Source organism: Neltuma alba, unplaced genomic scaffold (assembly GCF_004799145.2).
Source record: "Neltuma alba isolate B1F8T4 unplaced genomic scaffold, ASM479914v2 tig00012124_pilon, whole genome shotgun sequence".
In the NCBI taxonomy this organism is placed as follows: Eukaryota; Viridiplantae; Streptophyta; class Magnoliopsida; order Fabales; family Fabaceae; genus Neltuma; species Neltuma alba.
In genome coordinates this window covers 193996-253367 of record NW_021636676.1, presented here as the reverse complement: position 1 = coordinate 253367, position 59372 = coordinate 193996, and the positions used below count along the sequence as shown (strand labels likewise).

Sequence of the window (59372 nt, the reverse complement as noted above, 5' to 3'; positions counted from 1 at the left end):
AACAGTATCAAGAATAGTAAGACTTTGAACAACATGACAGGAAGCTCCTGAGTCTAAAATCCAATTATTTTTACTTATAGAGAGAGGAATAGCATTGAGCAAACCTGAAATGTGTTCCTCAATTGGTGCCTCAATGGGTGCAGCAATTCCAACAGCGACTTCACCTGAATCCTTCTGTAAAAGCTCAAGGATTTTGTCATATTGTTGCTATGTAAGGGTAAGAGATGACTGAACAGGTGTGGTTTGGACAGGCTTATCCCCCAACTGATTGACTTGACTTTCTGGTTCCCTTTTGCCCTTGAAATTAGCTGGGAAACCATTCAATTGGTAGCAATTTTCTCGTTTGTGTCCTTTTCTGTGGCAATATGAACATTCCTCTTGTGAGCGACCCCGTCCTCTGCCTCTGCCTTGACGGCCTCCTCTTATAGTCATCGCGGCATTGTCCAGAGGATTATTAGGAATCTGGGAAGAAAGCGAACGATGATCTTCATCCTGTGATATCATAGAATAGGCTTGATTAACACTTGGCAAGGGGGACATCAGGAGAATGTGAGAACGAGCTTGTTGATAGGAATCGTTCAGTCCCATGAGGAATTGAAACAGTTTCTGTTGTTGCACAATCTTCACATATTCTTGAGCTGTATCACATTTGCATGTAGGTAACGGTACGATGAGGGAATATTCATCCCATAATTCTTTGAGCTTGGTAAAATAAGCAGCTACACTAAGGGTCCCTTGAGTCATTGTGGATATGGTTCGATGCAGGGAATAGATTTTTGTTCCATCTAATTTTTGGAACCTCTCTTTCAGATCAGCCCAAACCAAATATGATGTGTCTGCGAAGACAATTCCATTTGCAATCTCTTTATCAACCGAATTAATCAACCAGGATAACACAACAGCATCACATCGGTCCCATTGATCCTTTAAGTTTGGCTCTTTATCCCGACTATAACTACCGTCTATAAAGCCCAATTTATTCTTTCCTCTAAGGGCAAGTCGCATACCACGGCTCCACACAGTGTAGTTATTGGAGCCAGTCAAGATTTGAGGAACCAAAGTGACAGCTTGAGTGTCGGAAGGGTGAAGGTACAAAGGGTGGTTGATGTCTATAATGGATTTCGAAGAGGCCATCAGAGGGATGTTTTTCTTTGTGACTACTAAGGGAAGATGAAGCAAGTGAGGAAGAGGGAAAAAAAATAGGGAGAGGTTGCTGGAATAAAAGATTGAAGGAAATAAAACCGTATACAAGGAGATTTGTGTGTGCCTCAAACAGCTTGAAGATGCAGACTCGGGCAGGCGATAATCCACAAATCTTGCAGCAAGAAAACCACGATGGTAGAGAAATTGAGAGTTACAGCGACAAATGATTACACTCTGACTGAAATCAAGAGAATCACAGTCTGCCATAAGCTAAAGGGAGCAAAGTCGCTCTTGGAAGCGTGAACAGAGAAGTTAAATCTTGCAATCACGATCACGTCGAAGACGAGAACCAAGAACGTCAAAATCCGGGTGTCTCGCTAATTTGATACGGAATAAAGAACAGAGTCTTTGCACAGCATGGCAAGATGCTAGGACTTTAACGATGATGCGCGTGGTGCTCTCTAGAAGAACCAAGAACATTGGCCTTTTGGAATGCACATCAAAACGACATATTAGTGGACCACTGATCGCTTTTGGCTGAAACCCCTTCTTGGGCTCAATCACCACCAAGACTTTAGCGATCCAGGATACCCAACCAGCGCTCTGGTACCATGAGAACCTGAGAGCACAACCCAGAATTGAATAACCCGGTCAACTAGAATTGACCCACAGACCTTATATTTATAATCGAGATGCAAATATACAAGAGTTCAAAGGTACACGTGTGTGGGCCTAAGTTCAATATATGAAAGCCCACTATGAAGAACACGTGTTATTCTAACAGATTCATCATAAACTCTCGTGCGTAATCACCGGTTTTCAATTAAAAAAATAATATTAGATTATTTGTTCTGTTCCTATGTATTTGTCCTTATTCCAATTTCTATCTTGTCCTCGGATTTTTTTTTAATCTTTTATATTTATAGAGTTACTTACAAGTTATGAAGTAAACTCTTTATCTTTATCAACCGGACAAATTTTCATATGTGTTTAATTTTTTTTAATTTTAATGAAACATATTAAAAATATCTTATAAATAGAATAAGAAGAATATATAACATTAAAAAAATCAAATACAGAACAAATAAATATATTGGTCCATGACACACGCGGCACACGCAACTATTGAGGCAAGATGTGACCGCATGTGTAACTAATAAAAGTTAGTTTGGTTAGTAAGGAGTTGTCATAAAGTTATGAGTCCGAATTTTACTTATGGGTGATTTATAAGTACCTCTAAATGTGAATATGTGTTCTAATTCTAGTAAGCTCTTGAAACCTAAGTCGACTTATTAAAAAAAAAGATATATATAAATATATGCATACACCCACAAATAAAAATTTTAAATTAAAAAATGTATATGTGTATATAGATATATTACATTACATATTACTATATTTGGGATAGAATGTGATTTCAAATAAGGTTTTGTCCAATCTCATCTTGAATAAGTTTTCATGCCGTTTTAGCCAATTGAGACGAGACACACTACCTCCAATTCTAATTATAAGATCTCGTTTATAGATTATAAACGGGATTTTATAATTTGGACTAGAAGTAGTACATGAACCCGCCTAGGTCAAAGCAGCAGCACATCGTGGACAGGAGGAATTGACTTTTTGATCACGTGGTAGGAACAATTTCTGAAGACTAGAAAGTCAGAAAGGGGCAGAACTAGCATCTCTGTTTTCGTTGTTCCCCTTTTAATGCATTTGCCTCGTTGAACTTAGGGCAGGTATCGTTTGCAAACAAGCAGTTTAGATAGAGTCCAACTTTTGATTGATATAAGACATTCTATTCTTCTTGTGATTAAATCCAATCTCTTAGTCCCCATGAAAAGGAAAAAGAAATTTACCCTAAAAGCAGGTTAATTTTAACAGCAAACACAGTAACAATGAAGATGAGAGAAAGGAAAGGAGAGAAAGAAGGGGGGAAGATAGCAAGAAAAAGAAAGAGAAGCAAAATAAATAGAAAGAGAATAAAAAAAACTCAATATCTGATATTATTCAATTGATAATCAAAAACAGTATAATACATAATTAAAATAAAATAGCATTGTAGGTTATAATAGTTGACAATCTCTGTATTTAATCTTCAAATCACAACATTAATTTATAAATTTTTTTATTATTTGTAAATATTATAAAATCTTCAATCATTCCTCTCTGTCTTTTTTGTATGGGAGAAATACAATAAGGTCATAAAAAAAAATAATTACAAAACAAATCCTAAAAATTATCATTTTTTTATTATGAAACTTGTGAACTTGTGATTACTTGCGTAGATTGTTATTATTATAACTTTTTATTAATTATCTTTTTTTACTTGGGACCTTGTTATAATTCTCTCCTTTTCCAAGTTCCATCATGCAATATGTGAGTTTAAGTTATTATCATAGCCATGGTTCAGGACATCAACAGCTGAGTTTGAGGTTGGAGATTCAGACTAATATTATAATACTCACCAAATCTCAACTATATAAATTTAATATGAACAGCTAAAATTTAATATTAATATTTTTATTATTTTAAAAATATTTTTTAATAGGTGCATAATTCAAAATAAATATAATATCTTAATTATAATTGTTTAAAAAGTAAATTTATTATGGCCATGGTTCAGGACATCAACGGCTGAGATTGAGGTTTGGAATGAGTATCAGCCACCAAGCATTGAGTCCCAAAGTCAGAGTGGCGATGTACGCACTTTAATAGAAAGCACAGCCAAAAAATAATAATATAATATAATATTTTAACTATGTGGAGATTCAGGACTAATATTATAACACTCACCATATCTCAACTATTTAAATTTAATATGAATGGCTAAAATTTAATATTTAATATTTTTATTATTTAAAAAATATTTTTTAATTGGTACATAATTCAAAATAAATATAATATCTTAATTATAAGTTTTTTAAAAGTAAATTTATCATGGTCATGGTTCAGGACATCAACGACTGAGATTGAGGTGTGGGATAAGTATCAGCCACTGAGTACTGAGTTCCAGAGTTGGAGTGGGCGCGTTAAAAGTGGACCCACTGTACACACTTTAATAGAAAGCACAGCAAAAAATAATAATATAATATAATATAATATAATATTTTAATTATGTGGAGATTCAAGACTAATATTATAATACTCACCAAATATCAACTATTTAAATTTAATATGAATGACTAAAATTTAATATTTAATATTTTATTATTTAAAAAAATATTTTTTAATAGATACATAATTCAAAATAAATATAATATTTTAATTATAAGTTTTTTAAAAGTAAATTTATCATGGCTATGGTTCAGGACATCAACGACTAAGATTGAGATTTGGGATAAGTATCAGCTGCCGAGCATTGAGTCCTAAAGTCAGAGTAGGCACGCTAAAAATGAAGGGTTTCCATTGGGTGCTCATCAGGTGATGAGCATTGGGTGCTCATCACCTGATGAGCAATCTGGACCGTTTAGATTAAATCTAGATGATCCAGGTTTAATATTATTAAATAATTATTTTAAAATAGAAAAAATTATATTTTTAAAGAATGATAGTTAAGAGATTTTTATTTTTTATCCTATACTTATTAAAATAATTATTTTTTAAAAAATAAAAATAAAAATAAAAATAAATCTGGACAGTCCAGATCTGATGAGCATTGAGTGCTTATCAAAACTAACAAGCACCCAATATAAATCCATTGAAACTAATTTAAAACGGTTTAGATTTTACTGTAGTGATGAGTATCATGATACTCATCGCTAAGATTAGCATTGAAACTCATTCGGTGGAGATTCTCCATTTTTTAATTTCTGTTCACATTAACGAGCCTACATCGATTGTGACAGGATGAATAGCGGAGTAGCATTTATAAGCAACAATTTTTTTATAAATAATACTCTCGCTCATTTTTATTATAAATTTTAAATAACTAATTTTTATATAATAAAAAAATAGTTAAAATTACTAATTATTAAATAAAAATATAATTTTATTTTTAAATATGTTTTTATAACAAATAGGAAAAAAATAATAAAAGAGAATATATAAGAAAATATAACAAGAGTATAAGTAGCATATGAGAGAGAATAAATAATTAAGAATAAATTTAAAAGAATATACTACCTCCAATCTTTAACATAAAAGTTTGTTTGACTTTTATTTTAATCCTAAATATAAAACCCCAATCCATTTTGTCTCTCATATTTATTTATTTCTTTTCAAGATAGTCCTTATAATAATGATAGTTTTAGCCAATACAATTGATTAGTAATAATATTTTAAGAAAGACAACACCTATTTATTACAAATAACTAACTTAAATAGTTTTCTTAATCTACTCAAATTAGTCAACTAGTTTTTATGTTAAAGACTGGAGGTAGTATTAAATATTAAAACAAACCTAAATTAAAACTTATAAAACTCTTTTTGAAGTTGAAAGTTTGAAACTAATAAGAGGGAAATAATTAATAATAACAAGTAGCAAGACATAGCTAGGTCTGCTTTTAGTTCTAGTTCTACTCCTCCGGTCATTAATATAAGACTCATTGAACTAATTTGATTAGATTAAAGAAGTTAAATAAGTTAGTTAATTATAAAAAATATGACATGTTTTTCCTAAAATACCATAATCATCTTTCTTAATACCCCTTCTTCTTCTTCTACTTGATTATGGTTGAGAGAATATCTATAGAGGTAATTTAGAAAAAATTAATAAATATGATAAATGAGTCTTATATTTAGGACTAAAACTAACTTAATAATTGAGTCCCGTATTAAAGACAGGATGAGTAATTTGTTATGCACTCCTCCATCTTCACTTCCGGACGGAAATAGAATAAAATAAAGCATGCGTACAACATATACCAACGCACACACCCACCCACCCACCATCACCTTAGCTCTCCAGTTTTTTTTTTGGGCAAAAGCTCTCCAGTTTATCTAAGCTTGTTAAATAGGCCTTTCCCCTTCGTTACCACGCCATCGAAGGAAGAGCAAGAACAATGATACTTCAGGCGCTTCTCAAACATTTGCCCTTTGAGCTAAACCCCACCTTGTACGTCTCTCTCTTCTGCTTCATCATCCTCATCTCTGTGCTTATCAAACTACATAGAACCACAAGAAATGAGCCCAATCTTCCTCCATCCCCACCTAAATTTCCATTTATAGGCAATCTTCATCAGCTTGGTACTCTGCCTCACCGTTCCCTCACAGCTCTCTCCCACAAGTATGGCCCTCTCATGTTGCTCCGATTGGGTCAAACCCCAACTCTGGTGGTTTCTTCCGCGCACTTCGCCAGAGAAATAGCAAAATCCCACGACGTCGTTTTCTCCGATCGGCCTCAAACCACGGCTGCAAAAGTACTTCTCTATGGATGCAAAGATGTGGGTTTCTTACCCTATGGTGAAGAGTGGAGGCTCAAGAGGAAAATCTGTGTTCTTGAGCTTCTCAGCCTCAAAAGAGTTCAGTCCTTTCAGTACATCAGGGAGGAGGAAGCTGCGCACTTGGTGGCTAAGATTCGTCAAGCATGTGGTCAGCTTAATGATAGTTTGTCCGTGAATATGTCTCAGATGATTATTGCAACTTCAAACAATATTGTGAGCAGATGTCTTCTTGGACAGAAGTTTGATGCAGCGGATGGTAAAAGCAGTTTTGGGGAAGTAGCGAGGAAAGTGATGGTTCAAATGGCAGCTTTCAGTTTCGGAAACTTCTTCCCCTCGTTGAGATGGATGGATGTTGTTACCGGATTGATTCCAAAGCTGAATGCTACGTTCAGAGAATTGGATGCTTTCTTCGACGATGTGCTCGCTCAACATAAAGCATCTGGAAGGAGTGAATCAGATGAAGATCACAAGTCAGAAAAGAAAGACTTTGTTGATATTCTCCATCAACTTCAACAAGACGATCTGCTAGACTTCCAGCTTACCCGATCAGACCTCAAAGCCATGATAATCGTATCTCTCTGTTTCCCTTAATTAAATTCTCAACCTTCATGTTGTGTACGTGTGTGTTAACCTCTCACGCTAGTTTACAGAAAATCATAAACATGTTTTGATTTAACAATTGAATCAGGATTTGTTCGTTGGAGGAAGTGACACTACTTCAACAGCTCTGGAATGGGCCTTTGCAGAGCTCATGAAGAATCCAAGGGCAATGAAGAAAGCACAGCAAGAGGTGAGAAGAGTGATGGGGAATAAGTCAAAAGTGGAAGAAAATGATGTGAAACAAATGAAGTACCTGGAATGGGTGCTTAAGGAAACTTTAAGATTACATCCTCCCGTCGCGCTTTCGGTTCCAAGAGAGACAACTTCGGGTGTGACGTTGGGAGGGTACTATATTCCTCCAAAAACAACTGTATTTCTGAATGCATGGGGAATTCAGAGAGATCCTGAATTCTGGAAAAGACCAGACGAGTTTGAGCCGGAGAGATTTGAGAACAACCAAATTGAGTTCAAAGGTCAAGACTTTGAATTTGTTCCTTTTGGTATTGGAAGGAGGGGATGCCCAGGAATTTCATTTGGGCTTGCATCACTTGGGTACGTGTTAGCTAATCTTTTGTATTGGTTCGATTGGAAACTTCCTGAACCTGGTAAATTTGCTTATCAAGACATGGACATGAAAGAGACATTTGGGCTTACCGTCGTTAAGAAACTACCAATTTTTGTCCAACCAATACCGTACCATATGCCTATAGCAACTTAATTTTGATAACAAAGTTCGTGATTGGTGTTTCGGATTCGTGGTTTCAAGTTATTCTGAATAAAGTTTGCTGCTAAGTTTCTGTGTTTGGATTGTGCTCTTCCACCACACCAGTAATGTTTAATTTGGTTTACGATTGAATTGTAGTGAAAGTTGGATGTGGGATACTTGTACAGATATTTAGCTATTGGAATAATACAAACTTTGATCCTTGAAATTTACTCTTATTTTGATTTTGGTTCCTCAAGTTTCAAACTATAAGTTTTTGTCCCTCAAGATTTTTTTTATTTAAAACATTAGTCCTTATAATCTAATAAAAATTTAAACCATTTTGCCCCTAGAGGGATCAAAACTTATGGTTTGAAACTTGAGGGACAAAAACAAAAAATGAAGACAAATTCAAGGGACTAAAGACTATATTAACCCTTAGTTATTTGTCCTTAAAATTACTACTTTTTTTTATTTTTAAATTTGGAGTTTCCTTGAGTCACTTTAGATTTTAGGCTATTTTCTATCAAGCATGAGTATTAAAGTTAAAATTCTCCTAACAAATAATACTTCTCAATATTCAAACTTATATTTTTTCTTTACAGAGATGAAGCTGGTTATTATCTCAACCAATCATTAAAGTTACTGTTATGAATATATACATATGAACAATGGGCCAGAGGCTTCAATTGGGGTTATGAAAAAATATTGGGTATAAGCATGGCCTATAGGGTTTAAGATGGGGGACAATCCATTTGGAATTTTCGGACCCATATACATTCCTATGAATATATACGTATGAGCATTTGCGTATGAATTTTCTAATAATTTTCATTAATCTGAATAAATCTTGCACAATTTTCATGTTCTACTGTGTTTATCGGGGGTGATCATTACAGTTACTTTATCCTTTTTTTCAATAATCTCTGAAGCTTATATTTTATTTCCAAATAACTGAAATACTTTATAATTTCCATGAAGCAATAGTTGTTTTTACTTAGTTTTTATTTATAAAGATAACTGTAGGTGGAGTAAGTCTTGCTTGGGAAAATAGTATCAAATAGACGAGGGCATTTTAGTTAAATAAAATGAGATGTTGTTGCCAATTTGTCGGTCGTCATGTTTATCATAAAACGAATAAGTATGCTAATTGGTTGGTTAAATTAGATCAGTCATAGACTCAATACTCATTTATTCATTTGTTCAAGTCGTAACGTCGAATTGGTTCAATGAGGTGCGTCGTGGCTTTGATATATACACTGTTTTTGTCTGTTTCGTACGTGTCGATGTTTTGTCTTTTCATCTTCCCCTTTCCCTTCCTCATGCAGCTCATGGCTTTTTATTTTTTATTTTTTCCTAAGAACAAGTATTCTCATATTTTGGAAGTAATTCTTTTCATGATCTTTTATTTCAACTTTCAGATCAAAACCATCTGGAAAGTAGAGACCGTGTACGCAGCGGGAAATGAGTTTGAAATCAGAGTCGTATGAAAAGGGAAGATGTTCTGTCATGGGCCGAATGCATTTATTGCTTTAAAAATGCCGCTAAAGCCACGCAAGAGATTACGGCGCATAACCTCTCTACTACGCAGCCTTTCCATTTAGCTTCCACTTAGATAAAATGGTGTTGTTTTGCAATTTTTTTTCAAAAAAAATAATTTACAGTTTTTTCCAATCCAATTGAGCGTTTATCGTTTCAGTCTCTTCAGTTCCTTATTCTTCCATGGCGGTGCTCTCTTCTTTCACATATCTCACTGTTGTTGGTGATAATTCGTGATTCTCTTTATCCATTATGCTCTTCTATGATTCTCTTCACCTGTTATGCTCTTCTAAGTCTTCACCACCCATGGCCTTGTTCACTGTCACCCACCATCGCCCAGATCTGGCTTGTCGTAGAGAGAAGAGAGAGGGAAAGGTTCCATTTTTCCATACCCACTTATTTTATTTCTTACCCTTTAAAATGCTTTAATGCGTTCCTTTCCTTCACAAATTAGACCCCCTCTATCTCGGTTGCTTTATCTACAGCATTCTAAATAAGACATCTAATTTTCAAAGTGAACTGTCTTCGATGTTTCTTGCAACCCTAGTAATGCCTGCATAGTTACCTTTAGTTGGTGATCAAAGAGGGAATATCTTATTGCCACAGGACTCACAGGAGGTTGCATCTTTTAGTGTGTTTCATTATCGCTTAAGTGCCTGGTTGTTGAACAAAACGTTTTATTTGAATGGAGGCTACATGGAGAGGCTGCATAATGGAGAGGTTCCTTGCCGAAGAGATTACTATTTTGTTAATAATGATTGTGAACACTACTTATGAGAGGAGCCAATCATAAGCCGGATACTCAGCATGGCTTGGGGTGTTTAAGATAATATAAAAGTGATTTTAAAAAGATTTTTTTAAAAAACGAATCAAAATTCTTCGCATATTTACTTCGTGTAACATGAAAGTACTTTTAAAATTATAGTTTTAATTCAATCCAAACATCTCTTAGTGGAAGAGTGTGTTATTATATATTTTCTGGTTCTATTTATAAGGCAAAGAGAAAAGATAATTTTTGATCCTATTTATAGGATACTAACAGAAATTTTTTGTATAAAATTACAATTTTACATTTCATTTATTATTATATTGACTTTGTTTATATGAGACATAATATATATTAAATAGGGATAAAATTAGAAAATTTTTAAATTTTAAATTAGAGTTAATAAAGTTAAAGATTTTTCTTAGTCTGTGTGAAACATTTTAGAAGTGACTTACAAATGGGACCAGAAGAGTATTGATCAGCCAGTCTTTTCACTCTGGACTTTTTTTTTTTCAATTTTTTTAAAAGTATTATTGGTTACTAAATATAAGTTAATAAGGATTCAACATTGTGAGACTATCCCCTGTGCTACAACCAACACCGACTCCGCTACTCATTGTACTATTATTATTATTTTTTGTGTTGATAAAACCTGTGTTATTTATGTCAATAATGCGATTCCCTATTTAAAAAAAGGGATAATTGCAATAAAGTCCCACTTAAAAGGAATTAAATACAAAAAGATCTCTTAAAATAATCAAATTATTCTTAAATTCCTAAAAATCTTATTGTAATAAATTTTATTTGTTTAATTACTAAATTGTTTTTTTTAAGTTTGTATTAACAACTAAAAAACAATCATTAACAACTTAAGATGTAAGGATTAACAACTATTGTGACAAGTATTGACAACATATTTTCTTAAGATCACATCACGGAATGTAAGGCATAAGTTGTCAATATCTGCCGTGATAGTTGTTAATCTTTACACCTTAAATTGTCAACGACTATTCTTTCAGTTGTCAATGCAAAATTTTTTTAAAAATAAAGACAATTTAGTTATTAAACAAATAAAATTTATTGCAATAAGGCCTTTTAAGACTTAAGAATAATTTGATATTTTAGGGATCTTATTGCAATTTTTTTAATAAAAAAATGCGTCCTTGACTGTCTGTCAATGTCAGTATCTCTTTGCTTCTAGATAATGATCGATCAATGAGACTAATTATTGATTTAGGTTGATCCTCTAAAACTAGCTAGGCTCTTTACTCATTGTACTATTATTATTCGTGTTGTGATGGCGCAAGAATTCTTTTGTGCTGATAAAACCTGTGTTGACTAAAAAAGACGAAATAAAATTATGTACAAAATTTATTTTTATGTAAATGTATTTCAGCTTGGTTTTATATTTGTAGTATAGTACATACAATTAATTTCAAATCACAAAAAATTCGACACTTGATTCTTGTGCGACTGTGCATTTTGATTAGAAGAGCTGCCGATATGCATGGGAGAAACTCCTACAAATTAAAATAGTTCAGGTCTGCTCATCATTCGTAATATTTCTATTCATTGATTAAAATAATTAGATAATGTTTTGCAGTTTTTCCAAAAATAAAAAATAAAAAGAAAGAATCTTTGGGGGCCCCAGGGTTGGAAATTGGGACGCGTCTCATTCACATGCACTTATGAACGGATACGGGACGTCATTAGAGTAATCACCCTTTTAAAGTCAGATGATTAGCCGTATTATAATTGATCTCGAATCAAATTGATGAGCCGACAAGTAATTTGGATTCATTCAGAATTAGCATAAAGTATGAATATTAAGAGAATCCCCATACGCAAATTGATCGCCATCTTCACTTTTATTTAATGTTGGCTGTATTTTTTTTCTTTATTATTCTTAACATATTTGCAAGCATTCATGGGTTCAAACTGCTCATCTCTTTTTATAAGCAATATTCTCTTTTTTTGTAGTGATATCCTCAAATGTAACAAATAAATTCTTTTTATCTGAAATTTTAAACCTGTCTTTTCACTGTTATCCTGATTAAATATATGTGGCTTATTATCTATTTGTAATAAATGTTAACTTATTATTTTTTATGTACTCTTTTTATAAATAAGAGTATAATTAAAAAATATGTATATATCTTATATGTTTATTTATTTTAACTAAATTTAACTAACATTTTGGATAGCATGATTTTATTAGTTGTTTTTTATAACAAGAGACGAAGCGTGTAATAATTTAATACTTCATCATAAACACTAGCGTGTAGTTGCCGATCTTGAAAGAGAGATAGTATTAAATTATTTGTTCTGTTCCTATGTATGTGTGCTTATTCGAATTTCTATATTGTCTCTGGATTTTTTTATCTTTTGTACTTATGATATAGCTTATAAGCTAACTCCTTATTAATTAGATATATTTTTGTAGGTGCTTAAATTTTTTTTAATTTTCATGAAAAATATTAAAAATATATTACAAATGGGACAAGAAGAATACATAAAGTTAGAAAAATCAAATGCAGGACAAGTAAATATATTGGTCCATGACATGCGCGAGCTGCTGAGACGGGATATGACCGTTTGAACAACACACTTTGTTTCAAATGGAACCTGCCTTCATTGATTGATGCAGTGCAAAACAATGGAACAACTGATATTAATAAGCATCTATCTTATGCTCTCGCGATTATGTAAATTTGTACACACACCCAAATAAACACGCCTAGGTCAAAGCACAATGTGGACAGGAGGAATCGACTTTTTGATCATGTGGTGGGACTAAAGACCAGAAAGTCAGGAACTGAACGCGGGGCAGAACTAGCATCCCTGTTTATGACTTTATGTTGCTGTCTGTGAGTTTAGTGGCTGAGGACGCCAACGTCTGAGATTGAGGTTTGGCTTTTTGTGACGGCGGGTGAGCATCAGCCGCCGAGCATTGAGCCACAGAGTCAGGGTGGCGGCGTCAAAATGGACCCGCTTTAATAAAAAGCACAGCCAAAATATATATACATATATACATTTATATTTAAATTTATGTTGATTCTCCTTTTTTTTTTTAATTTCTATTCACATCGATAATTTCTATTCACATCGATGAGCCTCCTTCAATAGTGACATGATGAGCTGTAAAAATATGTGTGTGTGTGTGTGTGTTTGTGCAATGTCATGATAAATAATGGGGTGGAGAGAATCCTGATCCATTTATAAGCAACCACGTTTACGTTGGGAAAAAAATAATACTCTTCCGGTCCTTAATATAAGACCCAATTGTTGAGTTGATTTTGGTCTTAAATATAAGACACATTTCTCATATTTTTCAACTTTCTCTAAATTACCCCTATGGATACTCCTTCAACTATAATCAAGTAGAAGAGAGAGATAGGGTATTAAAAAAGATGATTATGGTGTTTTAGGAAAAATGTGTCACATTTCTTATAATTAACTAACTTACCTAACTTCCTTAATATAATCAAATTAGTTAAATGGGTCTTATATTAAGGACCGGAGGAGTAATAAAAATGCAACGAACACCCTAATCTATTTCCTTAGGTGCATACAGCATTCTAAGCCCATTTATGATGCAATTTTATTGCAAAGCTTTTTAATATAGTACAATTTTGTCTAAAGTTAAACTGATTGCAAGCATCCGTCAAAGAAATTGACAGACAGGCTTGGTGATTTGTTGACTTTTGCCATGCAATAAACCAGATATCTCCCCCCGTTAACAAAGCTGAACAACCCACACCGTCCCCCATCTCTTTCTTCTCAAATCTCGTCAATATTATGATAGTTTTTTTTTTTTTATTTTGTTAAAGAAAATTTTTTTAATCTGGGTATATTGGCTGAATGGTCTTTAGCATGGAAAAAACAGAATAGATTAGAGGAGAAAATCAGGTTTTCTTATTCCCAATTTGCGAAGATTGTTGGTCGAACAAATAGCCAAATAGATAGAATTTGCTGGCGTGGAGGTGAAGTTTGTCCTAATCCATCAGTTGTGAGATGAGAATGGATTTGTAATTTATGAGTTTTTGGGCTAAAGAAATCAAAAGCAAATTAAATTGTGACTATTCAATCCTTTCAGTACATCAGAGAGGAGGAAGCTGCGGACTTGGTGACTAAGATTCGTCAAGCATGTGGTCAGCTTAATGATACGTTGTCCGTGAATATGTCTCAGATGATTATTGCAACTTCAAATAACATTGTGAGCAGATGTCTTCTTGGACAGAAATTTGATGCAGCAGACTGTAAAAGCAGTTTTGGGGAAGTAGCGAGGAAAGTGACGGCTCAAATGGCAGCTTTCAGTTTCGGAAACTGCTTCCCCTCGTTGAGATGGATGGATGTTGTTACCGGATTGATTCCAAAGATGAATGCTACGTTCAGAGAATTGGATGCTTTCTTCGATGATGTGCTCGCTCAACATAAAGCAGCTAGAAGGAATGAATAGCGGATTGTTATTAAAACTTTTTAATAATTATTTTTTTTTACTTGGGACCCTATTATAATTCTTCCCTTTTTCATTTTCTTCATGCAGTCCATGTGAGTTTAAGTTATTATCATGGCCATGCGTAGATTGAGGTTGGGGATGAGTATCAGCCGCCGAGCATCGAGTCCCAGACTCCCAGAGTTCGAGGGGGCGCATTAAAAATGGACCCACTGTACACACTTTAAAAATATCAGATAATATTTTAATTATGTAGAGTTTCAGAACTAATATTATAATACTCATCAAATCTCAACTATTTAAATTTAATATAAAAGGCTAAAATTTAATATTTAATATTTTTATTATTCAAAAATATTTTAATTATTCAAAAATATTTTTTAATAGATACATAATTCAAAATAAATATAATATCTTAATTATAATTTTTTTAAAAATAAATTTTTATTTAAAAATTATTAGTTGAAAAATTTAAATTTAGACTATTAAAACTAATTTTGAATGGTTTATATTTTATTGTAGTGATGAGTATCAATACTCATCACTAAAATTAGCATTGAGACTCATTCGGTGGAGATTCTCCATTTTTTAATTTCTATTCACACTAACGAGCCTACTTCAATTGTGACATGATGAATAGTGGAGTAGCATTTATAAGCAACCATTTTTTTAAAATAATACTCTCCCTCGTTTTTATTATAAATTTCAAACAATTAATTTTCGTATAATAAAAAAATAGTTAAAATTACTAATTACTAAAAAAAATATAATTTTATTTTTAAATATGTTTTTGTAACAAATAGAAAAAAAATAATGAAAAAGAACATATAAGAAAATATAATAAGACTATAAGGAGCACATGAGAGAGAATAAATAATTAAAAATAAATTTAAAAGAATATACTACCTCTAATCATTTATATAAGAGCTCATTTGACTTTTATTTTAGTCCTAAATATAAGAACCCAATCTATTTTATCTTTCATATTTATTATTTTTTTAAAGTAGTTCTTGTAATAATAGTAGTTCTAGCCAATACAATTGATTAGCAATGATATTTCAGGAAAAATAACACCTATTTATTACAAATAACTAACTTAAATAGTTTTTTTAATCTACTCAAATTAATTAAGATAACACCTATTTTTTAAGAACTGGAGCCTGGAGGTAGTATTAAATATTAAAATAAACCTAAATTAAAACTTATAAAACTCTTCTTGAAGTTGAAAGTTGAAACTTATACCCACCACCAACCACCGCCTTAGCTATCCAGTTTTTTTTTTCCCCCCCTTTCTTTTGGGTCAAAAGCTCTCCAGGTCATCTAAGCTTGTTAAATAGGCCTTTCCGTTCATTACCACGCCATCGAAGGAAGAAAAACAACGATGATGCTCCAGGCGCTTCTCAAGCATTTGCCGTTTGAGCGAAACCCCACCTTGTACGTCTCTCTCTTCTGCTTCATCATCCTCATCTCTGTGCTTATCAAACTACATAGAACCACAAGAAATGAGCCCAATCTTCCTCCATCCCCACCTAAATTTCCATTTATAGGCAATCTTCATCAGCTTGGTACTCTGCCTCACCGTTCCCTCACAGCTCTCTCCCACAAGTATGGCCCTCTCATGTTGCTCCGATTGGGTCAAACCCCAACTCTGGTGGTTTCTTCCGCGCACTTCGCCAGAGAAATAGCAAAATCCCACGACGTCGTTTTCTCCGATCGGCCTCAAACCACGGCTGCAAAAATACTTCTCTATGGATGCAAAGATGTGGGTTTCTTACCCTATGGTGAAGAGTGGAGGCTCAAGAGGAAAATCTGTGTTCTTGAGCTTCTCAGCCTCAAAAGAGTTCAGTCCTTTCAGTACATCAGGGAGGAGGAAGCTGCGCACTTGGTGGCTAAGATTCGTCAAGCATGTGGTCAGCTTAATGATAGTTTGTCCGTGAATATGTCTCAGATGATTATTGCAACTTCAAACAATATTGTGAGCAGATGTCTTCTTGGACAGAAGTTTGATGCAGCGGATGGTAAAAGCAGTTTTGGGGAAGTAGCGAGGAAAGTGATGGTTCAAATGGCAGCTTTCAGTTTCGGAAACTTCTTCCCCTCGTTGAGATGGATGGATGTTGTTACCGGATTGATTCCAAAGCTGAATGCTACGTTCAGAGAATTGGATGCTTTCTTCGACGATGTGCTCGCTCAACATAAAGCATCTGGAAGGAGTGAATCAGATGAAGATCACAAGTCAGAAAAGAAAGACTTTGTTGATATTCTCCATCAACTTCAACAAGACGATCTGCTAGACTTCCATCTTACCCAATGGGACCTCAAAGCCATGATAATCGTATCTCTCTGTTTTCCTTAATTGAATTCTCCACCTTTATGTTGTGTGTGTGTGTTAACCTCTCACGCTAGTTTACAGAAAAGCATAAACATGTTTTGATTTAACAATTGAATCAGGATTTGTTCGTTGGAGGAAGTGACACTACTTCAACAGCTCTGGAATGGGCCTTTGCAGAGCTCATGAAGAATCCAAGGGCAATGAAGAAAGCACAGCAAGAGGTGAGAAGAGTGATGGGGAATAAGTCAAAAGTGGAAGAAAATGATGTGAAACAAATGAAGTACTTGGAATGTGTACTTAAAGAAACTTTAAGATTACATCCTCCCGTCGCACTTTCGGTTCCAAGAGAGACAACTTCGGGTGTGACGTTGGGAGGGTACTATATTCCTCCAAAAACAACTGTATTTGTGAATGCATGGGGAATTCAGAGAGATCCTGAATTCTGGGAAAGACCGGACGAGTTTGAACCGGAGAGATTTGAGAACAACCAAATTGAGTTCAAAGGTCAAGACTTTGAATTTGTTCCTTTTGGTATTGGAAGGAGGGGATGCCCAGGAATTTCATTTGGGCTTGCATCACTTGGGTACGTGTTAGCTAATCTTTTGTGTTGGTTCGATTGGAAGCTTCCTGAATCTGGTAAATTTGCTGATCATGGCATGGACATGAAAGAGACATTTGGGCTTACCGTCGTTAAGAAACTACCAATTTTTGTCCAACCAATACCGTACCATGCCTTATAGCAACTTAATTTTGATAGCAAAGCTCTTGATTGGCGTTTCAGATTCGTGGTTTCAAGTTATTTTGAATGAAGTTTGCTGCTAAGTTTCTGTGTTTGGATTGTGCTCTTCCACTACACCAGAAATGTTTAATTTGGTTTATGATCGAATTGTAGTGAAAGTTGGATGTGGGATACTTGTATAGATGTTTAGTTATTGGAATAATACAAACTTTGATCTTTCAAATTTACCCTTATTTTGATTTTGGTCGTTCAAGTTTTTAACTGTAACTTTTGATCCCTCAAGTTTCTTTTTAGTTAAAACATTAGTCTTTATAATCTAATAAAAATTTGGACCATTTTACCCGTAGAGGGACCAAAACTTATGGTTTGAAATTTGAGCAGCCAAAACCAAAAATGAGAACAAACTCGAGAGATCAAAGATTATATTAACCCTAAGTTATTTGTCATTAAAGTTACTACTTTTTTTTTTAAAAAAATTGAAGTTTCCTCGAGTCACTTTAGATTTTAGGCTAATTTCTATCAAGCATGAGTATTAAAGTTAAAATTCTCCCAACATATAATACTTCCCAATATTCAAATTTATATTCTTTTCTTTACAGAGAGGAAGTCGGATATTATCTCAACCAATCATTAAAGTTACTGTTATGAATGGGTTTGATTTTAAGGTGAACTTGGTCTATGAGGCATATTATGGGTAATGGGCCAGAGGCTTCAATTGGGGTTATGCAAAAATACTGGGTATAAGCATGGCCTATAGGGTTTAAGAGGGGGGACAATCCATTTGGAACTTTCTGACCCATATACATTCCTACGAATATATACATATGAACATTTGCAAATGTATGAATTTTCTGATAATTTTCATTAATCTGACTAAATCTTGCACAATTTTCATGTTCTACTGTGTTTATCGGGGGTGATCATTACAGTTACTTTATCTTTTTTTTTTTTAATAATCTCTGAAGCTTATATTTTATTTCCAAATAACTGAAAGACTTTATAATTTCCATGAAGCAATAGTTGTTTTTATAAACAATTTTAAATCATTTTAGTTTTTATTTATAAAAATAACTGTAGGTGGAGTACGTATTGCTTGGGAAAATAGTATAAAATAAACGAGGGCATTTTAGTTAAATAAAATGAGATGTTGTTGCCAATTGGTCGGTCGTCATGTTTATCATAAAACGAATAAATATGCTAATTGGTTGGCTAAATTAGATCAGTCATAGACTCAATACTCATTTATTCATTTGTTCAAGTTGTAATGTTGAATTGGATCAATGAGGTGCGTCGTGGCTTTGATATATACACTGTTTTTGTCTGTTTTGTACGTCGATGTTTTGTCTTTCCCCTTCCCCTTTCCATTCCTCACGCAGCTCATAGCTTTTCATTTTTTATTTTTTCTAATTACAGATATTCTCATATTGTGGAAGTAATTCTTTTCATCATCTTTTATCTTAACTAAGATCATTCTTCCTCGCTCATTGGCATACTATTATGGAGAATATGTTTTCCAATATATTTGAAAAATCATCTACAAGCATATACTAGTCCATCCTCCTCATTTCCAAATGATGCAATGAAACCACAGCTTGTTAATTTCTATTTTAAAATTGATAAAATGAGTTGAAAATATGTTGTTACCATCTGAAATTTATGAATTGTGCATTTCCTCGAACATTGAACCAAAACAATGCCTTGCAATAATAATACAAAATTATTCCAGTTGATGAGTATGTGTTAGCTAATCTTCTGTATTTGCTCGATTGGAAGTTTCCTAATGAAACAAGCAGAATTGCTCAAGACATAGACATGAGGACCTACTGTGGCTAAGAAACTACCAATTTATGTTTAGCCGGTGCCGTACGCTTAATCTGGTCTTGGTTTTGATGGCTGAGTTAATGATATTAGTTTCTCAAATTCGTTGTTTCAATATATTTTAGCTGGTAATTTTAAGTGAAAATTGCTAATGATAGTTGTGTTTGCATTCTAGTCTAGCTTTCCAAACTAGGGATGTTTGGTTTATGTTTGAACCATAGTTTGAAATTGGTTGTTGCGATACAAGTGTAGAGTCTGTATTAACGTGGAATAAAATATATTTATAGATAAAATTGCCTTCTCCTTCTCAAAATATCTGACACTTTGAAGTTCTGGTTTTATTCGAAAATAGTAATTTGGAATCTTATAATTTTTCAATGCAGTACCTATTTTTGGAGCACTTTGTCTTATTAATAAAAATGTCAGTGGCAGGTGGAGCAAGTCTTGCCTAGCAAAGAGTATACAAGAAATATGGGCAGTTCAGCCAAATTAAATTAAATTTTGCCTCAATTTAATTCGAGCTGTTTAATTTTAGTTATCAATATGTTATAACTTGTTATCATTTTCCTTTTACCAGACGCTGCTCATTTATTATAAGTTCTATTAGTGATTAGATTGTCTATATGAAACTGCTCATTAATTATTTTTAAATACTATATTTAGTCTTTCATATAAGAATTACATGACTAATTTAATTTACGGATATTAAAAAAATTATTTAAATTAGTTATTTATATTTTATAAAAAAATTAATATTCTCATCCTTAAAATATCCTTATTCACACCGGTATTGAAAGTATCTACGGGTGGAAATGTAAACATCATAAAACTATTTGAGAGTAAAATAGATAAATATTAAAGATAAAATGAATTTAGATTTTATTTTTAGAATTAAATTTAATATCCGGTTAACTTCTATATTAAAAAACCGGCAATAATTACGATAATAAGTTCGAAGACGGTGAGCTAAACTATCAGTTCTATTTCTAATTTGTTAGGCGCTCCGATCTGTATGAAATATGAATATGATCATTATCGGCCGGATACTAGAAAATACAGCTATATATGCCAGTTTATCTAAGCTTGGTTATATAGGCCTTTCCGATCATTACCGTGCCATGGAAGGAAGAACAAGAACGATGCTCCACGCGATTCTCAAACACTTGCCATTTGAGCTAACCCCGAACTTCTATGCCTCTCTCTTCTGCTTCATCATCCTCATCTTCTTTGTGCTTATCAAACTCCGAAGAACCACAAGAAATGAGCCGAATCTTCCTCCATCCCCACCAAAATTGCCATTTATAGGCAATCTTCATCAGCTTGGCTCTCTGCATCACCGTTCTCTCACAGCTCTCTCCCACAAGTATGGCCCTCTCATGTTTCTCCGATTAGGTCACACTCCCACTCTGGTGGTTTCTTCCGCACACTTGGCCAGAGAGATAGTAAGAACCCACGACGCCGTTTTCTCTCAGGTAAGCCTCAAACCACTGCTGCAAAAATACTTTCCTACGGATGCACAGATGTTTCTTACTGGAGGTTCAAGAGGAAAATTTGTGTTCTTCAACTTCTCAGCCTTAAAAGAGTTCAATCCTATCAGTACATCAGAGAGGAGGAAGTTGCGGACTTGGTTAATAAGATTCGTCGAGCATGTGTTGATCAAACAAATGGGACTTCTGAAAAAGCCTTGCCGTAGGGTCTTCAAAGAAACCAAAATTAAACTAAAATGTAGAACTGAAGTCGAACCTAGGTCGATTCACAATAAAGCCTTTTTATGTCTTAATTTCTAACCAATCCACTGTTATCAAATTAACAAATTAAAGATGCAAGTAAATGAACATTTTTTTATTTTATTTCTGATTTTGCAAAAGCAGAATGTAAATGTTTATATTTTCCAGTTTATCTAAGTGAAATAGTGTGAGGTGAAAAAATGATAGAATATCAAATGTGAAAGAGTATTCTCTTAGAATTGTGCTCTGCCTTCCTAGTCCTCTTATGAATGCAGGAGTTCAACAAACGAAGCAAGACTTGACCAGCAACTCGCTGGTTCCTCATTGTCGAGACTACAACTCATATGAATCAACAACAAGGCTAAAATCATTAGGTTTAGGAAAAATAAAATATTAGGCGATCCCCCTGTGACAATCACAACTGTGCATTGTCTTGAAAATCTGTTGAATTGGTTATGAGAACTGAAACAACTCGTTCAGAATTCCCAATGTAATACAACTAAGAAATCAGAAGGAATAATCTCAACTCAATCTTGCAAATGAAATATCATTCTACCAATCATAAACAGATTCAACAACTCCAGTAAAGATGTAAATCAAAATCAAATCCTGACCTACAACATGAAATGAACAACCCGCTCAATCAAGCTATAGATTCAGACTAAAGCTAAGAACGGAGAAGAAACTCCCTTCAGTCAAATCAGAGACTCAGGCTCGGCTTCACTTCTAGGAAGAACACGAACGCTTAGCTGCTCATGCTTCGGCTCTGTACTGCATCGTCAAGGACTACGCTAGCCTTGGCAGAGGTGATACAGATCGGATGGAAGAGAATGAGAGAGGATAGGAAGTGGTGAAGCGAAGTAAGTACTGGAAGGAATCGCTGATGATCAGATCGAGTGTGGGAGAGTATGGAAGACGGCCCGAATGAATCTTGTGTGGGGATCTCTCTTAATCGAATCTGAGGTAATGAATATACAGTAAGACGACGATGAGCTGTCTCCCCAAATTTCTTCCAACGGTACCTAACAGAATTTTCTTTCCTTCTAGTTCCTTCAAAACGCTCACTCCATTATTTACCGTCTCCCTCTTATTCCTTTTTGGGCTGGGCCTGATAAAACAAATAAACTAAGCAACTGATGTAAAGCCCAAGAAGGTGATAAAAAATCAACAATTAATTCCTAATTTGGTCAATTGTAATATTTATTTCTTTCCCACAAAACAATTAATTTTTAACCTCAAAGATGCTGTTGATCTTGCAATTTAGGCAAAGAATTCACTGCATAAAAAGAGCTCATCAACTTCCTTGAACATGTCTCAGATGATTATTGCAACTGCAAACAACATTGTGAGCAGATGTCTTTTTGGACAGAAGTTTGAGTCAGCAGATGGTAAAAGCAGCTTTGGAGACTTGGCAAGGAAAGTGATGGCTCAAATCACTGCAAACTAGGTCTTATATTTAAGACTAGAGGAGTACATATGAAATAAATCTCCAACGCTAGTTTACACCACAGCATATGCCTGTGTTTCATTTTCACAACTGTATCAGGATTTTTTCGTGGGAGGAAATGATACGACTTCGACAGCTCTGGAATGGGCTTTTGTGGAGCTCATGAGGAATCCAAGAACAATGAAGAAAGCGCAGGAAGAGGTGAGAAGAGTGATGGGGAATAAGTCAAAAGTGGAAGAACATGATGTGAAACAAATGAAGCACTTGGAATGTGTAGTCAAAGAAACTCTAAGATTACATCCTCCTGCTGCACTTTTGGTTCCAAGGGAGACAAGTTCGGGTGTGACTTTGGGAGGGTACTATATTCCTCCAAAAACAACTGTATTTCTGAATGCATGGGGAATTCAGAGAGATCCTGAATTCTGGGAAAGACCAGACGAGTCTGTACCAGAGAGATTTGAAAACAGCCAAGTTCATTTCAGAGGACAAGACTTTGAATTTATTCCTTTTGGTATTGGAAGGAGGGGATGCCCAGGAATTTCATTTGGACTTGCATCACTCGAATACATGTTAGCTAATCTTTTGTATTGGTTCGATTGGAAGCTTCCTGAATCAGGCAGATCTGCCCAAGACATAGACATGAGTGAGAAATTTGGGCTTACGGTCCTCAAGAAACTGCCAGTTTGTGTCCAGCCAATGCCTTACCGTACCTGATGGCATCTTACTATCTTAGTTTTGATAGCCATGCTTACGATGATAATCGTGTTGCAAGTTCGTGGTTTCAAGTTATTATGGCAGTTTATTTTGAATAAATATTGTTGCTAATTAAGTTTCAGTGTTTGGGTTCTACTTCTCCATTATTAGGGATGTTTAATTTGGTTTATGCTTGAATTGTATGCAGGGAATATTTTGGATGCCTTTGATATAGTACTTGTACGTACTAGGGCTGTTCACGGGACGGATTGGAATAGGCCCGTCCCGGCTCCCTCCCGGTGAATAGTAACGGGACAGATTTTCTGTCCGGTGTCCCGGCCCGTCCAGGTCAAGACGGGACGGATCTGGGACGTCCGAAATTTTTTTTTTTTTTTAAAAAATCTAATTTTTTAATTATATTTTTTTGAGTTTAAATCTTATAAAAACATATTTTTATTTTCTTTTTTATTTGTTTGGGCACTCTTAAACAAAAGCTCAAAATATTACATATAATAGTCATTAAAAATTCTAAACAAAAGCTCTTAACATAATAAAAACTTGCTAAAACTTCTAATCATCAATAATCTCAAATCATTAACAAATATAAAAACTCTAAATAAATATATCCATAGTTCCATACAATAGTTTCAAATCTTAAAAAAAAAAAAAAAATGATATTATATAAATAGGATAAAAAATTAAAAAAAAGAACCGGGACTGGACGACCCGTCCCGTGTCCGTCCCGAAAAATTTCGGGACGGATCCGTCTCGTCCTAATAAGATCGGGACCGGAACGGGCCGACCGGGACGAGCCGGCCTTGAACACCCCTAGTATGTACAGGGACTGCAATGTTGTGCAATAACATGTTATAGTTATTAAATGTTAAAATCTCAGCGATTGAGATTTCAATTTTTATAAACTATTTATAAAAAAATTTTAAAAACATTTAGTGTATTTGCAAACTATTAGAATTAAATTTTAATAGAGTTTATATTTATAATTTAGTAATTTTTAATAATAGTTTTAAAAAGATTTAATCTTAATTATTAAAATATTAATCTAATAGTTAGGAAAAAAAGAAAAAGAAAAGAGGACGGAAAAGGAAGAGAGGTTCCCAACCGGTGTTCGGAACACCTAAAAGGTATTTTTAAAAATTTATCTTTTTACAAATCGAGACAAACTCTTTCCTATATTTACTTCTTATACTGTAAAATTACTTTTAAAATTATAATTTGGTTTCTATTCAAACACTCTCTAATTTAAATTCATAAATATAAGATAAAATAAAAATCACTTCTATCACCATTAATCTAATCATATAGCTCGCGGGTTACATGTCCTGAGTTTTAAATAATATATGTAACATTTTTTTATTGCAAGCCTGATTCAGCTCCTCCCTCCACTTGATTCGTGCGGGCCCCAGTTCTTATTTATTTTTCTTCCCCGTGTTTTAAATCAGATGCGCGTGCGTGCATTTTTTTTTTTTTTTTTTTAAGCATGATTTGATCCTTCTTCATCTACATATTTTTAATTATTTGATATTTTCTTCTTTCTCAAATCTCATCGTGTTTACTGCAAAATAAAAAACTATGAGTAGATAAAAAAAATATGGTAGATTTATAACATTCTTGTCATCCTATAATTAGTTGTAAAGAGGAAAATATACAAAAGATAATTAAATATGTATAAAATATTCATAAATTTTATTAAATACTACCTCTAGTTCTTAATATAAGAGTTTGTTTGACTTTTATTTTGGTGTTAGTTATAAGACTCTAATCTACTTTGTTTCTTATATTTATCTATTTTTTTAAAGTAGTCTTTATAATAATGGTAGTTCTAGCTAATATACTTCATTAGCAAAGATATTTTAGAAAAGATAACACCTATTTATTATAAATAAAAAATTTAATTAGTTTTTATAATTTTTTCAAATTAATCAACTAGCTCGAAGGTAGTATATCTCAAAATTTACACCTATCTAACTATAAAATACTACCTGCAATTTTAAATAGTGCAATCTAAGATATTTATAGATTGGAAGCAATTTACTAAATAACACTGGGGGAAGTATATGCTACTTCTTCATTCATGTCTTCACGATATAGTTTAAAATATAAGTCTAGTTTGATAACATTTAGAACATTTAATATTTGTTTTCCTATTTTACCCTTCTATAGAATTAATCTTTACAAGTAATTAATATAGTATTAATTTGGTTAAAATACACATTTTGTTCTTTAATTTTATATAAGATTTTAGTTTGATCCGAAGTGCATTTTTAGTACTTTAATCTTTAATACTGTTAACCTCTCATTAATAAAAAAAATGCTAACTCCATAAATTTAAATAATGACTTTGTAATTAAGCAGTTGCAAAGTATATTGATTATGGGTCGTGCGTACATCTTTTCCTTTGTAATTATTGTTAAAGTAACCATGTGAAAATTGAAAATAAGCATGTGAGCATCCAAAGTAACCATGTGAAAATTGAAAAATAGACCCATCACGTGAAAAATATTTAAACCACATTCGATAATGTCACGATGAATAGTGCAATTATTTTTATTGTTTGGAAACAAAATAATATAAAATACAGAAGCCGTACTATCTCAGCTATGGCTATATATAGACCTCTCCATCTATGCTTGCTTCTATAAGCCTTCCCCTTCATTTACCCAAGAAGAAAAAAGAAAAAGCCTTTCCCTTCATTACAACTGCATGGAAGCAACAACAAGAACGATGCTCCCGGTGGTTCTCATACTCAAACACTTGCCGTTGGAGCTAAACCCAACCTTGTACGTCTCCCTCTTCTGCTTCATCATCCTCATCTTCTTTGTGCTTATCAAACTCCAAAGAACCTCAGGAAATGAGCCGAATCTTCCTCCATCCCCACCAAAATTGCCATTTATAGGCAATCTTCATCAGTTTGGCTCTCTGCCTCACCGTTCTCTCACAGCTCTCTCCCACAAGTATGGCCCTCTCATGTTTCTCCGATTAGGTCAGACTCCAACTCTGGTGGTTTCTTCCGCACACTTGGCCAGAGAAATAGCAAAATTCCACGACGTCGTTTTCTCCGATAGGCCTCAATCCGCAGCTGCAAAAATACTATTCTATGGGGGCACAGATGTGGGCTTTTTACCCTATGGTGAGGAGTGGAGGCTCAAGAAGAAAATCTGTGTTCATGAATTTCTCACCCCTAAAAAGGTTCAGTCCTTTCAGTACATCAGAGAGGAGGAGGTTGCAGATTTGGTTAACAAGATCCGTAAAGCATGTGCTGATCATCAGCATGATGATAGGTTGTCCGTGAATATGTCTGAGATGATTATTGCAACTTCACACAAAATAGTGAGCAGATGCCTTCTTGGGCAGAATTTTGAGACAGCAGATGGTAAAAGCAGGTTTGAAGACTTAGCAAGGAAAGTGATGACCCACATCACAACTTTCAGTTTTGGAAACTTCTTCCCCTCGTTGGGATGGATGGATGTTGTTACTGGATTAATTCCGAAGGTGAATGCTACTTTTAGAGAAGTAGACGCTTTCTTAGATGATGTGCTTGCTCAGCACAAGGCAGCGAAAAGGAACGAGGATGATGATCATAACTCAGAAAAGAAAGACTTCGTTGATCATCTCCACGAACTTCAACAACATGATTTGCTAGGCTCCGAGCTTACCCAATCTGACCATAAAGCCATGCTAATTGTATCTCTCCTTTCCCCTAAATTGAATTCTCTATGTTCATGTTACACAACACACAAATTAAATCTCTCGTGCTAGTTTGCAGCATAGCATAAACATGTTTCATTTTTACAATTGGATCAGGATTTGTTCCTTGGAGGAAGTGACACTACTACAGCAGCTTTGGAGTGGGCTTTTACCGAGCTCATGAGGAATCCAAGAGTAATGAAGAAAGCGCAGGAAGAGGTGAGAAGAGTGGTGGGGAATAAGTCAAAAGTGAAGATGGAAGAAAATGATATGAAGCAAATGAGTACTTGGATTGTGTAGCGAAAGAAACGCTAAGATTACATCCGTCTTTTGCTCTTTCGGTCCCGAGAGAAAACACATCGGGTGTGACTTTGGGAGGGTATTATATTCCTCCAAAAACAACTGTATTCGTGAACTTATGGGGAATTCAGAGGGATCCTGAATTTTGGGAAAGACCAGAAGAATTCATGCCAGAGAGATTTGAAAACAGCCAATATGAGTTCAAAGGTCAAGACTTTGAATTTGCTCCTTTTGGTATAGGAAGGAGGGGATGCCCAGGAGCTTCATTTGGGATTGCATCACTTGAGTATGTGTTGGCTAATCTTCTGTGTTGGTTTGATTGGAAGCTTCCTGAATCTGGTAAATCTGCCCAAGACGTAGACATGAGTGAGACATTCATGCTTACCGTCGTTAAGAAACTACCAATCTATGTCCAACCAAAGCCGTATCTGATAGCATCCTAGCTAGTTTTAATTTGACGGCCACTAGCAAGCTCATGAATTGTGTTTCAAGTTCGAGGTTTCGCTTTATCATGGAAGTTTATTTTTGAATAAAATCTGCCGCTACGTACGTTTCTGTATTAGAATTCTACTTTTCGACTACTAGGGAGTAGGGATGCTTAATTTGGTTTATATATGCTTGTGCTTGAACTTTGGTGAACACTGGATGTTGTACACTGCATTGTTGTGAAATATATTTATTTAGTGTTAAAGTTACTTTATGTTTTTCTTAAAATATCTGAAGCCTTTATTTTATTTCAAATTAATTGAAACTTTATAATTTCCATAATGAAGCACCTATTATTTTTAAATCATTTTGGGCTTCACTGAAAATTAAGTCCCATATATGGGACTTCATTAAAATTCTTCACATATATTATCAATGATTAAGCCTCTATTTTGTAACGCTTAAAATAAGCATTTTATGTTTTATAGGACAAAATTTTTCTGGCATACGATATCTCAAAATAATTTAGAATAAACTAATCCAAATAAGCACAAGGATTTATATATGCCAATTCACCAACATGTTTGATTAGCCTTTGATTAACTTAATGGAGGAAGAATAATCTTTAAAGAAGAACCACTGTTTTTTTTGTGAATAGTGGATGCATTAATTACTTCTACATCATCAAATTCAATTTTTTTTTAAAAATCAAAGACGCAAGTACTAACAGTTTAAATGAACTCAAATCACAACCCTTCAGATCACTTATAAAACTTCCATGTTAATGAATTATAAAGCAATTCGCGCACCATATTCAATCATGGGAGAATTTTTCCACGCTCCCTCTGCAGCTACTTATTTTCCATTTGCCCTCAGAAAATTCTGAAGTTTCACTACATTTTAAAGACAAAATGATATAAAATTTTATGGATGAAAAGACATTTCTATCTTTATTTTTTTAACAAAAATCTTCAACTATCGCCGGACACCAGAACTTGAGCACAAAGATGACGATGATAAAGCACAACAAAGGAATACTCCAGTAGTTTTCTGCCTTCCCTTTTGCCCCAAATTTTAGTTTTTCTTGCTCCAAACAGTAGTTTTTCTACTCCCTCCTTTTATCATTTTGGAACTGAGCATGCCTAGAAAGGTAATAAAATGTAATAAATTGATATTTACTAATTAAAATGCCATCATTTAGAAAATAAATGTTTCTTATTTATTGAAAAAGTAAAATTATCAAGTAAATAAAGCTTAATTTTATATACGCCTATGAACTTTGGATCATGTACAGACAAATAACCTGTCTTTAAAATATTTTTCTATTGACACTTAATATCACAATAATTTTGGTGCCTCTAACACCTTAAAATATATTTTTTAAAACATTTAATATCTTAAAATAATTTTTAATTCATTTATTATTTAAAAGTATTTTTCAAATAGCATTCTATCTTAATGGTGTTTATTGCTACTGAGAAAATACTTTAAAGGCAAAATTATATCAAAAATTACTTTACAACGTTGAGTAGTATTGAAAAAGTACTTTAAAATGTTGAATGGAATAAACATTATTCTAGAAGATTGAGTTTAATTGAAAAAATATTTTAAAGTATTAAATGCCAATACCAAAAAAAAAACATTAAAAGGTGCATAAAGATTAAATAATACTAATAAAAGAAAAAGTAACATTTCAAGTGCAATAATCGGAGGTCTTTTCAAAAATAGAGGGGCATTTTTATTTCCACAAGAAGAGTTAACAAAAACTTACCTACCACAAGTAGAAAAAGAAATTGTAGAGTAAATTATGCAAAACGTTTTTGGTTTCAATCTCATTTAGATTTTATAGATTCCTTGATTAATCTATAAAATCTACCAGCACAGTGTCATTTGTTTTTTTAATCTTTTCGTTTGAATTTCATTAAGATTTCAGAGATTTCTTAATTAATCTGTCAAATCTACATGTGAAGAGATTTCTTAATTAAGCTGTCAAATCTACATGCTAATCATGCGTGTCCTTTGTGGCAAGTGGGCCATTTTAAAAATTGTTAAGGAGAATCATGGGCCAGGGCTTTTGTCGTTGCCTCCTACACTCACCTAATGCCCAAGAATGCTTTACACATTCCTAAATTAATAATTGAAGGCAAAATTTCACTCTGCTGCTTATTTTACATTTGCCCTATATTTCATCTGCCATATCCAGTGGGATCTAAGTTTTGATCGGCTCGGTTTATGAAATGTCTGTTAAATATATGGTTTCAATTTATTTTGCTGCTTTTGTTTAAAGTAACTGTTGTTTGCTGATAAGTTATTTGTCTGTTTTCATTTTGCCAACAGGGGATGCTCTGTTTAATCTTCAATTGTGGGTGTTGATGTCCTTGTTCAGGGACTAGGTTGTTTAGAAAATAAGGTTGTGCTATCATCGGTCCTAATCATAAGAGTTAGTTAACTAATTTAAGGAGATTAAGAAAAGAGCTAGTTATTTGTAATAAATAGGTGTTGTCTTTCTAAAAATATCCTTGTTAATCAAGTAAATAGCTAGAACTACCATTGTTAGAAGGATTATCTTGAGAAAAAATGTATAAATATGAGAAACAAAGTGGACTGCGGTCTTATATTTAGAACCAAAATAAAGTTAAATAAGGTCTTATATTAAGGACAGAAGTAGTATTTTCTATTAACGTTAAGTAAACTAACGGTTATCCCTGGAAAAGTAATCAAAGATAAACTTAGCATGAAGTTCATTTATAAAATATTGTTCTAACAATCATATTGTATTATTAGATGGTAGGATTGTTTGAATTGAAGATTGATGGCTATTCAGATACAGAATCTAAGCACTCCTCCAAAAATCAAAATCAGTGTGCATAAGGAGTATATGTTTCTCTTCAGGTTGTCCTCTCCAGCTCCCTTCAGTTGTATGTTTTAAAAAACACCAACAACCTCATTTTCTTTTGGATCTCATCATATGAAATGTTTACTCTTTTGGAGATTTGGAAGAAACAAGGATCTCAGTATGGCTGAAAAGGTGATTTGTAAGCATCAATAGCAGATGAGCACATGCTTATATATAACATCGGTCAATCCATTTCATGATCACACTTCATCAGATATGGAGATCTAGGAATGAAATGGTTCATAACGACAGATTCATAGATCCAATAACCCTAGTTTCAAGAATTTGAAGAATTGTGCTGTGATTGGGGAAGTGTATGTTTAAAAATTTGCAGCAGAAGAAAAAAAAGATATATACTACCTCTAATCCTTAATATAAGAGTTAGTTGAGAGTTATATTTGGTTTCAAATATAAGATCTTAATTAACATTATCTACCCAATCTATAATGTTTTATCTAAAATATTCCTATTGATTGTAAAGGTTCTTACCAAAGAATAGTTGCAATGCATATTATTAAAGAGAGTAGTTTAGGAAAGAAAATCAATACATATTTATTACAATTAATCAATTTAACTAATTTATTTAATTTTCTAAATTAACTGTGTAGCTCTTATATTAAGGACTAGAAAGAATATTATTAGCAAATGCACAACAGATGTAATGTTCAAAATAGCTGAGAGGTCCGCATAGCCCTCAATATGGGGAGGAAATCACATTAATGGACAATGCAAATGACACAAAAGTAGGTAAGCCAAAAAGGGCCGCAGAGTAGATCCACATAGAAGTAAATAGGGAAAATTACCTGTGCAGTTTCATATAAACAATTAATCACTAAAAAGGCCCCACAACAGGTGAGTAGCATGGCAATAACAAGATCTTATCCAAGAAATGACAGCAAGTCATGGCATATAGACAACTCAAGAGACCACTTTTCTCCTTATTATTGCGCAACATCATCGTCCGATTCTCATTCTCTGGACACTGGCTCCTTCTTGCTTCATCAGACGTGAGTGCTTGACTTGGGCTTCCTCTTTTACTCCCAAGTAGGCCCCATTCCTTTGGACTCATTTCAGGAAGGGCCCTCAGACATGCCGGACAGACGAAATGGCAGGTTATATAATTGGGATTGTAATTTCATGAGGCCAAATTTATTTCAGTTGCTACCTGACAAGCTCTGGATTCATAATCTAGAAAGCAATACTTCGATGGCAAGTATAATTTTTTTTAAAAAATTTTAATTGTTCTTTCAATTTGTGCTGGATTAGAATCCCATCTTACTTTTTCATATATTCATCTTTCAAACTACCGATTTGATTCTTGACCCTTCTCTTTATGAAACTAATCAGTGCTTCCATCCCCTTTGATTGACCATGCTTGCCTTGATTTCCTGTGATTGATTGCTAATTCTTGCCAAAAGCTCATTCTGTTTCTGTATCTCTTTCTTTTGGCCCTAGAAATTTGTGTTGCTCTGTAAATGAATCATCTGTTTGTTCCGTTTGCAAAAGCCCCATATCTTCCACATATATTGAATTAGGTACATTGAGAAAAATTACCCTAAAATTCATCATGAGGTTTACACAAGTGAAAGTTCGAAGGATGAGGTTGATTTCCATCTAGGTGGAGAGTTGTGTGGCTTCGTCCACGTGAAGACTGAAGAGAAACGAACACATAAAGGTTTGTGAGTCCCACTTAATTAACTTCATTTTAAATAAGACTTGCAAAACCTTAAATATATGTGCGTATGTACAGATGCTTCTCTTCACATGGAGATACCAGTACATCTCTCCATATTGGGGAAAATTTATATCCAAATTTGAAAATAGAATTTTGTTATGATTAGGAGAAGCTTATTCTCAATAAACAAACACAAACACAAACTGATCCTTGTCATACTTCAATTTTATATGCACTGAGGCACATGGAACAACTTGCACAACACAACAGAGTAAATGGACAATGAGCCGCCTCCGATGATGATGATGATGATGATTATAAGCAATTGTATAATTATTAATAATAGTAAATTGGTTCTTCCCCGCATTATATGGCTTTTACTTCATAACGAATTCCATTGTAAGATACTGAATAGGAATATGCTGATTCCACCCCAATTGTAAACGCAAGTTGCCAGGATTCATCTTTTGTCGCCATTCATTTCACGTATCTAGTTTCTATAGTAATAGATATAATATCCTTCTAGTAAATTTTTTTTTTAAAGCTACAATATAAAATAATGGGTTAATAAAGACATGGAAGCTAATTATTCAAGCTCTTGTGAAAATCATTACGTATTTGTTCTGTTTCTGAAGCAGGTTTCTTTCACTTTCATGCAGTGATAAAATAATAGAAAAATCATGCTTACTTATTTTATCTATGGAAAACCTCTGGTATCATCACGGTCATGGACGGAACAAGAAGAATGCTTCCGCAGTCAATTCTGGAAAACTTCCCCTTTGAGTTAAACCCAACCTTGTACTTGTCTCTCTCTCTGTTCATAATCCCCATCCTTGTGCTGAAGCTGACAAGAACAAGAAGAAACAAATTGAATCTGCCTCCATCCCCCCCTGGGTTTCCATTCATAGGCAATCTTCATCAGATTGGGACTCTGCCTCATCGTTCTCTCAAAGCTCTCTCACAAAAGTATGGCCCTCTCATGTTTCTCCACTTGGGTCAAAAGCCAACTCTTGTGGTTTCTTCTGCACACATGGCCAGAGAAATAACTAAATCCCACGATGTTGTTTTCTCAGATAGGCCTCAAACCACAGCTGCAAAAATCATTCTCTACGGATGCAAGGATCTGGGTTTCTTGCCCTACGGTGAAGAATGGAGGCTTAAGAGGAAAATATGCGTTCTTGAACTTCTCAGCCCAAAAAGGGTTCAATTCTTTCAGTTCGTCGTAAGGGAGGAAGTTGCAGATATGATCAGTAAGATTCGTGAAGCATGCGCAGATGGTGATAACAAAGGGTCTTGTGTGAATATGTCTGATATGATTGTTGCAGCTGCAAACAATATAGTTTGCAAATGTCTTCTTGGACAGAAGTTTCAGTCAGCAGATGGGAAGAGAAGCTTTGGAGACTTGGCAGCACAGATTAGTGCTCACACTATAGCTTTCAGTTTTGGAGACTTCTTCCCTTCATTGAGATGGATGGATGCTGTTACTGGATTAATTTCAAGGATGAACGCCACATTTAGAGAAGTTGATGCTTTCTTCGATGAGGTGATTGATCAACACAAGGCAGCTAGAAGAAATGAAGATGAGGATGGCAAATCAGAAAAGAAAGACTTCGTTGATATTCTTCAGCAACTTCAACAAGATGGTCAACTTGACTTTGAGCTTACCCAATTTGACCTCAAAGCAACGATAGTGGTAGCTACCCCTCTCTCTCTCTCTCTGAATGGAGTCCTCCGCATTCATACAATCTCAGAAAGTCTAGTTTGCATCAGTTCAATTGTTCAAAGTTGTTTCATTCTGACAATTGCAGGATTTGTTCCTGGGAGGAAGTGACCCTACGGCGACAGCTCTGGAATGGGCATTTGCAGAGCTGGTGAAGAATCCAAGAATTATGATGAAAGCTCAAGAAGAGGTAAGAAGAGTGGTCGGAAATAAGCCAAAAGTGGAAGACAGTGATGTGGGACAAATGAAGTACTTGGAATGTGTACTGAAAGAAACTTTAAGATTGCATCCTCCTGTTCCTCTTTTGATTCCAAGGGCCACAAGATCGAGTGTGACACTGGGAGGATACCATATTCCTGCAAAAACAAGTGTGTTTGTGAATGCATGGGCAATTCAGAGAGACCCAGAATTCTGGGAAAGACCAGAAGAGTTTGCTCCAGAGAGATTTGAGAATGATCAAGTTGATTTCAGAGGGCAAGACTTTCAGTTTATTCCATTTGGAAGTGGAAGAAGGGGATGCCCAGGAGTTTCATTTGGATTTGCATCACTGGAGTATTTGTTAGCTAATCTTCTGTATTGGTTTGACTGGAAGCTGCCTGAAACATGTAAATCTGCTGGAGACATGGATATGAGTGAGGCATATGGAATTACTTGCAGAAAGAAAGTACCAATTTGTGTGCAACCAATGCTGTACTCCATTAGATCTAAGTTTTGAAGGTCCAGTTTTTGTTTTTCTTTCAAGCTCGTGGTTTAAATTAACATTTTAAATAAATTAAAAAATGCTTGTAATTTGTGTCTGTACTCATGTTATCGAGTAGGTATGCTCTGCGTTGGCCAAAAAAAAACAAGGAAGAAAGTAGGTATGCTTTGTTTTGTTGAAGCTTGAATGTTGGAGTACATGTTTAAGGACTATACAGTTGCGATTGTCAAAGACATTTTCCACAGGGGGAATGGTAGGTTCCGCTTAATCATGTTTACAAAGATTATAACACTGCAGTCCACAGCTGATTATCTAAATAACATGTCTCGTAGTCTTAATAGCAATTATTGTCAACCTCCACCTTTTGTCAAGAGCCTAAAGGGGATGACAAATATTTGGTTCTAGTAAGATATCTTACATGTTGTAATCCCTTATCGATGGTCTATTTGAATGGATGGTAACAAAAGTAATTTATTTAATGTGATTTATGTTTGGATTAACTTTTGTAAATAAGTTAGTTTGTGAAAGTAAACTGTTTGGATTATGATTGACTAAATAATTTTATTTTGTAAAATATGAAAGTAAGGTGTTTGGATTATGATTAAATAAGTAATTTTAATTTGTAAAATCACCAGAATGAGTGTAACTTTTATTAAATAATGAAAAATAAAGATATATCAATTTACATAATATAATAATTTTAAATTATTTATAAGCTCCTGTAGATCTTATTTATAAGTTCCAAATTTGAAGGGGTGTGATCCATTTTATTAATTTCAATTTGAATTTATAAGCTCCTGCTAATATCATATTTTTTTTTTTTATCTTTTTTGTCATTCATTATAAGAACATATTTGAAAATAAACATATATTTCTAACTTATTTATTATTTTCAACTGATTTTAACTAAGTTTTTGTTCTCTTCAAATTCGTTATTTAAGACTTATAATAAAAACCAAAATAGTAAATTTTTAAAAATTTTCTCGATTTATGTTTCAAAAGCCAAAACCATGTTTATCATAGCTTTTTCATGCAAAAGTCAGATTGCTTCACGGCCAATCCAAACTCTATAATTTTATGGATAGCACGTTTTATCATACCATCGCACATTTATGATGTCTAGACGCTGTTACAGACAAACTCTAAATCAATGGATTCCATAATTTTACTCCAAAAAACATTCAGTTTTTGGTTTAAAAAAAAAAGAAGTTATTTTTTTAATAATTTAAAGACATTATGCTATAAAGTAATTTATTTTATAGAGATTCTTAAAAAAAATTATTTTAGTTACCATTTTTCAAAAATGACAATTTAGTAGTTTTATGATATTTTCACACTTCTCCATTTAAAAAAACTTGTTTATTGGTTATTTATTTTTAAATGTTATGATATATTCTTATATCCCCTTACTTCTCCAATATTATTTTTCAAATATCCCACCCGATTATTTTCAGATGCTACTCAAAAAAGCTTCTCAAAATAATTTAAAAAAATCTTCATTTTCATATATTTTTATTATTTTCAATAGTTTTAAAAAACATTGTAAAATTTTAGATAAGTGATATTTTCATGAAAATAGTTTACAACAAATGGGTCCATAATCATGTTAGGGCAGAAGCAGAGGCGTTTTAAGTGACTCTTGAGCATCATCTGTTCTTATTTCTCTATACCGCAAGCAGAGCTGTTCAGGTTTCGGGATCATACTCTTCCTCTATGAAGGAACTTTTACTCTCACTCAGTTTTCCTCTCCCATTGTGTCCCTTTATCTTCAGCTGAGAATTCAAACTATTATTGCTCATGATGTTAGAAAGAAAAAATTCTGAAAACAGGGTTACAATGCTGGACAGGGCTATAATAAAAAATGTATAATAAAACCAAAATAGATTTCCTAAAACTAGAGAAATAATTAAAGAGTGCCGGAGAATATACGTGTGGCCATATTTCAACGCGATAACTTGGTACTCTTCCTGGATTCTGGAATCATCAATCAAGTGTATGTGTATCTTTGTGTCAAAATTGTGAGGAAACGTCTAAAGGCTTGCCCCGTGAAGTTGTACTGATGCGCACTCCTGCTAGGCGCTAGCCATGTCCCCATATAATTGGGTCTTCCACGTGCTCCTCTGGCATATGAAACATTATCCTTGAGCAGCAGAGCACGTACAGTAACTCAGACGCAGTAAAATTTTTAGCCCTCTGTAGATTAATCAGCATGAAGATGGTGCCTCCTCCTTTGGCAGCGAGTAACATACCAGGCAGCGTGTTTCCGTAGGCCCATGCCAAGTAGAACCTTGAGGCTTGCCAGCATAACATAGGTCACTGCTGAAAAGAGAACGACCCAGAAAAGACTCCACGGAAGAGGATAGTACGGAAAGTGAGCAGCATACACAGGAGTCAACACTCGAATGACCTGAGAATAAGTAACACAGATACGGAATGAGCAGCAAAAAAGGCAAAAAGAAAAATGAAATTTTTAAATCACCAGTGCTCACCACACAAGCAGGAGCAAGAGGAACAAAAGTCAGATGTTTCTTCACACCCTCCGTTTGCATATTCAGGGTCTAGAAATTTGAAACAGCAGAAATATATATATTCGTAAGAAGTGTTATAGCAATGTCACAATAAATAAATAAATCATCTCAAACCTTCAAAGTTGTCAATCACTCTATATATTTATTAAAAAAATAATAACAACAACTCGGAACGCATTAACAATGGGCTTTCCAAAGTGAGTATTGATCTCTTGCTGTCTGATACTCTGAATGCCCACATGCACATTATGCCGGGAACCAGGACCATGCACATTATGCCGAAAACAGCAAATTGCATAGGCAGAAAAATTAGATAAACAATAAGAGATCTCGGAGAACTAATAAATTCCTAAGAAAGACCCAGTTTAAGTGATATAAAGGAATTGAACCATATTTGCTGTCTTCCCTGGTTCAAAACGATGCTATCCAAATACGAAATAGAAGGAAAACAAAGTTTCATTTGATCCCCTTCCAAGCACAACTCATTGAAGCAAATGTCTTCAAAAACGCATTTATCTTTAAATCATGTGTTTCGATATATTTTGGCGTGATGCTAATGAATCCAATCAAGTTTTCAGCTCTGAACAGTCACTTGTATAAATATACAGCAATTATCGCTGACGTGATTCCAAGATGCTGTTTATACGGTTTTTAAGCAATAATCAACCAATTGTAAACCGTGTGGCTGGTGCCCAGAAGGAAGCAGATGAAAAATACCTGTTTGCAAAGGTCTTCAAGGAATTCAGAGTATGCGATGGGTTTAATGTCATTAAATTTGGCGATGAATGAGTGCTTGATAACATCAATAGCTATTTCACATGAATAAACCAAGCCAACATCCTGCACCATCCAAAATATCCATATCAGAAGCAAAGCTGGGTCAAGCGAGGAAATCGGTTCCAACAAAATAAATTGCTTCAATAAATACTTGGTGCTAAAATTTTCTAAGTAATCTTACAAGGAGAAAACTCTTAAACCAGGGGCCCTCTGCTTCCAGAATATTTTGAGCCAGAACGAATAAGATAAATGCTGAAATATGGAATCTCTCAACAGAATCTGCTTGCCAGAAATGAGTATAGAAAAAAGGAAAGAGAGAACAGGAGGAAAAAAAGATCAGACCAAGAAGTTTGGGGTGCAAAAAGAGCAAGAGTAATAAAAACATCATATGCAAAACAGCAATCATATCAACCTCTTCTTTACTTGGCGCATTAAATTAAATAGTTAAAGGTAGATTTCCTAGCAAGCAAGACAGCGCAGAAGAATTAACAGCAAATTATAATTATGACTATACCTGATAAGCCATGTTTAATTGAAAATTTAAACTTAAAAGGAAAAGGTTTTCTCCTGATCCTAGTCATGGGACAAATGAGTATGGGTGAAAAGGTGAGACAGGTCAGCCACATAATCTATATCAAAACTGAATCTCAGCCAAGTTTAAGATTCAAGATATCAAATAAATATTTATTTGGTTGACATAATTATAAGAAAGGCACATAATCCTATCAAAACAAGCATATATTCATGCGAGAACAAGTGTCATGGAAAATAATGTTCACAAATAGCTCTGGAATTGAAACAAACACATCCTATCCTCACAACGCCACAGAGAAAAAATATACAGTAATGTCGCAGAGAAACTCACCAAAGTACACCAAACTGTGAACATTATCCCTACTATATCGCTTGAACACATTGCTCTTGATCTCCGCAAAGTTATTTGACACCAGCAGGGCAAGCAATGCATTGTTGTGAGCAACTATACAGGTTGATAAAGTGATTGCCTGAACTAATAAGATAAAAGAATGAATGAGTGCAAACAGTCAAGGAACCACGTCAGCCTTTGCTCCTTTTCTCTTATGCCTTCACACAGGAAAAATTAATACCCAAACTACTGGCAAAGAAAACTATTATTCCAAAAATAAAGGATATTTGAAGCAGCCACAGCTAAAGACTGATCAGCAATACATCTCCGTATCCAGAATCTCATACTTTCTGATGGACAAGTTGCAAGTCCTTCTGCTGAATGAAATAAGGTTTGCAATACATCCCCATTAAAACTTTGACATAGTTTATCAAATATCTGCAAGAACAATTAAGGATCAGTTATAGCAGCCCGATAATTAGGCAAGCATCAAGAAGTTATACTTCTCCATCACCCAGTTTCTTCAGTCTATTCAGCTCACCTCTAACACATTGTAGACGACATATAATTTGATTGTTCCCTGACCACGGATCATATGATAAATTAAGCTGATATCTGAGGCAACAAAAGTGCAAGGGGGAACACAAATCAAAATCTGATAATTATAAAACAGCCAAAATCTGATAAAACTCTTACCAGTAGTAAAAATGAAAATATATAACATAGGGCATCAAACTATAGTTGTACCTGTTCGCTGCAAAAGAATGACTCCACAAGCCATAATTATAAAACAGCCAAAATCTGATAACTCAATTGCAGACAGATTCTTGAACTGCCTGCCAAAAGCATGATCAGGTCAAATTGTAAATTAAAAATCAAGACAAACTACCAATCTAATAGAACAGAATTCTAACATGGAAGAATCAGGAATGTGTCCAGTAAAAATATTTATTTAAAAAAAAAACCTATACCATTTGGAATTCTCATTGAATCAATTGCATACTTTGGGTTCTCAATCAAAATCACCTTGATTTCTCTCTCTTGAACTACGGCAGATGAGCATTAGCAGGCATATACTAAATCTATACAGCTTATATCATAATTGCAAAACTTGGAAAGCATACACTGTAAGTTGAGCCCATCATAGGCATGCCTAACAACACTTCAGTACACAGAAATAGTATCAAGAAATGGTGGCAAACCTTGTTTTTAGAAGCCTCCAAATGGTCATCACTATCCTTGTTGGCATGATGGTTAAGAGTGACAGAAACGAATCAAAGCAGACGAAGAAACCAACATTTATAAGCTGCAAATGTATTCCATGTTTTAGATGCCATAATGTAGAATTCACATGTATTAATGAAGATATGTGACCACAGATTAACTACTGTCCAGTAAACGCCGAAGGTTTGGAGTTTCACATAACTTTCTTTCTTCACAATTTTTTAAATTTGATCATTATTGGGACGAATACAGGCACCTAAATACCAGGGTGAAAGTCCAAACTCCATAGATTACACCATAGAATTTCAAACAGATATTCCGAACTTTTAAGGGTGAAAGCAAAAGCATACCAATTCACATCTCCATGGTAAGCGGAAGATAGTGTCATAAACTCTTTCTCGTTCTTTCTCATTACCGAGAGTTGTTGTGCTCCGTAGAGAATTTCCATTGTACATTTCCTCCATGAAGCATTTTACTGGTGATTTATCCGCTGAAAACATGTCTAGCATCAACATGCATCAACACAAGGTTAGTTAATAAGAACGAAGAAATGGCATTAGTAAAATAAATTAATAAGACAACAACTTCATGGAGAGAAAGGCGGTTAACAAAGTGCTTACTATGATCAGAAACATCAGACCATATACTAATTTTGAATTATAAAAAAAACAGCTAAAGCATGGCAAAGGATATAATTCTCATGGGAATTGCCCCACATCTCCCACTCTCATCCACTGATATGCAAGCATGGAGATCAATCACCATATGGAACCGTAAGAATAAATCAAGTCATTGGATTACTATATTTTCTACGACATAGAGCAATTCTTATTTCCATGTCTGATAGCAAGGCTACAACACATCACTGTGGGCATGGGACAAAAATGCTTTCCTTTTCCCAACCTCTATCTCTTGAAGCTGATGTACGATCGAGGCGTAACATAAAATGAGCTGCGGTAATTTCAAATGATTCAAGGTATAGATTATGCAAGATGAGGATCTGAATAGATGAGAACGGAGAAGTCGAAAGCTATTTAGATTCAGTAATGATGAATGGACAACATCTTACAGAAGATTTCGATGAATTGATTAAAAAAAAAAATGTGACCTAGTAGAGAAGAAAGACAAACTTTTTAAACCAATATTATGAAACCTTCCCAGGATCGATCATATTAAAGAGCGTAATACACATGCAACAGGGACACATTCACTCACTATTAGGATCTTCCGCCATAAGACGATTCCAATCCAATGATCTTGCCGAGTCTAACTGTGAAACGACATTCCGATGTGGCTCGCTCCTCTCCTTCTCCACCGAACTGGCCATCGCGACACTATCGTCCTTCTCATCACCATCAACATTTGAAGACCCCAAGTCCTCACAATTACCACCATTGACAGTTCTGAGCCTTAGTTCACCAAAATTAAACCCCTCACCAGCACGCACACCCTGGAACTCGGTCTCCGCCACTGGTGCCACTGTACAAACACTCCTTTTACTCTCGTCCGGTGCAATTATCTCCTCGCAGATAACAGTTCCAACCGTATGGTATCCCTGACTGTCGAACTCAAACCCGTTTACGCAACAAGCTGCTCCATGATTGAATAATACTTCCCCGTTCGCCGATGACGAATGTAGATCTCTGGAGTCAGAGGAAACCGAATTAGAATTAACAGTTTCTCGCTCAGCGATCGGATCTTCGGGTATGCAGGGCTCAATAAGCTTCTTCTTCCTGGAGCTTTTGTGCTTGCGCTTCTTCCGGTTAGACTTATCGGGAGAAACCAAAGGGGCAGGCTGGGATTGTTCAGCCGTAACAACGTTGATTCGACTTGGACCCGATTTGGATCGATGGCGGTCAGAGTCATCTTCTTCATGGGAGCTACTGTCGCTGAGAATCTCGAAAGAGAGCTTTCTGCCGGAGGATCGCACCGCCATGACCAAGGAAACCTCAGCCCAAAACAATCAATCAAACAATATTTGAACTAAATAATCGAATTCGCATGGAAATTGAGATTGACATCAAAGAAGGAAGAAGAAGATGAATGATGCTTCGGAGATTCTGAATTGTGTGACACTCCTCTTCGCCATAATGCAGTCCAGCCGGACTCGTCCCATTCGCGCTTCGTGCCTCCCCTGTTCCACATGTACCCATGTACCCCTTCGGTCTTGTATAAGACAAATTTTTTACATTTATTAGTTTTTTTTTAAATTAACCTTATTAATACTTTTTTAAACATAATTAAATAAAAATATTAATACTCTTTTAAACATAATCAATAAAAATAAAAGAGAAAAATATTAAGAAAGATGATTTAGTATTTTAGAGAAAACATATTATATTTTTTATAATTAACTAACTTACCTAATTTCATTAATCTAATCAAATTAGTTAAATAGATCTTATATTAAAGACCGGGAGAGTATTAATTAAATTAATCCAGGTAAATCTACAATTCCTTCCTTTATATTCAGATTCATCATTCATCTAGTTTTGATTTTGAAAACTGGATAAAAGGTATAAAAGTTGTTTTATTGATTATTTTTATAGTATTAAAAAATAATAATGTACAGTGGATTATTTATTTTAAAAACGATTCATACATTTTCAATTAATTAAACTAAAATTTTGGGTAAGAACTAAGAAGTATTGTTAGAATTAGAAAAGAATATGCCCGCTTAAATTAATTTGCGGCACAAAAAAGGCCTATGTTGAATTCGTGGTCTGTATAATATTTTATAGGAAAAATCTCACAAATTGAACTGAAAATTATTGAATTTTAAATTAATGTGTGATTATTTATGAATCAAGGTTATTTTGGTGAGAATTTTATATACATATAGAGTCCTTCTCATTATATATAAACTCAATAAGTGGCCGTCGATAATACATGCATAAGAAAAAAATAAAGAATTCGTCCTGACAAATATGATTTACTTGTCGGTGTCTGCATTTCCAAAATAATATGAATTGACCTCTGTAATTGTGAATGTTTGGCGAGCTAATCCCTATTCCCATTGAAACTTGAAACCATGAAGAAAAAAAAAAAAAGACTGGACTGGCCAGTTCAATCGGTGAGCTGACCTGATAGCCAGCTTTTGAACCGGTGTTAAACCGGTTGAGCCGGTAAGAACTGGTATTAAACCGGGTAACCGATTGGTTTGGGAGGTTACCTGGTTTACTAATTATCCCCCTTCCCAGAGCCAAAACGACAGCATTTTTATTTTAAAAAAAAAAGTCGAATCCAAGTTCGAAATTCAAACTCGCTCTCACCTTTTGCCTCACTGGAGAAGCCATGGATGCTACTAAATGAAGAGGTAGAAGCACAGGAAGTCATAGAAAGGAAAACCCAGAACTTTGTTTAGATCTATGTGTCACTTGGAAGCACAGTTTCGCTCATGGAATACTGGAACGCAAGAAGGAAGATGACAGAGTAGGATGCATGATATGTAGAGAGAACAAAAATGGCAGACTGTGGTCTCAATTCTATTTGAGAAAGAAAGAGAAATTAGAGGAATGAAGCGATTCAATTGAGAAAGAGAAATGCGTGTTTCAAGAAGAAAAGGAAAATTACGTACAGGTCCCACAGAAGGCAATTTATTACTCTGAGGTCTCGTGAAATGTCAAAATCACTGACAAGTCCCAAGGGATCTCAGAGTAATATTTTCGATTTGTAAAATGACATTACTGCCCCTCATATTCTATATTCACATTTGCTCTGTCATTGCGATTTACAACCTCAGCAGTGACTATTAACAACCCAATGAGAGGGCGTTAACAACCCTAGCAGTATCTGTTAACAACTTACTTTATAGAATTATATAACCTCCACATAAGAGTAAATTATAACCAAATAGTATAATACAACAACTTTAACACTAAAATAGGAAGCTTTTTGATATCATTAAGAATTTTAACTAGATCCAATATGATTATAGTAATATTTTAATGCGAAGATCAATTTACAACCTCAACAGCGACTATTAACAACCGAATGAGAGGGCATTAACAACCTAAGCAGTATTCGTTAACAACTTACTTTATAGAATTATATAACCTTCGCATAAGAGTAAATTATAACCAAATAGTATAATACAACAATTTTAACACTAAAATGGGAAGCTTTTTGATATCATTAAGAATTTTAACTACACCCAATAGGATTATAGCAACATTTTAATGCGAAAATTCATTTACAATCTCAACAGTAAGTATTAATAACCTAAGGAGAACTGTTAACAACCTCAGCAGTATTTGTTAACAACTAACTTTATCGGATAATATAACTTCTAACTATAACTAACTAAATTATAACTAAATAGTCTTAAAGTTAATCTTATATAGTTGTTAGAGGTTAATGAGTAATAACGTGGGAGAGAGAAGAATGAGATTAAAATAAAAAAAAGATTTCATCAGTCACGCGAGGAAGAAGAAGGGAATAGGGAAAGAAAAAAAGAAAAAGAAATAAAAAAATTCATATATGTGAATATTATTTTTTATAACTAAAATATGAATATTTTTACTCATTTGAATAAATTGAATTAATACCAGTTTGATCATGATTTAATCCTGATTTGATCTATTAACCCTCAAAAATACTGGTTTACTGACCGTTTTGGTTTTTTTTTTTTAACCTTGCTTGAAACTTCAATAACCCAGGCTTATGAGTCCACATGGACTGCGATGACGAGAAATTGGTGAGGTGGCGTTGAGTCAACCATTAATAATTTAATAAAACGGCTCACGAGCATCGCACCGTCCCTCAGTTTGTTAACTCCCCTGGGCATGATCAGTTTGACTGTTAAACAAGTCAAATTTTAAAGACTGAATCAGGACAGGTTAAACTTTACATATTGAGTGATACTCCTCTATTTTTATTTGTACGGCGAGAAGAAATTTTTTAATTCTAATTATAATGCAGAAAAAAATTATAATTTTACCTTTATTTATCATTATACTTACTTTGTTTTCATAATATTAAATAAGAATAAAATTAAAAAATTGTTGAATTTTAAATAAGAGTTGATAAATTTTAATAATTTTTTATCTGTATAAAATATGTTGAAAGTGATTTATAAATAGAACTAGAGTACTTGAGTTAAAATTTAGAAATTAAATTATTTTTCCTACTAAATAATTAAGTACTACCTCCGGTCCTAATTATAAGACCCAGTTGATTTATTTGAGAAGATTAGGGAAGTAAGTTAAGTTAGTTACTTGTAATAAATAAGTGTTGTCATTCCTAAAATATCCTTGCTAATTAAGTGTATTGGCTAGAACTATCATTATTAGAAGGATTATTTTGGAAAAAAATGTATAAATATAAGAGACAAAATGGATTGGGGCCTTATAATTAGGACCAAACAAAAAGTCAAACGGAGTCTTATAATAAGGACCGGAGGTAGTATTTCAAGTGTTGAGTCAAAAATATAGCATTATACCCACATTTATAAAGTTAACATATTGGGCTTCCTTAACAAAAAAAAACGCTATTGGGCTAATTTATGGTTCCCATGTCTAATCACCTTGACCACATTATTTGCAAAACTAGTTGCTGTATACTTTAGGCTGACGAGGGAGGAGAAGACTTATCCGGTTGCTAACATTTAGACCGTTCAACAAGGATCAAACAATTTCCTGGCAAATAATAATAATAAGGATCAAACGATTTAAACTTCGATTATATTCATCTTAAAATTTGGGTTTTTTCCCCCTTTCTTCCTCTTTTTTATGTAAATATTTTGAATCTTTATCATTTTTTTCACTTTGATTTTGAATCGCCCTTCCTTTTGAATCTTCCATTTGCAAATGTACCTGGAGGAAGATGTTAATACCAATTGGAAGGATAAGGTGGTGCAGGATTAAAGAATTAATAATAACCATTGCAAATGAATTAAAATGAAAAATGCGGGAAGAATATGATGAAAATTGAGAAAATGGATTAAATTGCTTTCACATATACACATATATAGAGAGAGATCCATCAAGGAAATTATTGAACAATCCTATAAAATGAAAACATAATTGAACTAGAAAAAAAAAATCCAAATGAAATCCATCACTCGGTTGTGTGAATAGAAATTTGAACGATTGTATATTTTTCTAATAAATAATGCTATAATTAATATTAATGTGCTCTGTAATTGTTTGTAAGCGATTTAATTTATTTAAGAAAAATGAGATGAAATGAAATTAATTTTGACACACAAAATAACAGTTCTCGTCGTCGTCATCTAGATATAGAATATCAGTATCTTTTTTCAATGAAAATTTAAATATTAATTCATTACATTCTGAACGACTAATTTCTTCTGTTACACTCACGTTGTGTTGGTTGGTTTGGTTGGTTAATCATAATTATCACAAAGGGAATACATGCCATTAATATAGGCTTTTTGTTTTGGATTAATAAAAAAGAAACAGAATGAATATGCATGGAGAATATTATTGCTAGCTTACCCTCCACGGGAAAATACTGATTTGTTTTTTCACAGGTTTGTATGTTAAGTACAGCGTCTAGACCCTCTTCCATTGAATGCTTGCTTTGTGAATTACTACCTCCGGTCCTAATTAGAAGAGCTAGTTGATTAATTTGAGGAGATTAAGGAGATAAGTTAAATTAGTTATTTGTAATAAATAGGTATTGTCTTTCCTAAAATATCATTGCTAATTAAGTTTATTGGTCAGAACTACTATTATTAGAGGGATTACCTTAGAAAAAAATACATAAATATGAGAGACAAAATGGATTGGGGTTTTATAATTAGGACCAAAATAAAAGTCGAACGAGTTCCTATATTAAAGACCAAAAGTATTATTTCTCTTGCCAGTGCCAACTAAGCTTTAGTTTCTCTCCATGTGCACTTTCATGCAGCCTACGATACCTGACAACAACAAAAAACCTGTGGAACCCTTTTGTTATGAATTTGAATATTGTCTGCGGAAAAACTATAATTGGAGAGATTTAATTTTCTCCATCAATAATACGGGCTAAACAGATTTGCCAAACAAGCACAAACAGTAATTCTTCCATTTATTTTTATAAGATTAAAATTAATTCTCAGGAATGAGATATTTATCGTTACCCATATCAACCAACAAAATATCATTCAAGCAAACAATCAGGCCAGTGCTTTACGAACATAATAAGCATATTGAGTTAATCAATCAATAAAATCATGGTTATATTTTATTTTTTTTATTTTTTTGGGTCATTGATCCTGAAAAGACATCGTTTTGAGTTAAAATAAATAATTTGTTGTCTATATACTTGTGAATTTATTTAAATATTATTTTAATTATGACTAGTCTAATCCACCCTGTTTTTTTTTAACCGAAACTCCCGATTTGAATTATTAACCTGTGAATTAGTGTGTTGACTGATTTATAGACCGATCCAGTTTTATTGAGCATCAAAATAATGATGTTGAAATTGGAGTAGGACCATAGAATGAAGCATGGGTAAAAAGCAATGAGATTCATTGGGGAAGCGTGAGGCCCGAATCTCATATAGTGGGCAACTAATAAAGAATATAAACACTGGCATTGTCAAGCCCCCCACCCTCCCCGAAAACGCACTGCACTCAATAGTCAATATGCCTCCCTTTTTTCTTGGCCACAGCCTCCCCTTTTCTTTTCCTTTCTTTTCTTTTCCTTTTTTCATGTATAAATATCTTCTGCCAAAGACAATCATATTTAAGATACTATAAACTACTAAATGTGAGTATTTTTTTCAGCACAGATTTCAATCTTGATTCGTCAGGTTGTGAGGGACTAATATTTTTGCTAGTCCCAATCCCAACTTTTATACCTTTTTTTTCTTTAGATGGTAGAACGTTGAGAAGAGGGGTACTTCAGGGGATTAAGGTTCAAACTCATCATCTCTTCTCCAATCTGGTCTACCTCTCAAGTACTACTTCCGGTCCTTAATATAAGACCTTGTTTGACTTTTATTTTGGTCATAAATATAAGATCCCAATTCACTTTGTCTCTCATATTTATACATTTTTTTTCCAAAGTAATACATCTAACAATGATAGTTCTGGATAACAAACTTGATTAGTAAGGATATTTTAAGAAAAATAACACCTATTTATTATAAATAACTAACTTAACTAAGTTTTTTAATTTCTCTAAATTAGTCAACTGGGTTTTATAATTAGGATCAAAGATAGTAATATCTTCGCTCATTTCTTGTAGCCACATAAAAGGTTTCATGCTTCTATTGGCATTACTTAACTTAGTTATAGGATCAGAATTAGATTTCCCCTTCTTTGAACATTAAAAAAAAAAAATGTCATTATGTTAATTATGGAGAGCTAGAATAACGCATTTTTCCTTCTCTGAACGTAATCGAAGGGTTGCTTAAGGTAAACGGTGCATTGTGGGGGAGGCGAACATAGGGTCCCCCAATCTGGAAGAGTAACGAGTGAATGAGAAAGAAAGTAACGAAAAAGCGCAAAAAGGCAAAGCACTTTGAAGGGTTCAGAGCAGTCGCTTTTGACTCGAATGTTTATGTGATGGAACTGGGTACGTGGGGCCCGCCACAACTACCGTTTCCTTTTCTCCGTTTTTTTTTTTTTTGACCTCGCTTTCCTCCACTTTTCTACTGCCAATCCATGGCCATTCTCCCCACTGAAAACACCATTAAATATAATTATTTTGAAAAATACTAAAATTAAATCGAGACTTACTTGATAAAAGCCATTTGTTGTGATTCAAAATATACAGGGTTAATACAGATTTTAGTCTCTCAAGTTTCCTCTCATTTTGATTTTAGTCCCTCAAGGGCCAACATAGTCTAAGTTTTATTATATCATAAGAATCAATGTTATAAATAAATAAAAATTTCAGGGACCAAAACTTATGATTTAAAATTTGAGAGACCAAAACCAAAATGAAAACAAACTTGAGGGATCAGAGTTTGTATTAACCCTACAAATAATTAAATCATAATTAAATTATCAAACAAATCTAATGATTGTCCAAGCTCATTCTGTAATAGTATTAGATTTATCAATACTATTTCTTTCAGTTTTTCATGTAAGAATTACTTAATTAGTTTGGATAAATTAAGAAATTCAAATAAATAAATAAATTATAACAAGTGTGACATAATTTTTTAAAATACTATTATATAATTTTAAATTATATATCAATTTATGATTAAGATAAATTAGCTTAAAAAATGATAAATAAGAAATAACATAAATTGAGATATTATATTGAAAATTAATCTAACTCCCAACTAACTCTTAGTACAAAGAATTCTTAACTAACTCTTATATTAATATTTATAAATAGCATATATAGTATAAAGAGCAAGAATTTAAATTCCAATTTGAATCCTGCTTCGTCATAGGGGTGTTTACGGGACGGGACGGGACTGAGACCGGCCCGTTCCGATCCCGTCTCGGTGAACAGAACGGGACAGAGATTTTGTCTCGTGTCCCGTCCCGTCCCGATTCTATCCCGATCCCGAGCCGGGACGGGACCAAGACGTCCTGCTTCTTCTTTTTTATATATAAAATACTATAATTTTTTTATGAATTTTTTTATGTTATAATACTTATTTTTTATTGGGCTTCTAAAGATAAAAACATTATAAAAAATATTATGTAGAAAGCTCAATTATATAGGATAAAAAGGTGTAAAAATAATACTGTAAAAAAATACAGTAAAAAAACTGTATAATAATTTTATGAATTATTTTATTGAGAAATGAGATTTTTTTGAGATAATACTACAACTTAAGAGCTACAAAACACCATAAAAATAAAATTTATTATTAATAAGTAAATTGAATAATCTAATAATAATTATTAATAAATAATTTTTTTAAAAAAATCCCGGGAAGGGACGGGATCACCCCGTCCCGCGTCTTGTCCCGTCCCGGTTAGTGTCTCGTCCTATCCCGTTTTTGTCTTGTCCTGAAATCTTTTTATCCTGTCCTATCCCATTCTGAACTCACTAAAATTAAAACAGGACAAATTGAACACTCCTACTTGATCGTATAGTTAAAGAGTATAGTCCCTTTCACATGCACACATAAAACTTTCTTGGCATGTGATCCTGTTTTGACTTATTTATCTTACTGACACTTTCCGTTCTGCGTATATTTCTGTTATTTAAACCAAGTTGGTCCTTTCTTTCCCATTCCCTCTCATCTCCAAAATAGTATCAAGACTACCCTCTGTCAGTATCGACGCCTAACTTATGCAAATTATAAGTAGTGTAATACATCTATCATCACGCGAAATTTTTATATATTAATGATAACACAATAATTAACATGTGAAATAAAAAAGGAAACCATGCTGGAAATAAAAATACACAATAAAGATAATTTTTATGAGTGGTTTCATCATAATTAATAATTTAAAATAAAGAGTATAAATAAGAACTTAAAAGATTTAAAGATATATTAAGATAAACCTCACACAGTCATTTCATCAAATATGTAAGAAAATTAAATTCTCTTTGTTTTGATTCTAAATAAATCAGTATTGGATATGAGGATGTTTTTATAAAGTCTGTATTTGCAGAGTTCTCTTTTTGTTCCAAAAAAAAAAATTGAGGCGGAAGTTCAAAATTAGCTGCATCAGCATGGCTCTCAATTTTGTAAGTAATGTCTCTAGTTGCACTTTTTTATAATATTTTATATTAAAATACTTTTTTAAATCTAAATATAAAATTTATTTTATAAGGTAAATTACACAACAAAATGATACACTTAAAATGATACATTTAGTACCGGAGTAGTACTAAACTAAATGTGGATGGTGTAAGATGTTTATTCGATCCAGATTTGTGATATCAGCTACGATAATGATACCCAAAATAGTAGGTATAGTAAAACCATTTTGAGCAGCTGGTAATAATAATATGTGCGTATATATTCTTTGACCAATTAAATTTGTTATTAGTATAAAAATACTATCTCCGTCTTAATTATAAGACTAAGCTAACGGATCTGAGGAGATTAAGAAAATAATTGAGTTAGTTATTTGTAATAAATAGGTGTTGTTTTTCCTAAAATATCTTTACTAATCAACTATATTGGATAGAAATATAATTATTAGAAGGACTACCTTAGAAAAAAAAATACATAAATATGAGAGACAAAATGGATTGGAATCTTATATTTAGAACTAAAATAAAAAACAAACAAATTCTTATATTAAGAACCGGAGATAGTATTTTTTAAAATAATTAAACTATGTCAACGACTAATCAAAATATATTGTAAAATTTTAATTGCATTTTCCCATCATTTAAACCAAAATTAAATAATTAACAGTACTTCATATTTGTAATATAAAGTTTTTTTTGCAGCGCGGCTATGTAACAGAGGCAGTAGTTAATAGGATCTTTAACCCTATCCTTTGGGATTTACGCTGCGTTCTCCTTCGTTCGTTTGGCTATTTTTAGCGCCAAGTTTGTTGGTTGGTTTGTCGGAGGCTCCGTGATCACCCTGGTCCCTGGAGGCTCGCTTCTCTTTCCCTGCTCTTCTCCTTTCCATTCCCATTGCTCGTTCCCTCACTCCTCGCTTCCTTTCTCTCCTACTTTCCGATCCTAAAAGTTCGCACTTCTTCTTCCTTCATGGAAGCCATGTCTGTGACCTCTTCTTCCACTTCCTCCTTCTTGTCAATCTCACTCAACCCCACCGCCGCCTCAAAACCAACCTATTTCAGGCTTCAATCGCATCAGCCCTTATTCAAGCCTATCAAATGCATCCAATCCCATATCCCTCATTCAAACTCTGTGGAACCAAACCCTCGAAACTCTGCTTCTGGCTTTGGATGCTCTGCTGTCACTTTCTCGGCATCGCAAACCGCCGAGCTGGTTTCTTCGAAGCTTCAGTGCTTGGTCGATGAATTTCGAGGTTTGTCTGAGCCCATCGATCGCGTCAAGCGTCTGTTGCATTATGCGAATCTTCTTCCCCCTATGGAGGATTCAGCCCGCGTCGACTCGAATCGAGTCATGGGTTGCACTGCGCAGGTTTGGTTGGAAGTGAGAATCGACAGCGAAGGGAAGATGAGATTTGCGGCTGATAGTGACTCAGAAATCTCAAGGGGGTTTTGCTCATGCTTGGTTTGGATGCTCGACGGGTGCGTTGCAGAGGAGGTTTTGAAGGTGAAAACGGATGATTTGGTGGCTCTTAACGTTGGTTTACCTGGAAGTGAGCGTTCAAGAGTAAATACTTGGCATAACGTTCTGATTAGTATGCAGAAAAGAACAAAGCAACTGATAGCAGAGAGGGAAGGCAAACCGCCCTTTGAGCCTTTTCCCTCCTTGATCGTGGCTGCTGATGGAGTTCATCCTAAAGGTAGCTACGCCGAAGCTCAGGTTAGCAATATCTCGCCGACCTTTTAGTTCTCTCTGACTTGCGCTGTATATCTAGTCAACATTTTTTTTTTGAAAAATAATTTCTCAATGGGCATGATTAAAGTGAATTGAAATTCACAATAACAGCATCTTTTTTTGTATGAAGTTATATCAAGTGTCGACTGTTGATAATGTTCAATGGGCATAACTGTAAGCTTGAAACAAACAATTTGTTTCGTTTGCGGCGTGGCTTGGTTTTTATTTTAAAGAAACTGTTTGTCCACGTACACACAGGCGCAGAAACATGGACTGAAATTTTGGGTTAAATACGGCTACCATGGTAATACTCAGTGAGGACGATGGTGATTATCTACAATTGGGATAACTTCTTAACTTTCTGAATGATTTTCTCTTGTAAAATCTACTACTAGAACCCTTACAACTGTTGCCCGAGAAAGGTGGTATCTTTTCTAAATATGACTCTTCTAGCATAAAAAAAGCGAAGAAATGCCTCAATTCACAATTCTTGGCGGAATCATCTTATCTGTCCAAGGAAGATATGAGAGAACCGCTGTTAGTTTGTGCCTTTTTCTGTTGTAACAATCTGATGCGTGATGATTTTGTCTTCTTTCATGATTGTTAGTCAGTGGTGAACATTTAAATTTTGGTCTTCCTCTTGGTTATTTTCATTGACTTCCCAACTAAAACAACTTCTATTTAACAAGCTTTTGGAGAATTTACAATATCTCATTTACAAATGGGGAAAGATGCCTTGGAAGTTGAATTAATGTTATGCTTGCTTCTTCTGAAAGTTTCATGTTTCACAATGATGCCATGTAATCACAGGATAAGCTATAAGCCCGTTTACTACATCTGGGCAATCATGTTCATTGCACAGTAAACAGGCGTGGAATATTAACCTGACAGCATTAAATACCTAATTTCCTTCTAGCTTTCTTGCAGGCAAAATACCTTTCACCAGATGATTTAAAGATTAATGAACTTGCCAGTGTGCTCAAGGAGAAGAAAATTGGCGTTGTTGCACACTTCTACATGGATCCTGAAGTTCAAGGCATCTTAACTGCTGCTCAGGAGCAGTGGCCTCATATCCATATATCTGACTCATTAGTCATGGCAGATTCAGCTGTCAAAATGGCAAAAGCTGGGTGCCAATTCATAACAGTGTTAGGTGTGGATTTTATGTCAGAAAACGTGCGTGCTATCCTTGACCAAGCTGGTTTTGGCGAGGTATGCCTTTCTATTGTATTTTTCTTAGTTTTGAACCTAGCCATCGGTTAAGGTAATGCAGAGGTGATGCTGACATGTGAAGCTTGTCTAAAAAGAACTCTATATTGCACTTCCCTCGTAACGTTGGTGCATAGCTTGTATTACCCATTTCCCATGTGTTACAAGAAAAGATATTGAATAAGTTCAGTATTGGCGCAACATATTAGTCGGTAATCCTTGAAATTCTTCTCTTTGGGAATTACATGCAGGTTGGTGTGTATAGGATGTCAAATGAACGTATTGGTTGCTCTCTGGCTGATGCTGCTGCCACTCCTACGTATATGAAATATCTCGATGCAGCTTCTAGTTCTCCTCCTTCTTTGCATGTTATATACATTAATACTAAGTTAGAGACAAAAGCATATGCTCATGAGCTTGTGCCAACAATAACCTGTACTTCGTCAAATGTTGTCCAGACTATTCTACAGGTTAGTAGGATACAAACTCTTGATATTGCTCTTTGGCTTTGTAATCTCAAATGGATGCATCATGTGATGAGCACCAAAGAGCCCTTTTTTATTCTTTTATTTATGTGTATGTAGCTCTCGTTTTGTGCAGGCTTTTGCTCAAATACCTGCTTTGAACATATGGTATGGACCTGATTCCTACATGGGTGCAAATATCAAAGAGCTGTTCCAGCAGATGACAGAAATGACTGATGAAGAGATTGCTGAGCTACATCCAGAGCACAATCGAGACTCTATTAGATTGCTACTACCCCGACTGCACTATTATCAGGTAAGATCTTATAGAAATATTTGAAAAGCTAAGATACAGTTGAGTTTGTATGCATTTGGATTGGAAGTGATTATATGAACCGTCTTCATGCTCATCCTTCAACTGTTTATGGCTAACTCCGAGCTTTCCCCCCTCACTTCTTTTGATGCTTGACAATGACGACACCTTGATTGATATTTCCATTCATATTCTATATTTTCCTTTCCTCCCATTTTCTAACTTCCAGCTATTGGGACTTCGTTATGTTTTTCTTTTCGAGTTCAGATCTTAATTTTTGACGCATGACTTGTAGAAATTTTCCATTCTACCAGTTTTACACGAGATTTTTCCTGTAATGCTTGAATATCACTTTTGGTTCACCAATTTTACTCTTGAGATTTTTCCTGTAATGCTTGAATATCGCTTTTGGTTCATTTCCCCTTTTTCAAGAGGACTTGAATGTATAGCTAACTTGCCATTTTCATCAACATGTTCTTTTGTGTTTTTCCTAGTTCTAACCATTCTAGTTCTATATTATTCATTTCCTTACTATGGACTCCTGATGTCAGGATGGAACATGCATTGTACATCATCTTTTTGGGCATGAAGTAGTGAAAAAGATAAAAGAAATGTATTGTGACGCATTCCTTACTGCACATCTTGAGGTCCCTGGAGAAATGTTTTCCCTGGCTATGGAAGCAAAAAGAAGGGGAATGGGCGTGGTTGGCTCCACCCAGAACATCTTAGATTTCATAAAGGAGAGGGTTCGAGAAGCATTAGATAGAAATGTAAATGATCATCTCCAATTTGTTTTAGGAACAGAATCTGGGATGATAACTTCAATTGTGGCAGCAGTACGTAATTTGTTAGAGCCTACAAAATCATCTTCTCCAGGAGCAAAAATTACTGTTGAAATCGTCTTTCCAGTTTCATCAGACTCAATTTCAAGAACTTCCTCAAGTTCGACCTCAAGCCCACAATCCATTGCGAGTGATATTGTACTTCCTGTTGTACCTGGAGTAGCGAGCGGGGAGGGTTGTTCCATTCATGGTGGCTGTGCGTCCTGTCCATACATGAAGGTAGGACTCGCCGCTTTGTCTAGCAGAGTACTTTATCTGCTTAGATATTACTTTCTCCATGAACGACAAATTTTAAAAACTGATTTACAGTTGGGTTAATAACTGCAATCTGCAAGTAATTGAGAACTGTAGTTATAAAGGTTGGTCATCGGGGAATGGCTTGAGCATCCAAACTATAATATATCAATGTTCAAATATTATTTGTAAGAGGAGTCTTCTGATGTTCCTTTTTAATTTTCCAGATGAATTCTCTTGATTCACTTCTAAAAGTTTGCCATCACCTCCCTGATGAGAAAGCTGACCTTTCTGAGTACAAGGCAGACCGATTTACATTGCAGACTCCAAATGGGAAATCAGTAGCAGATATTGGATGTGAGCCAATTTGCACATGAGGAACTTCCAGGTTAGTTTTCTTTAAGGGGGAAATCTTTTTCTTGTTGATGTGAGACAATATACTGTTAGATTCACCTTCGGATGCTTCCACAGGCTACTAAAAAGCTTCCGGAGAAGCTAGTCAGTCAGATTCTTGATTCCTAAGACAGTGGAGGGTTGAGGTCAAAAAGATGAGAAGGAGGTGGAGGTGAAGACAGAAGCATGTGCTGCTAATTAACTTGTAAACAATCCTCAATGGAAACATATTCTAGGACCGTGCGAGGATTTTTCTTAAAGCGTGGTTGCTACAACCAGAATCTGTTGTATGATAATTATGTTTCATGTGGGAAGGTTCTTAAATTGCTTACTTACAATGGTCACGAAATATAGTTTGCTTGCTATCAGATAAAAAGGAATGTAATAAAATTTTTGGTTTCTATCCCTCGCCTCTCCTCTCCATGATTGAAATGTTAGTACTGTGCAGGCGTCTGGCATCATGTTTTTCTTTTTGTTTTTGAAAGTTAGAAGTGCTTCCTTAATAACTTGGAGGCTTCAAATGCAGCAGAACTGAATCGTCCGATACTCAGCTGTTGCATACCGAAAAGAACCGATCGGTTCACTGAAGTGAGGCATGGCTGACCAATGGCTCATGAATTTCTCTCAGCAATCAATGCACAGAAAAGATGGAAATCTCATCATTTACTTTGACAGATTTAAATGAATCACTTTTTAAGCTGGAAATGGAACCTCTCCATAATTTTTTTTCAAGTCAGTAGGCTATATTATTGTCAACTGATAAACAAGGTAGAGAAACCTGGATTCAGCCATTCAGGAGGGTAATGAGAATTCTAGTTTCTTTCATGCTACTCTTTTGAAAAGTAGAAGGCAAGGCAATAATATATATGTATATGTATATGTATATATGCAGTTTGCTGATGAAGGTCACAGGCAAGGCAATAATATATATGTATATGTATATGTATATATGCAGTTTGCTGATGAAGGTCACAGAATAACAGAGAAACCGACCATTATAAATCATGCAATGGATTTCTACCCCAAAAAAAAAAAAAAAATTATCCTCGAAGTCTACTATTCCTGGAGACAAAAATGTAACCGAGACTACTGGACCTCGTATATTTGTGTGATGAGAAAATTAAATATGAAATTTTTACGATATCCTTGTACTTAATTTTTCAGTCTAGAGTTATGGGTAATTTTTTCTTTGGATTGTACTATCTTTGAATCATATAGTTACCAACTAGCTTATCAAAATAAGCTGTGAAAACAATTTTTTAATACATTCCTTGTGTTTACCTTAAGGATCTCTCAACAACTCTCCCTTTATTTTAATTAAAATATATATTTAAATTGTAAACAAATTGATCCTAAGGATTCACTCGAACACTACGATACCGTGTCTGAAATCATGCCATACTCGACTCGACCATAAGTACATGCATATGTTTTAAGTTAGCCAGTGCTACGTAACAAAATTCTATCGTTTTATTCCAACAAAAAGGAAAAGAACAAAAAACCAAACTACAAAACAATATCTTTATATTCTGGTTTTGAAGGCAAGGGGGAGCAACAAGACGTGAAAACTGAGAAACAGATCATTCCTCAGCTAAACAACACCCCATCGCTAAAGACATAAATTCCCACCCAAGCCGGCCGGCCTCGAAACATCCTTCAATTGCCAGGTAAAACCTATCGATGATTCCTATGTATATTTATCCCCATATATATTCTCCATCTTCTGGACCTGTGATTGCGATCTCACATAAATAAAGAATCACATACACCTTTGCTAATAGTACAGTACGCACCTCGTATAGCTCTGCATGTGTTGAATCCGTACATATATATGGAGCGAAGGCTTGACAAAGAGGGTAAAGGAGGATCAGTAATGCTGCAAAAGAAGTTGGCGGAGACGCGGCGGAAGTCGCAGCCGGTGCCGGACCTCAGCGACTTCATGACGGACATGTTTTTTGGGACAGTTGACAAGGACAAGAAAAGCTATGACCTTACTGGTGGAGCCGGAGGGGGCAGTGTATTGTCGGAAAACGACGACGATGTTGGATTTGACGACAGCACGAGAAGCAACAGCAGCAGGATGACAGAGGAGTGGTTGGAAGAGGCGCGGCACGTGGTGGCGGCGTCTCCAACACGATGCGACTCACCTCGTCGTCTTGTTGGATCCCCAAGGTTTGCGGCCACTGCACAAGGAACGCCACCGGCGGCTTTTCGGTTTTTAGATAGAAGAGACCCTCTTTCCAGGTCCGCCAGAAGGTACGTCTGTGTAGAAGATACAATTTTGAATTTACTTATATACATAGCTATTGCAGCCAGCTCCGTAATGACCAAAGTTACAAGTTCCCTTTTGGTCAACTGCATATTTCCCCATTATATACATAAAATATTATAATTATAAATAGATAAAAAAATAAATATAAAAACAAATTACGGACATTTAATACAATTTTTAGCCTTTAGATTATGGTCAAATGGCAAATTGGCCTGGTAAGTTTTCTCTCCCGTGGAATTGGTATCTAGGATATTAGATTGTGATTGCTGTAATGTTCCTTCGAATTAGTTTTAGAAATGGTGCAATTTAATCAATATTGACCATAATCATGAACAATTGTGGGAATTAGAGGCAATTTTGCCTTCAGAAAGAATAATTAGTTTCCTAAACTTTGGATTAACGCAATATTTTAATGTAAAATTTATATATTAGTAAAGAACATTGATTAAAAAGAAAAAGTGGATTTGAGTGAAACAGGAACAGAGCAGGGGAAGGGTTCGGTGGGGAGATCCTCTCGAAAACAACTACACACAGCCGAAACAAATCCGACACGTTATTCACTACCAAACCCTCCTCCTCGTTTGAGGATGATGGATCCCCTGCTACGGCGGTCCACAGGTGGTTCTCCAACATCCTCAAACCCTCCAATCCTACCATATCTTCAGACCCTTGTTCCGCCCCCGAACCCAGCAGATCATCCTCCCCTTTCCCGCCTCGTCGTTCCTTCCACCGCAAGTCTCGATTCCAGACCGACCCTTCTGTTCCTCCCCCACAGGCTGACCAAGTCCTTTCCCGCCGGACCTTTAGGACTTTCGCGCCTTCGCCGGAGCCTTCTACTCTCTCACCGCCCAAGAATGTCGTCGAACCTGCCGTCGGCCGGACGTTCTCCTCGCCGAACTCTTTGCCACTGTCTCCCCCCAGAAATCCTGTCCAGTCGGCTCACCGGAGAATGTTGTTGTCGTCCACCTGTTCGCTGGAGAAAATTGCGCCCGGGACGGATGCTTATGGACGGTCCAAGAAGGGAGAGATAACCGTAGATCATTCTCTCAATCGTTTTCTTGAAGAGCAGCGGATTTTAATTCAGAAAGTGATGAACATGGAGCTCAATGCAAAGACCACAATTGTG

General features: G+C 34.6%; 5 protein-coding genes and 2 pseudogenes across 6 annotated transcripts; 6 read left to right on the top strand and 1 right to left on the bottom strand.

Moving 5' to 3' along the window:
* Nucleotides 1–6143: 6143 nt before the first annotated feature.
* LOC114723129 (cytochrome P450 71A1-like) lies at nucleotides 6144–8064 on the top strand. Its single transcript, XM_028909284.1, has 2 exons — nucleotides 6144–7094; nucleotides 7213–8064. Exons 1-2 carry the CDS (start codon nucleotides 6144–6146, stop codon nucleotides 7840–7842), a joined length of 1581 nt encoding a protein of 526 aa, XP_028765117.1. The 3' UTR covers nucleotides 7843–8064.
* A 7896-nt stretch (nucleotides 8065–15960) lies between these two features.
* Nucleotides 15961–17883, top strand: LOC114723163 (cytochrome P450 71A1-like). Its single transcript, XM_028909321.1, has 2 exons — nucleotides 15961–16920; nucleotides 17037–17883. Exons 1-2 carry the CDS (start codon nucleotides 15970–15972, stop codon nucleotides 17655–17657), a joined length of 1572 nt encoding a protein of 523 aa, XP_028765154.1. The 5' UTR covers nucleotides 15961–15969; the 3' UTR covers nucleotides 17658–17883.
* Nucleotides 17884–20493: 2610 nt separating this feature from the next.
* On the top strand, nucleotides 20494–23362 carry LOC114723128 (cytochrome P450 71A1-like; annotated as a pseudogene).
* A 2721-nt stretch (nucleotides 23363–26083) lies between these two features.
* On the top strand, nucleotides 26084–27794 carry LOC114723127 (cytochrome P450 71A1-like; annotated as a pseudogene).
* Nucleotides 27795–33020: 5226 nt separating this feature from the next.
* On the top strand, nucleotides 33021–35209 carry LOC114723155 (cytochrome P450 71A1-like). 2 transcript variants are annotated; one of them, XM_028909310.1, is made up of 3 exons: nucleotides 33021–34036; nucleotides 34152–34780; nucleotides 34882–35209. In XM_028909310.1, the coding sequence occupies exons 1-2, from the start codon at nucleotides 33071–33073 to the stop codon at nucleotides 34776–34778; spliced, it is 1593 nt and encodes a 530-aa protein (XP_028765143.1). In that variant the 5' UTR covers nucleotides 33021–33070; the 3' UTR covers nucleotides 34779–34780; nucleotides 34882–35209. The 2 variants fall into 2 exon arrangements, with proteins under 2 accessions (XP_028765143.1, XP_028765142.1); XM_028909309.1 differs by lacking the exon at nucleotides 34882–35209 and having other exon boundaries at nucleotides 34152–34835.
* A 1650-nt stretch (nucleotides 35210–36859) lies between these two features.
* Nucleotides 36860–42287, bottom strand: LOC114723082 (protein POLLEN DEFECTIVE IN GUIDANCE 1). Its single transcript, XM_028909225.1, has 11 exons — nucleotides 41373–42287; nucleotides 40508–40659; nucleotides 40136–40239; nucleotides 39681–39769; nucleotides 39475–39548; nucleotides 39221–39371; nucleotides 38934–39101; nucleotides 38250–38347; nucleotides 38009–38131; nucleotides 37253–37321; nucleotides 36860–37170 (listed from the first exon to the last, which is right to left on the bottom strand). The coding sequence occupies exons 1-11, from the start codon at nucleotides 42091–42093 to the stop codon at nucleotides 36964–36966; spliced, it is 1956 nt and encodes a 651-aa protein (XP_028765058.1). The 5' UTR covers nucleotides 42094–42287; the 3' UTR covers nucleotides 36860–36963.
* Nucleotides 42288–51639: 9352 nt separating this feature from the next.
* Nucleotides 51640–56383, top strand: LOC114723081 (quinolinate synthase, chloroplastic). The gene is given in 8 exon segments (XM_028909224.1): nucleotides 51640–52504; nucleotides 53447–53731; nucleotides 53980–54198; nucleotides 54329–54508; nucleotides 55057–55566; nucleotides 55809–55944; nucleotides 55947–55969; nucleotides 56053–56383. Coding segments are annotated over 8 exon segments (2151 nt in total). The 5' UTR covers nucleotides 51640–51757; the 3' UTR covers nucleotides 56104–56383.
* Nucleotides 56384–59372: the final 2989 nt, after the last annotated feature.

Bases quoted from the DNA above. Each gene is read 5' to 3' on its own strand.
- LOC114723129 (XM_028909284.1), top strand. From the start codon at position 6,144: ATGATACTTCAGGCGCTTCTCAAACATTTGCCCTTTGAGCTAAACCCC. The intron at 7,095-7,212 runs GTATCTCTCTGT...CAATTGAATCAG, and splicing joins ACCTCAAAGCCATGATAATC to GATTTGTTCGTTGGAGGAAG.
- LOC114723163 (XM_028909321.1), top strand. From the start codon at position 15,970: ATGATGCTCCAGGCGCTTCTCAAGCATTTGCCGTTTGAGCGAAACCCC. The intron at 16,921-17,036 runs GTATCTCTCTGT...CAATTGAATCAG, and splicing joins ACCTCAAAGCCATGATAATC to GATTTGTTCGTTGGAGGAAG.
- LOC114723155 (XM_028909310.1), top strand. From the start codon at position 33,071: ATGGACGGAACAAGAAGAATGCTTCCGCAGTCAATTCTGGAAAACTTC. The intron at 34,037-34,151 runs GTAGCTACCCCT...TGACAATTGCAG, and splicing joins ACCTCAAAGCAACGATAGTG to GATTTGTTCCTGGGAGGAAG.
- LOC114723082 (XM_028909225.1), bottom strand. From the start codon at position 42,093: ATGGCGGTGCGATCCTCCGGCAGAAAGCTCTCTTTCGAGATTCTCAGC. The intron at 39,372-39,474 runs GTGAGCTGAATA...TTGTTCTTGCAG, and splicing joins TCGTCTACAATGTGTTAGAG to ATATTTGATAAACTATGTCA. The intron at 39,102-39,220 runs ATATCCTTTATT...GACTGTTTGCAC, and splicing joins TTTAGCTGTGGCTGCTTCAA to TCATTCATTCTTTTATCTTA.